A 65,352-nucleotide genomic window follows, 5' to 3' on the forward strand; every position below is an offset into this window, starting at 1 on the left:
GTTCAGCTGAGAAATCTGCATGTATAATGTATACACCATCAGAGACGCAGTGAGCTGGTCTAAGTGAGTATGAGATTACACACCATAAAACTGTTAGTTCAATGTTAACTAGTGTCTTACAAATTTGTATAGATCATAATTAGATCAAGAAGTTCTCTGACAGGATGCAAGAGCCACAGTCCCCTGAATTCCTTAGAACTGTTGAGGATGGGAGGGGAAGAAATCCCAAGTTGTGAACAACATTGTTGGAAACTAGAATTGATCTTTTTAAAAAGTTTTAAAGGACATGTGGCTTAACTAAGCCACAGAGCGTGCAAATCACAAGAAAAACAAATACAGAAAGTCAGTACATTAAAACTAATCACAAAAACACCACAGAGAAAATGGAAACAAAAATATTAGCTGAGCATATTAGCAAGCATGACCAAGAAAAAGTTACTACCCAGAACATACAATGGTTTCCTCAATAAATGGTCTTGGGATAACTGGACCACTACCTTCTATCACACACAAAAATTAACTCAAAATGGATTCAACACGTGAATGTAAGACCTGAAACCACAACACTCCTAGAAACAAAAAGGTCACAGTTTGATTCCCGGTCAGGGTACATGCCGGGTTGCAGATTCAGTCCTCAGGGCATTTACAACAGGCAACCAATCAATGTTTCTCTCCCTATTTCTCCCTCCCTTCCCTTTTCTAAAATAAATAAATAAATAAATGAAATCTTTAAAAAATTACTTTAAGAATATTTTTTAAAAATCTGACAACAAGCGAAAATACACAAAAGGGACTGCATAAAACGAAAATGATTCCATCAACAAAATGAAAAGGCAACCTACTGAATGGGAAAATATCTGATCAAAGGGCTAATACCCAAAGCACAAAGAATTCATACAACTAAATAGCAAAACAATCTGATGAAGAAATGGGCAACAGGTTGCCCTGACTGATGTAGCTCAGTGGGTCGGGCATCATCCTGTAAACCAAAAGAAATGGGCAACTGGTGCATGAAAAGATTATCTGTTTCATTAATAATCAGAGAAATGAAAACAATGTATTTCATACCTGTTAGAATGGCTATCACCCAAAACACAAACAATAACAAGTGTTGGTGAGAATGTGGAGAAAAGTGCAAAGTTGCGGGAAATGTAATCTGGCGCGGCCACTATATGGAAAACAGAATGGAGGTGACTCAAAAAATTGAAAACAGACCTACCATATAATCCAGCAATCCCACTTCTGGGTGTTTATCAGAAAAACCAACCAACCAAACAAACAAAAAAACCAGTAATTCTAAGAGGTATCTGCACTCCCAAGTTCACTGCAGCATTGTTTACAATAGCCAAGACATGGAAACAACCTAAGTTCATCAATGGATGAACAGATAGAGAAACTGAGGTATACTCTACACAATGGAATATGCTTCAGCCATTAAAAAAAAAAGTAGTCATTTTGCCATTTCCAACAACATGGATGGACCTCGAGGATGTTATACCAAATGAAGTAAGTCAGAGATACCGCATGATCTCTCTTACATGTGGAATCTAAAAAAATCAGTTAGAAAAAGAAAAAACAAGCTCACAGATACAGATTGGTGGTTCCAAGAGGAGGGAAGGGAGTAACAGGTGAACTGTTTCTGGTTTCTTTTTCATTTAAATAAACTGATTTTTAAAAACTTGATATAGATAGGTGCTTCAGGGTATAAAAGTATTAACTCCTCTTCCCTTGCTTTAATGATGAGCATTACTATAGAATGTTTCACCACACCCAGCTCTTACATGTGTCAGAATGGACAGTCCTTGAAGGTGATCCCAGAATTGTGACATCAGATCTATACCAATTGGAAGATAAATTTCATCTACTTTACTGAGTATTTCTCTACTAATGGGGACAACTGGAACTAGCAAGTAAACGAGGTGGTAAAGAGCCACACTATTAAAATAGAAGAAAATATCCATAAACTTGCCCATGTAGACTTTCCATATATAATATGTAAGAACTTTTCTGTAGAAACTAAACTCTAACTTTGCCATCACCACCTGAAATCACTGAATAGTCCAATGACTTCACTTTATAGATTTCCACTTATTCTGGATTCTTTTTAAAACTGAAATCTTTGACAACCTGTTCAAATAGTTCCTAACATCCAAAAACTTTTTTTGTTTTAAATGTAGCATTAAAACTTCCTTAAGAAAAGAAATGCCATTCGTCTGAAACTTCTGCAACTTTAGCTAAAGATAAAGAACTAAAATTAGGAGTCAGGCTGGCCAGAGCCAGGTGAGCACGTGGGTGAGGTCGCAGGCAAGCGGGAGCGGGCCACGAACCACTCTGCAGGTGCGCAGCCGCTCCCGGCCCGGGAACTGAAAGGCAGGTGAGCGACTGGCCGCTCCTTTGGGTCTTGGCCACATAGGAAACAAAAGCGATGAAAGATCTGTTCCTGCCTTCTCCTTGAGCTGCTCCAAACTTCTACTGTGAAGGTATAGTGACATCTTGAACCAAGAAGGTGGACCTGCTCATTGTCAATCATCCAGATACGTTTTAAGACATGGGCTCTGGAGACACAGCATCTGCCATGTTAAATGGTATGAACTTGAACAAGGAACAAATTTTCAAGAAAGAAGATGAGGTGCAGAGTAACCCCATGCAGAAAGGTATCGGTAGATAATTTACTGCAGATGTTTCAGATGAAGAAACTTAAATAAAAGGAGTACTTTAGAGCTGTAAACCCTGGCTAGTCTAGTATGATCACCAGCCCAGCAGTATCAGTATCACCTGGGAGTTGGATGGAACCAGTAAGAAGAGCATATGAGATGGCCAGGTACCCAAAGACTAGTAACATTAAGAAATCACTGGACTTCCAGCCAAGATGGAGGCCTAGACAGACCTGCTGCGTCTCCCACCACAACTAAGGAATACAACTACCTCAAAACTAGTGACAAACAGAAGTTCCAGAAAATTGAGCTGCATGGAAGTCCAACAAACAAAGAAATAAAGAACTACTCACCCAGACAGGTAGGAGGGCCGGAGCCAGGAGGAGAGGATGCGGTGTGGTGGTGGCGGCAGCGGCAGCAGTTGCAGACCAGCAGAAAGCATGGTCACACATTTTAAAAACTAAGGAGGGACATATGGGGAACACTCCCAGCACCAGAGCAGACCGCACAGCTCACAGTCCCAGTGCTAGAGAAAATAAAGCCTCATTGCTTCTGACTGTGCAGACCAGTGGGGGTTGAGGCACAGGAAGAAACTGCCGGCCTCTCAGTGGAGTCTACTTGTTTAAAGGGCCCCCATGGTCCTAGAACATCTGTAGACCCTGGGAACAACGGCCAGGAAAATAGCTAGAGGGGCGCCAGTCCCATACGGAAGTGGGAAAAGTGCCTGGAAAGGGGGCAAGTGCTGAGCAAGCGGCATTGTTCCCTTTCAGACCTCTCACTCACACACAGCGCCACAACGTGGTGAAATGGGTCGCCCTGTACTGACAAATACATAAGGCTCCGCCCCTTACAACATAACAGGTGCTACAGCTCTGCCTAAGAGAAGCAAGTAAACAGGAGCCTGTCAAGATGAGGAGACAGAGAAATATGTCCCAAAAGAGGGAACAGATCAAGGTTCCAGTGGCAGAACTAAGCAATGAGGAGATAGCCAACCTAACAGGTGTAGAGTTCAAAACACTGGTGATAAAGATGCTCACAGGCTTGACAGATATGCTTAAGTATGGCAAATGCATAAGGGAAGAAGTGAAAGCTATGATAAATGAAAAGAAGGAAAATCCACACAAAACCAATGGTGAAGGGAAGGAAACTGGGATTCAAATCAATGATTTGGAACACAAGGAAGAAAAAAACAGTCAACCAGTACAGAATCAGGAAACAAGAACTGAAGAAAATGAGGAGAGGCATAGGAACCTCTGGGACAACTTTAAACATACCAACATCTGAATCATAGGTGTGTCAGAAGGAGAAGAGGAAGAGCAAGAAATTGAAAGCTTATGTGAAAAAATAATGAAAGAAAACTTCCCAAGTTTGATGAAGGAAACAGACATACAAGTCCAGGAAGTACAGAGGGTCTCAAACAAGCTAGACCCAAAAAGGACCATACCAAGACACATCATCATTAAAATACCAAAAGTTAAAGAGAGAATCTTAAAAGCAACAAGAGAAAAGCAGAGAGTTGCCTACAAAGGGGTGCCTATAAGACTATCAGCTGATTTCTCAAAAGAAACTTGGCAGACAAGAAGGGACTGGCAAGTAGTCAATGTGATGAAAAGCAAGAACCCACAACCAAGATTACTCTTTCCAGCGAAGCTATCATTTAGAATGGAAGGGCAGATGAAGTGCCTCCCAGACAAGGTGAAGCTAAAGGAGTTCGCCATCACCAAGCCATTATTATATGAAATGTCAAAGGGACTTAAGAAAAAGAAGATCAAAACTATGAACACTAAAATGACAACAAACAACTATCAACAACTGAATCTAAAAAATAAAAACAAAATCCAACTAAGGAAACCAGAATAGGAACAGAATCATAGGTATGGGGATCATTTGGAGGGTTATCAGCTGGGAGTGGGGAGGAGGAGAAATGAGGAAATGGTGCAGGGATTAAGAAGCATAAATGGTTGGTACAAAATAGACAGGGGGAAGTTAAGAATCATACAGGAAAGGGTGAAGCCAAAGAACTTATATGCATGACCCATATACATGAACTAAGGGGGATGGGACTGCTGGAGGAAAGGGGAGTACTGGGTGGAGGGGAGCAAAGGGAAAAAAATGGGACAGCTGTAACAACATAATCAATAAAATATACTTTAAAAAAAAAAACCAAATTAATAAAACTGGTTAAAGTCTACCTTTTAATACTTAGCCAACCCAGCATAAAAAAGAAGCATGATGATGTATGAGATATTATCTCATCTTTCCCACAATCTTAAAAATGTACTACCTCAAAAAAGGAGCATCAGACTTCATGAAGAACAACTTCTGTTATTTAAAAGGTTCATGTGTCTTGTCTCCAGCATAATATTTGAAAGGTGCTCATTTACTATTGTTTCAGTTCAACTCATTTACAAATGGCACCATAGTTATTTCTAACGTTGAACACAGCCAACTAATGATCCCAGGATTAAGATTTTAAATTAGTCATGTAGGTAGGTTTTTTTTAATATGAAAATAGCAAGCAATAGAAAGATCAAGAAGATAAAAAGGAGAGGAAACAAAGGTTCTTCATTTGGGATGCATGGGGAGGAGCCAATGCCCATCTTCTACGTGAAATTCCTTGCTATGTGCAAGATTAAAGGGGACGCCAAAAGGTTCATGTTAAATGCTGTTTCAAGATATTTAATTTTGAACAGAAACATGCAGGGGAAGTAAATTTTGGAAATTATATTTATTAATGTTTCATAATACATATGGTATTCTATTAGAATTGAGGAAGGGCAGGCCCCACTCAAGTAACAAACTTGCCATCTTTTACAAAATCTCATTAGGACTGACAATGTTATGGTTAAGACTTAATTCCTGAGAATTTGAACATTATTTAGTTTTCTGTGAATTTACAACAAATGCTCACACTAATTTTAAATTACAGTATGTCTGAAAAAATGAAAATATTAACATTAATATGTTAGCAAGGAAAATCATCATCCACATGTGTATATTAACTTAGGTGTGAAATACTCAAGCCCTGTTTCTCGGCACTTTTAATAACACTTAAATATGCTTAATCTTTTCAGAGGTTTCAAATATCTGAACTTACAATAATTTATCCAGACTGCAGTGACATTATTTTGAATGAAAGGCAAAATAATACCTATTTTCTTCCCAATTGTAGGTATCTATATAGTCAGCACATGAACTCTAGTGCTGATAAATGATGTGTGGGGATAATGAACAAAGACATCTGATTCTCTTTTAATTACATTTTCTATCCCTTTTAAAGGAAATGATTTTAGGGAAGTTAAGAGAAGAAAAATAGAAAAGCAAAATTTTGCTATGAATGGTGACAAATTTGATGTAATCCAATGTAAGATGATTAATACAAACATTTACAATAATGAAAATATAAATTATTAATTATGCAGCATGCTTTAGGGCCATTTCTACAGTTAGAATGAATTACAAATATTAAATGCCTTTAATTCATCATCATCCATAATTTGGTCAGTCATGATTACATAATTAAAAAAAAAAATGTTTCCTACCTATTGTGTTTCTTCTGACTTTTAACAATGAAAGTGTTTATCTTGGGCTGGGAAAATGACCCTGACTGTAACCAACAGACACAGAGCACTGTGCATCTGTTCCAAAAGCTGGAAATCAAACATTGTTAGAATTACTCACAGGATTTACCCAAAGAAATGCTGAATAGGCAAGTGCAATGGGTAAGCAAAGATTTCCCAAAATGCTGATAGTATTACATGTAAAGTTTTAAACTTTCTTGTTTTCATTGTAAAGGTATCATTGTGTTATATTAAAAGATTATAGGCCACAGTGAACCATTTTAACTATTAAGTAACATAAACCTTTACAAAAATAAATCTAGTAGCTTGCTGGGAGTTAAATTTACTCAAAATCTTTCTATACCTTTTAAAGCAGTAAATGATTTATTAGAACTTAATTGTCACGTAATTTTTTAAAAACCCACACAGTGATTAATCTCATGTCTTAGATTATACTTGGTTTAAAGAAAAAGTTTGCCCAAGCCATCACCAAGATTTCAATTCAACTTAATGAAGAAGAAACCTGAGTTTGGATGTAAAAATAAGAATTCATTTAATTTTCTCTGATATACATAGTGCCCTCAACCAAAAGTGGAGCTTCAAGCAGGACTCTATGGCTTATTTGAATTTTCTTCCATTTTGTGTATTAAGTAAATCTTAAATTTAAAGCAGTTGTGGAGGTTAAATGTTCTCAAAGCAATGTAAACTAGTTATAAAATGTCTCACCAAAGACATCAGCCGCTCTGTGAGTCACATGAAATTAACAATGAATCAGCTTATACTGGACATAAAGAGTACGCAGCACACTGTGCCTCATCTCTAGTATCAAAACCATCTCCATATATTCCTTTTATAAGAATATTAATAGGTATGCTTCATGAATTTCAGGCTAAATTCCTTTTGTATTTACTGGCTATACACAGGATATGCACTGAATGTCCAATCACTGGACAGATATGGATCAAAGACCCATGCAAATAAAATTCTAAACATTCATGTAGATAACAAGAGATCAGAGGCGGCAGTTGAGGAATTTGGATCGGCCCTTTTAGAACTTCACTCCTAGGCACATCTTCTAAACTCCAGGCAAAAATCCAACTTTAAAATCTCATTCTCAACCTTTGAAAAGCAGAGCCTTTGGAAAAAGAATGGACTTATCTTTAGAGCACTGTCTTAGAGTTCCAACAGCTAAATATTCCCCAGAGATGTGGCTGAGGAAACACTTCATTAGCTCACTAACGTCCGTTTCACCGGCAATGGTCATGACACGTTCTGATGATCTCACGGGGGCACCGCACACTGTCAGGATCATTTGACAACACGGTCTGCAGACACGGTGCCGTTGGACAGCTCTGACAGCTCTCCATTACTTGTTTTAGTCAATTCTGGAAGTACAAGTGAAAAGAACAATGGACATATTTATGCTCCCTTTTTAAACATGATGAAGTAAATAAACATGGAGGAGTTGCATTGCTAATTTCAAATTAAGAAAATGTTGCATCAAAATTGAACCAGAGGCATGTAAACAAGGAGCAGATTAACAGGGACCAGAGGGTAGGAGACAGGAGGGGTTAAGAAGGGGAAGGGTCTGGTCAAGGAACTAGTATAAATGACCCATGAACATGGACAACGGGGTAACAGGATGGGGATGGACTCAGGGAGAAGGGGTGGGCAGGGTGGGGAAGAGCAATGGGGGAAAAAACAGGACAACTGTAATAGAAAAACAATAAATCAAAATTTTAAAAAAAGGAACTAAAAAAATGTTGCATCAACTACATATTTCTTTAACATCACAAATTATAGCTAGATTAGTTTAATTTTTTTAAAAATTGAAGCTAACCATTGCAAATGTAATGTTCTGACTGATTCTTAAAGGGAGTGGAGATTTGTGAGAGACCAGAACAGTACCGGGGGGCGGGGGGGGCTCACAATGCATATTTGAAGGCTCCCCACAGCCAAAGAAAGACTCACTATTATAGTGGGGCATTACTGAGAGAAACGGTTGCAAATTTACAGGATGAATAACTTCTCATTTGTATTTATAATATATTTTTAAAAGCAATTTATTATGATTGTGATAAAATGAATTCCTGGCTTTTTGTGCAAAATGTCACAGGCACATATTTAACAGAGAAAAACTATTTGACTAACATAGTATTCAGCAGCTTTGACTTTATCCTGAGCGACCTTTAACTAAAATAAGAGTCCTAAAACAGAAGAACAATCCAGGCATATGAGCAATGTACATCAACCAGAAAGAACCCTAGAGTTCCTTAAGAACAAGTCCAGCCCTGGCTCGTGTGGCTCAGTGGATCGAGCGCCAGCCTGCGAACTGAAAGGTCGCCAATTCGATTCCCAATCAGGGCACATGCCTGGGTTGTGGGCCAGGACCCCAGTTAGGGTCGTGCAAAAGGCAACTGATCAATGTATCTCTCTCACATAGATGTTTCTCTTTCTTTCTCCCTTCCTTCCCCTCCCTCTAAAAATAAAAATAAATAAAATCAGTTCAAAGCAAGGTGCTCCACTAAGACTGAAAGGTTTGTTTTGTGTTTAATGCTTTAGGCCTTAAAATAAATTAAGGACTGGAGACAAGGTCCTGGGCATCATAAAAAGCCTGAACAGAACCTATACAATAACTGAGTTACTTCATAACTTAGATTATCCCAACTAAATTGTTCCAAATGGCTTTGCCAAATGTTATCTTAGCTTTGACATGAACCAAAACATAGTAGCAACATATTTTTTAAAATAAATATTATCTTCCAGATAACAGCCTGAAATGAATTTTCAAACCCACAATTATTATTTACTCAGCCTAGATTCCAAAAATGTCTGCATATGCTCTTTACCAATAAGTAATATTTAATTTATGGGAATAAGATTGTTGATATAAGTGGTCTATCCAATTAAATCACCTCTATTCAATGTAAAAATAAGATTAATAAAAGCATTTATGAAATGTAAACTTCATGTTTATTTCATAAATACAAGAAAAAAGGAAAAAGAGCAAACATGAAAAGTTTCAACTCAGTGGCTATACCTAGTTTTGTGCTTCCAAGCAAAGAGGAAAACCCAAGTTACATAATTTCCACAACAGAAAAAAGGAAATATCTATTTCTCAGGGAAGAAATCTCAAGAGAAATATATCACAGCAGGGTCCTTAAGCAGGACACACTGAACAATGTTCTTAAACGTTAAAATACAAAAAAACTTTCCCTCCGCCCTACATGGTAATACGATGGACAGAATCCCTTCCTAAATGGCTCAAGTCCACTGACAGGACTATCGGTTATTTGGGCTGCATTACACACTAACTCTCCAAGGCCTGGCTGTGGAGGAGAGCAGGAGTCTGGTCCTGTGTGGCTCACTGGCCCCTACTATTTTATACCTTCTTAATCGATCAACCTGTCCCATCTCATTCGGTCAATGTCTAGTCATCAGCAGCTCTGACTTCAGCAACATTTAGTGTTCCTCCTCTAAATTGTTCCTTCTCATCTGACAGAGGGTGAGAGGTGAAAGAGAAAACACTAAGCTTGTTATTTTATTTAAATTTAAGAGAAGATGAATGGAACTCGATAATGAGTTAACCCAGAATGAAATATATATACTATATGTCACTTTCTTTTCAGTTTCACAGATGACCCGTGCAGGCTTTATTTTTTTTAAAGACATTTCCAGTCTATAATTTTTCAAAAGGAAAAGGAGGCTGGAAGTCCGTCCAGATAAAATGGGGAATTAGTGTCTACTATTAAGGAAAGATTTATTGGTCTTTCTAAATTGAAACCACTCACTGACCTTCCTTCTCTTTCTTTTCTTGGTTTTCTTCAGCTGCAGTCTTGTCAGCTCTGAAGAAAATTCTTGCACTGCTCAGTGAGAAATACAGCAGTTCAAATTCCTAAGGGAATTTAAAAAAATTGAAAAGCCAAAAATACTTATTATAGAAAAATATCAAAATTATATTTAATGTCTCTTATTATTTCTAAAAAGTTCCAGTGGAAATCATAAATACAGAAACTGAACTAAGTAATCCATCCATTTTTAAGATCAAATGGCTTCTGAATAGCATTCATTTAAAAATATATTCTAATCACCTCTATTTGTCTCACTTGTTAAAATGGTGGTTTTCATATGATTTACGTTTTTTTCAGGTATCAAAAAGTAATAGATATCAAAAAGTCAAAGCAGATTTAAACATTCTCTCCTCTAACCTGTAGATAGACGTCCAGTCGCTTCTGGGTAATAAGATTCATGGTTTGTAGTAGTTTTTCATCTTGATTAGCTGACTGCACATTCTGTTGCTTAGCAACTGCTCTTATCTCTTTCAGGTACTTCTCTCTAACAGACTGGAACCAGTGGAGGGAGTCAAATTCCTGGTACTGATCCAAAAGCTTTAGAATGTAAGCCACACCTGCAGGCATTAGCAAAACCAAAGCAAAGTAAGTGAGTATAGGAGGCATGTTCTACTCCACCAACACAGTGTTCCCTCACTTATTGTGGGTGTTACGTTCTAGACCACCCCCCCCCCCCACCGCGATAGGTGAAAATCCGCGAAGTAGGAACCTTACATTTATTTTAGCATTTATATATATTTTAAGGCTTTATAAACCCTTCCCACACGCTTATAAACCATTCCCAGTCCCTTATTAACCTTTCCCACTCCCTTATTAACCTTTTCCACACTTTTATAAACACTACTTATGTTCTTAAACATATTCTACACTCTTAAACCTATGTAACTTTAACAACATACATATACAGTACCGCAAAATCCCACGATATAGCGAAAAATCCACGATAAGTAATTAATACAATATTTTTAAAATCCCGCGATACAGTGAGGCCGCGATAAGTGAACCGCGATATAGAGAGGGACGACTGCAACTCCTAACGTTAAGCTAATCATTTTGAATTAATTCTCATAAATAACTAGGTGTAGCAATGTGCTTAATTTTACCTTAAAAAAAAAGTGAAAGTATAAAAAATGAAAAGTAAGTCAAGAAAAAAGGAAAAAAGAAATGACAAGGCTGTGAAGATCACCTGGAGCTAACTGGGCCGTAAGGCAGGAGACAGTGCCACAGCTAACCGGCAACGTGAAGGAAGCGACAGGGGAGCCGGGACAACTAAATACGAGATGCTAACCCTGTAAAAGCCTAACTGTCCAGGCCAACTATACTAAGTGATTAGCAATACCAAGGGGGCATGAATGATGGTTACAAATTATGAAAACAAGTATCAATCATATGACCCAGCTTTAAAAAAAACAACAGTAAACACTGCTCATGAAAAACAAATCAACAAAGGGAACACAGACCTGTTCTCAAGCAAATCTTTCTAAACATCCATTATAACGTGAACATAAAACTAATGGGAAAACAATTCCATTAAGCTTACCCATGGCAAAGCCATCATCAGTAAAAGCAGCTCCAATTTTATTTTTTTTATTCAATTTCTCCTTGCAACTAATGGAATGCTCTACAAAGTTGAGGGTCTAAAAAGATATAACAATGTGTTAGAGAAACTGTGCTAAAAATCTTCAGAACTTAGTTCCTAAAACAGAGATTTCAACTTATAAATAGGATCTCTTCTAGGTTCTTTCCTTTTGATTGGAAACATTTGCTTCACATAAAGAGCCTCTTACAGAGGTCACAATCTGTCCAAGTATTTCTTAGTGACTCTTCTCCCCAAGTTCTCTAAATAGGAGCCCTCCCACCTCAAGCACTACCCACCCCACAGCCAGTGCCTTTAGAGAGTCATCATAAATATCATGCCCATTTTACACATGAGGACTAGGAGGCTTAAGAGGTTGGGTAACTTGCCCAAAGTCGTACTCTAAGTGAGAGCTGGATTAGGAAAAGTAGGACTGCCTACTTCAAAGCCTGAGCGCCATTAAGCATGGTTATCCTCACTTCTGCTACCCAATTCATTCTCAAATACCATTACAAATTCTTGGTGAAAAGGAATTGGTCATCTGCATATATGAATGTCCCCCCAAACCTTTCCCCTAAAATTCAGCTCCTCTAATACGTCCTCTAATCATGTCATTTATTCAACAAAGAGTTGCTGATGCTTACTATTAGGTAATTACAATGAAATAAATAAGTACCATCCGGGAGTTCACATCTCCAGTAGCACCCTCAGCAGTGCCAGACAAGCCGTACACCTGCACTGCCCAACGCAGCAAGCACTGGCCACACAGGACCAATGAGTACTTGACGTGTGGCTAGCAAAACTAAGGAACTGAATTTTTTATTTTAATTAATTTAAATTTAAGTAGCCATCTGTAGCTATATATGGTAGCACAGCTCTAAAGGGGTAAAGAGAGATTCGTTTAAAACTTACAAGCCCTGACTGGTGTAGCTCAGTCGGCTGGCTGTTGTCCCACAAAACACAATGTCCCTGGTTCAATTCCCGGTCAGGGCACATGCCTAGGTTGTGGGTTCAGTCCCTGGTCAGGACGCCTACAAAAGGCCACCTATCTATGTCTCTCTCTCACATGGATGTTTCTCTCCCTCTCTTTCTCCCTCCCTTCCCCTCTCTTTAAAAATAAATATGTTTAAAAAAAATAAAAAGCAGTTTTACGTAGAAACCTTTAGGGAAAAATTACTCTTATTGCTATATATACTTTTCTAATCTCAACTCCATTTTCTCCACTGTAAATTGTTTTTATAATGCAATTTTGGGAGGCTTGAGTTATTCTGGATGGAAACTACAGAATTAAGAGAACACATGATAAAGAGGAAGCACTGGAAATTTAGTCTAATTGTAGTATTTACTACTGAACAGAGAAGTCATCCTCTGACACAATGCTTTTAAGAGATGTGTTAGAAATAACTTCATGCTGTAACATATGATTAAAGTTAGTCTACATTAATCACTTAAAATGATTATATGGTATAATTCAGCCAATTTTAATTTATTTATACACACACACACACACACACACATATATATATGTTTGAATATATATATACATATGGTGTCCACTCAAGTAGTTTAAATCATACTTGGCTTCTCTGGCAGTTACTAAGGCGTAAGAACTATGTTAACTGTAAGTCTCATTCTGCATAGCTAATAAGTGAAAACTTCTAGGCCACATTCACTGAGATCACATTTAGTTTTATCTCCAGCTGGAAAGACAGTAATACAGTCTGTATGCATTCCCTGCTGCAGAGAAACTGGGTCTATTTATTAATCCTTTTAGAAATTCATTTTGGATACTAAAAATACTCACCAGAGGGGGAACAATGATATAAAAATTTCGGAGATGTATATTCTTTGGCCTTCGAAATTCTGGCGCAAAAACATCTACAAGCATCTTGAAATACTCTGTGCCTTCAGCAGAGTTTCGTGTATGATCACTGAGGACTGAATCCAAATGCCTAAAATGCAAACAATTATTTACCTGGCATGCAAAAGTACGAAATATTGTAAGACATCTGTGAGTAAATTTTCTTGGAGTTCAGAATGAATTAATCTGACAGAAGCTGATCAGTATTGTTTAATTAAACTTAATCCCTAAATATAATATGTGAGTCATCTTGGCACTTAATATTTTGAGTTTTATACTTCTTCCCACAGGGAGCCCTGTAGAACTCCATTTCATGTACATAAATTCCTCTTCATCTTAAATCTTTTCACTAATGCTTCTTCTCTACACCTCCTTACCTCAACTGAAAGCTTGTTCTTTTTCAGGAACTCAGAATCCCGTTCAACCTTCAGAAACATCAGCTGCTTTTTCTCCTGCATCCCTCACGTATAGCTACTGCCACTTTCAAATTATTAGTCCCCCACCACTAGATGGCAGAAATCTCTTCTTTGAGACTCATAACCCAACTATATCCAACTACTTAACCACTTCTTCCTGCAAGCAGGTATCTACTAACCTTTTAACCACTGCCCTACATCAATATATCTCGAACTCTGAAACCTGCTCCAGTTCTCCTCGTCATTCTGGAAGAGCTCCCTCTCCATTCAGATCATCAATTCATTATTAAAACTCCACCAGTCCTTAACTTCACCTGCCATGAACTTTCCTTCATTTGATGTTAGTCATCCATTCCTTTGTACAACTCTGGAGATCTTAAAAGACAATATCCTATGCTCTGTTAAACTGCTTCAGAATATTTTTAAAAGGTCATCAATTTTGAAATGATGGTATCATTTAATAAGAGGTAAAATGGTCTGATTTTCTTCTTTGATATACAAGCCACAAAGTCGTTCAATCATTTTAGGGCATGTGATTTCATATAGCTTATTAACTGTTCATGACTTCGTTAATCTGGCAAAGAAGTAAACTTCTAACAGGGTATTTCAGAGCACGTCTTCTGTGTTGGGACCTCAGGCTCATAAAAATGTACATATGCATTCTCTAGTACATTTTCTTTTTTCATTTACAAAAATGTTGAGCCTGTCAAAAACTTAAAATACAGTATATTGAACACCTGTATACCTTCCAACTGGTTCACCATTTAACATTACAGTGGTAACTGCAAAACAGCGATCCCCTCCCCCACGTCCGAAATTTTCTCATCTCTTCCTTATTTATTAGCTGGTGTTCTTCTATAAAAAGGAACTTGCCCTCTGCTCCTCCAACCTTTCTTATTATCACTATGACTCATGGTTTCTTTTTTTATTTTACTCAATGTATTAATATGTTGTATTCAATGTATTATAATTGATTTCTATCATTATTCTTTCTGAAATTCAAATAGTCTCCACTTTGTCCAGGAGTGCCCTTTCATGCCTGACTCAATAAACTGTTATATCACTTATAAAACTTAGTTTCCTAAAGTACTTCTCAATTCAGCAAGCCTCTTTCAAGTTTTAAATTGTGTTCCTAAGTCACTACTGACGCAAGTCTGTAGATCTGCAAACTCCGTAAGACGGCCAGTAGCTATGCAAATTTAAGTGCAGCACAATTTAGAATTCAGTCCCCTGGTTCCATGAGCCCGCATCCCAGTGTCCAACGGCCACGCGCGGCAGTCCTGGGCAGTGCTGCTCCAGGTTCCCCGGAAGGAAGCACTGGTCTTCCAGAACAGCGTTAGCAAAGAGAATTATTTAAAAAGTAACAAGAAACAGGTGAAACGAATTTTAATAATGAGATATTTGGTATTTACTTCACACTAAATCCCCATAATTCGTTATGTACTTCACATTTTAGCACATCTCACCTTGGACTAGCTACATTTCAGGTGCTCAACAGCCCCGTGTTGCTATTGGCTATTATTCTAAACAGCTTGTTCTAGATCTGTTTTTAGTAAAGTTGGAAAGATCTCAGAATACTGCAGTCTTAAAAAAAATACTTCATAAACTGAGACTAACTTGTATAATAAAAAGTGATATAAGTGTAATATTACCCTCTAATCTCCTTTTATGCTTTAAATAAATATACTTTATAGATCTCGAAATTCAGACTATTCTAAAATTAAATTACCTTGCTGCTTTTAATGTTTCTTCTGTAAGACCTTCTTCTTTTACTAGTTCTTCAAAATTTATAATATCTTCAAGATCAGGCACAAACCTACACAAGAATTCCAGAAGGAATTTATTAAGGCAAAATAAATATGTACAATTGAAACATAAAAGTGGTACTGTGGAACTCCAAATTTTTCAACTATGTATTTGAAAAGGACATCACACTTCAGTTTTATTACTAATATCACCACTTTAGACCCAAAACTGAATTTTATATATCAAATTTTAATCCTTAAAATCATATCATCTTTAGAACCATTTACAACTGTACTGATAAAGTAAATTAACTATAACTTTAAAAGAAATAAAGATTTTTAAAAGTCTGCTGTATTTTAGGAAAAAAACTTTAACTAGTAGAATTAATGGTTTTCTTCCATAGTTTTTCACAAAATAAAGTACATCAACAAAGAATATAACCTTCTCTATAATCTTACAATAGATTTAAGTGACATAAAAATAATGTTTGCATCCATACCTGATGGCATTGCTGCTACAATGAAGGCCACCAGATCTTATCATTCGTACATAGCCCATAGCATTACCTTAAAAACCACACAAAAAAAAAATCAGATATTTATACAAATAACTGAACTCTAATAATCAAGAATAGTTATATGTAATAATTACAAGGTGTCCACTCCTTAGAACCAAAAGATTCTGCTGTATTTTATTTCAATTCTTGCTCTATAAAAATAAACTTACATATTTCTGCCCTTAAAATATAAATTTATATATTTATATACAGCCATATTAAATCCTTTAAAAATAAATGTAACTCATTTGATAAACTAAATACTGGCATTAAAATTTTTTTTTATTATATCAATAATTTCTTCACTCCCACACTGTGTCTGTCTCCTGTGTCTTTCACACACACACACACACACACACACACACACAACTCTGAAAGTGTTACCAGAAAACTTTCTTTGATGCCTCCCAAATTTCTATCTCCAGCATCAGCTACTCCTGTAGGCTTTTTAATCCAATGCCTACAACTTCATGGCTAAGAATTTTTAATTTAATATGTTCAAGTCAAACTCAGATCTTCACCCCCTGATTATATTTTGTGTTACAGAAACTGACGATTCTGTCCTTCCAGTTTCTCACACCAAATGCCTTGAAGTCATCCCTGATGCCTTTCTTTCCCCTACACTTTTTGTCTAATCAATGGGCAAATCATTTGGCTCTGCCTCCAAAATGTATCTAGTATGCAACCACCTTTCACCACCCTCGCAGCTGCCACCCTATTCCAAAACCACCACCTCGCCTGCCTAGACCACCACGGCGTGCAACGGCCTCCTGATTTCCCTACTTCCTCTGTTAGCAGTCTCGCCCTCCAACCCCTGCAATCTTTTATCTACGTATCAGTCAGTGGTTCTTTTAAAACTCAGCTGGAGCGTACTGCTTCTTTTCTGAAAATTCTGTAATGGCTTTCCATCTCACAATAAAATCCAAACTGACATCCAAACAGCCTGTATGACTGTGCCCCTTGATGCTCTTCTGGTATCATGCTCCGCCATGCACATCTTCACTAACTTCATGCCGGCTCATGACTATTTTCCCAAAAGTACTAAGCAGACTCAGGGCTTTTGCACTTCCTGTCATCTCTGTCTGGTACTCTTTCCCTCAATATGCACATAGCTTATTCCCTTGAGTTATTTAAGTCCTTATTCAAATGTCGTCTCCTTCGAGCTTGCCCTGAACCTCAGTGAACTGCACTGCCCAGGCCCCACTACATCCCGTGACCCAGCACTTAATCACTGACATCCATCCTTTTGTGTCTCCCCCAACTAGAATGCAAACTCATGACACTGTTTTTGCTTTCATTGCTCCATCCCTAAAGCCAACATGTCCTAGCACACAGTAGGAATTCAATATGTATTGTACAACTGAATTTAAATTACTTGGCAGAAAGAACAAAAAAGTAAGTAGTAGTTAAAATTTCACAATCACTACAGTGATATGTGCTTTACACACATTAACTCATTGATATTTTTAACAACCCTCAAAATATGTATCACTGAATCTACTTTAAGGCCAATTCCAATATAACAGATGTTGTTAAAATGTTTCAATATGCATCTTAGAAAAGTCAAGTATCTAGTTTCCTTGTTTTCCTCCAACTGTCAGACCAGTATCTGGCTGATCAAATGTGTTAATGAGAGGCAAGTATGGAGCAGCAGTGAAGAGCAAATCTCAGAAGCCATACTACTTGGGTTCAAATCTGGGTTCGGCCACTTTTTAGATGTAAGACCTTGGTTAAGTGATACTTTGTATGTCAGGCTCCTCATCTGTTAAATTAAGCTCTAAGGGTACAGAGACTGTTTATTGTCATATATATCACCAACACTTAGTAACATTTCTTGTCCTCAATATGTACAAAATGAATTAATGGAAATAATACTTCATAGCACTGAGTTTTACAACACATAAGCAGCCAGAACAAACTTGGCACAAAAGAAATACTCAAAAAATGTTAAGGATGGTTGTCATTTCAGCAGTCAGGTTATTAGATAAAAGAACTTTCCATTTTGCTCCCAGCTTTGAGATTCCTTACTCCTTTTCTCAAGATACTAAACAGAATCAAAAACACATTACAATGTTTTAAGCAGAGATGAAGAATTTATATATTTTTAAGATAATAAAAAATAAAATGCTGGAGCAAAATGAAAAGTATAATTAATATTCCCCAACCATGGAATGCATGCTGGTGGCAACTGAGGTGACATTGACATTACTATTTTTTGTGCATTGGGGGAAAATGACTATCATAATAAGCTCATGACTTAACAATTATTTCATAGGAGAAAATTTATATTTTTAAAAAAATATTAAATCATAAAATAGCTTTGGCTGGTAGGGCTCAGTGGATTGAGTGCAGGCCTGCGAACCAAAAGGTCACAGGTTCAATTCCCAGTCAGGGCACATGCCTGGGTTGTGGGCCAGGTCCCCAGTTAGAGGCGCGCGAGAGCAACCACGCATTGATGTTTCCCTCCCTTTCTCTCTCCCTCCCTCTCTCTAAAAATAAATTTAAAAAATATTTTTAAATTTTTAAATAAATAAGAATATAAGCAATAATCACATGGGGGAAAAACTGGTATTGGTATATAAATAAATGAAGTTTTCAGCAATACGTAGTGCTCTAGAAAAACAACTCTGAACCTGAGGCCTGCGGACTAAGCACCCGAACTACGGTGTAGCACATACAAAACTGTGCATATATGGCGTTGTTCTGGCGGAGTCCATCCAAAATTTTCATCACTCTCAAAAAGGGTTAAGAACTATTGCTCCAGAAGTTTACATAATATATGTGAAAAACTCAAATAAGTATAAAATTTTGTTAATCTATGATTACTTTTAAATGAAGTTCTTATTTCCAAATATAATGTATACATTTTAGAAGACAAGTCCTACATGTAAGGCAGAAAGACAACTCAAGAAATTGTAAATGTGAAATGGTGTAGCATAGAAGAATGAAATTTAACATGTCATCTTTTAACTAAATTTATATGTAACTTACTTATATTGTTAGTTAACTTTTCACATATTTTATACCTTTGTATTTAGGCTGTAACCTCGTCGAAAAGCCCAGAGACTGCCTTAAACAGAGTAGGTATCTGATAAAGTTATCAGTTGACTATTATTATGAGTATGGTCTTTGAGATGAATTAAATTATATATACATATAATCCTCACCTGAGGACACTGATTTTAGAGACAGGAAGGGAGAGAGAGAGAGCAGGAAAGGAACATCAATGTGAGAAACATGCATCTATCAGCTGCCTCTCACATGCACCCCACCGGGGACCAAAGCTGCAACCTGTGCGTGTACCCTGACTGGAGATGGAAGTCGCAGCCTTTTGGTCTATGGGATGACACCCCAACCAAGTGAGCCACACCAGCCAAGGCTAAATATATTTCTAACTGAAAGATTTTTATTTGACATATCAGCCCACAGTCTATCAATTATTTCGGCACCAATAGTCTAATGATACTTGAAAAGCTTTTGGTAAGAAAAGAAAGCTCTCTAATAGAATAAAGCTGAACTCAGACACTCACACATTTAAGTTATTTGTATGAGATTTTTAATATATGAGATAGATTCTTGAGATCTGTACTTTACTTCCCAATACTTCAATAATAACTTACCAATTTGGCTGATGAGTTGCCTAAACTGATCAAGGTAACTTTGTCCTTCTGGGGTTATTCCAAGTTTTCTGATGCCTCGATTGAATTTCTCTGCTCTTTCAAAAGGATACTAGAGAGATAATTTAAAAGACTACCTTTATTAACAAAGACTCCTAAAGTATAAAATGCCTACCAAATCAACCATGCTAGTACCACTTTCCTTTCTAATTTTGTATGTCCATTGTGCTTAAGAAAAAAAAATCACTCAAGTCTAATAATAAAAAATGTATAGCACAAAAACTACCAATATTCAAGGTCAGTATAAAACGAAATTTTTTGAAATTTGCTAAGGGGAATAATCATTAATGCCACCAAACTTAAGTTTCCCACCACCATTATTAGTCTCTCAACACCCATCTACTCTACCGGATAGATAAGAAACCAATTCCTCCTGGAAACATTTGTTCAGAAATGTGTGACCGCAATTCTGTGGCCTGAATGGGTATTAGGAGCTTATATAAACACACTTCTTCCCAAGTAACACACACTGGCTAAGCTAAAATGTCTAGTAACCATCACCAATAAAATTTTTCAAGTCTTAGGTCATTAAAAAGTTTAGGAAATGATTCATTTCTACAAGTAACAAATGGAAAAATTATTACACAATAGCATGGTTATTTCTCTGAATACTAGTAATTTCTGTTCCAATAAAAAGATAGTCAATACAATTCTCTACTGATAACTGTAACTGTAATTCTATTATTTTACTAAAAAGCAGTATTTTTCTGCTCTGACATTGAAGAGAACTACCAACTAGTATATAAGAGAGTTGGAACTAAGTAATGCTTAAGAAGAGTAATTAAATTAGTTCTGGATGTGGCCCTGACTGGTGTGGCTCTGTGGATTGTGTGCAGGCCTGCGAACCAAAAGGTCACAGGTTCAATTCCCAGTCAGGGCACATGCCTGGGTTGTGGACCACGTCCCCGGTTGGGAGCGTGTGAGAGGCAGCCACACATTGAAGTTTCTCTCCTTCTCTTCCCTCTCCAAATAAATAAGTAAATAAATAAAATCTTTTTAAAAAGTTCTGGATGTGGCAAATCAAATATATGACCCATCTAAGGCTGCTGGTTCTCTATCCAACTAGCTATATATGCCTCTATGCTGTTACCACTTACAATTCTTGATCTCACTATGAGAAAACTCAGCCTGGAGGGTGAAAACAGTATTTTTATAAATTATAGGTAGAAATGTTAATTGGTACAGTATTTTAAAGTGTCTGGAAATATGTATCAGAATTTTAAATACTTATATTCTTTGCCCAGAAATTTTTCTTCAAGAAATCTGTTTTTCAGAAATAAGTCTTTGAATACAGAGAGATAAATGTGTAAAAATGTTACTGTAGCACTGTAACACTGAAAAAATCAGGAAAAGAACTAAATATTCACCAGGAGGAGAAAGTTACATAAGTTTCAGTATACATATTTATATCAACTCTTAAAAAAAAGAGGTGTATTTATGTGTACTGACATGTAATAAACACATAGCAAAACAGTGTGTATAGTATTACACATTTTTGTTAATTATTTGCTATACACTCAACAGCTGAACTGAACTACCTTAAAAACATTATGTAAAATACCTTGTGATCATTTTGGTCCTTGATTTCCCTGAAAAACCGAATATCTTTAATCAATCTGGATTTGATATGCTCATCATACATAAACTGGCTAAATATGTAGAACTTCTTTTTCAAAAACTGGTAGGTGAAATTAACCTATAAAATTGGAAAAATAACACAAAAATTAATTGTAAATCAATATTACTGAATAATTTATATGAGACTTTATAAAGTCTAATATTTATAAAGTCTAATTGACACTGGGCCTGAAATATTTAAATAAATGAAATTTATTATTGCCCAACTTTACAGAACTTTCTATAAACTCCCCTTAAAGATTTTTACCATAAAAGGGAAAAAAGAAAGCAGCAGAAAATACTTTCATAGTAGGACTAAGAACTGTAGTGAGAATCACAAAACCAGATTCAACACTCTAGTTTTGAAGTCATAAACCACAGTGAGAAGTTTCTGTATTTCTCATCTATACAATTACGTATTATTAGCATTCAGGTCTAGAATGATACTACAGGAAGAAATGTGGTGCTCTTTGAACTTTCCTGAAGGAAGATAGTACATATTCAATTAATGATCAATAAATATTCTGAGTACCTCTTACATGCAAGGCAAAGTGCCTGTTCTCATGCTGGACATGGTCCCTGTCATCATGAAGTTTAGAGTCTAACAGGAGTGACAGATATTTTAAACAAGTATACGTTAAAGAAGTTATTAAATCTCAACTGCAATAACTTCTAAACTGAGATGTGTGTGCACTTTGAGGATGAATAACAAAAGGCCCTGACCTTGAGTAAAAAAACTCTGAAAAAGTAGGATTTGAGCTGAGATTAAAGTCAAAATAACATATGATTTAATTCTGACCTACAGATGGAAGCGCTGTACTAGATTCCATTCCCACCACTACTAATTGTTTCAGCAAATGTATGCCACTTTTAACAGTTTTCATTTACCCAACTATAGAAATGGGTGCTTTCTCAGGACTTCTCTTGTGGCTAAAACACTGCCTTTTTCTTGACCACATCAGTAGTAGCAGTCTTAATAGAAGTAGCCTCTTCTTTATCCTTCACACTCTTAACAGTGGGGAACTGTGCCAGGCTCTGATCTTATTCTTCTACGCTAACTTTATCATCATCAGACATCACAAGTTTGCTTTCATTAATGTGATCAACTGACTGACGACTATATCCCTTGCCAGACTGTAATTACTATGAGAGTAGGAAATGTCTGTTTTTCTCACCCTAAAGCCCAGCAAAGAGCCTTACATATAAAATATGCATATAATTATATGTTACATAAATATTTGCTAGATACGGTAGAGTTTATCCTTAAACTTTAAGACATGACCTTTACATGAATGACTCATTTTAAATTTGAAACTCTGACTTTTATGTCTCATTTCCATATTGGTAACCACTAATATAGAACTCTAATTGCATCTCTTATTAACTCAAATACTTCAGTGGCTGCCCTACTATATACTACAAAGGTCCCTATGTAACTTTCCAGTTACATAGCTTCTCCTTACTCACTTACCCCCAAATATGCTTAACATTTTACCATTTAATTATTCACATTCTTTTTTCCCTCAAGGAGAAATTAAGTATGCTCTGAAAATCAGGTAAATTCAAAGAGTTCTCTTCTTCTACAGAAGGGAAAATAGCATAAAAGTTCAAGTGATTGACGCCAATTTCTAAGAGTCAAAATACTTTTAGTAAACTCCTTTTTTTATGGCTATCAAAAAATGAGTAAGCCCCCCCGCCAAAAAAAAGAGCATGAGTGATGCTAAATAAACTGTTACCAATGATTCACTTTCAAAAGCAGTTTTCAGAGAATATATATTTATGCTGATGCTCTCAAATCTCTAGTGCTTTTTTATAATGATGACCCTGAAACGGTACGATATTCTAAAGTGCCTTTTGTATCAGAGCTTCCATCACATCCAACACAATTTTAGTGCCAGACATTTTAATTATACCAACCAGGTAAATGGAAATTCCAATATAATATAAACAGGTAATAGCATATACTGACCAGAATATTCTATGAGAAAACTGTTTTCCAAAATACCAAATTAACAGGGGTCCATTACCCACTCAACCCCCTAAAAAAGATTCTTACTGTTGTATTCATGATTCCCGTGCCGTGTGTTCGAATTGAATTAGCAATATGCCGAATATTAATAGTATTCAAATGTTTGTTATTGCTGGTTCGTTCGATAAAAATCTGCAATAAAGCAAATTCATGCTAAATAACAACACAATCCAACACAATCACTGGTTGGTTATCCAAAAGAACTTTAGACTATTTCATAAATAGTATTTAGAAAGTCATTCAAGAAGCTAATACAATTAAAGGAATAAATAAGATAATCTCTAAACAATTATTTTTTCTTTATTTTCCCAATATTAACTATTGAGAATCAATTCTTTACCCCTCAGCCTTCCTACTATACAGACACACACATTAAAAAACAAGATTTCTAAAACCCACTCACCTGATTGTTCAGATTATAGAGGTATCGAGACACAAATATATGAATGTTTCTCATAATTTCCAAGACATCAAGACCCTGCAAAACAATCCACACAGCTCTATTATTATTCATTTAAGATAACCAGACTTATGTCAATATAGTGACTTACTGTTTACATAACATTTCCCAATATTTTTTAATTGTTTTAAAAAACATCTATAAAAAAGTATGATCAAAGGTTAAAAAAGCCTTCTAACATGTACAATCACTGACTTCTTGTTATCTTATCCATTTTGTATACACAGGAACAGGTAAGTTTAAATATTCAAAGATCCGTGACTCACAATCAGTTCCCCACCAATCTTGAGAATAGTTCTGTCTTCCCAGGGATATTTTTTTACAAAGTAAAGTAAAGGCCAGATTCTGAAAGATAGGATATGTGGTAATATTTATAAAATACATACTATTTTTCAGGCACTGTGCAAGGTTCTTTTTAAGTAATTCTCAAAAAATAAGGTATTATTCTAAATTCCACACCTGAAGAAAATGAAGCTAAGGGAGTTCTCCAAGGTCAAATAGCTAGAAGAGACAAAAGCTAGGGATTTTTGAAAGTCTAATTCCAAATCCTTGTGCTTCTTTTAATTACACCAGATCACGTTTAATGAATCCTTAAATAAGAATAATGAAGATTCCGTCAGTCTTCAGTTATTACTCTAATACCTAATGGTATCATATAAACCATTCTATAGCCTTTCTAATTAGGGCTCAAAATACCCATTTGATAAAATTTTAATTATAGCTTTTCTCATGTTTCAAGTTAAAACTGTTTGCTCATTCTTTCTCCCACTAGTTTGTAAATACATGAGCTGAGACTGTTTTTATTTATTTTGGTAACCCGAAATATAATTCCGTGCTTAGCATGTTTTCAGTAAATATTAAACATATAAATAAATGAATGAGAGGATATATATACTGATCCCAGAAATGGTTTCTGTATGTAGTAGATGAAAGGAAAATTATGATCCTTAAATTCTAGAACTGAAAAATGTTTGTTATTTGGGGGGTAAATATTATTTGGATTATCTTAGGAAGAATTACATGCAAATTAACTGAAAATAAAACTTTTGCACTCTAGAGATAATGCCATACTGTCAAATAGCTCACTGAATTAGCAAAGTTAAATGCTTCTTTGCACTTCTCATTTTAAGAACAAATACATTTAGAAATAAATTTAAGCATTTTCCTTAAGACATTAAAGTTTATATATTATATCTAAGTAAAATCCTTAACTGTGTGACCTTTATGAAACATTCTACAATCCTGCAGACATCACCTATCCCAATGTTTCTGAAAAGCTGTATCAAAACCTATGCGCACAGGCATACCTTCTTTTACTGCACTTGGTACATACTACGTATTTTACAAACTCAAGTTAGTGGCAACCCTACATCAAGCAAGTCTACCAGCGCCATTTCTCCAACAAGCTCAGATAAGAGTTAGCATATTTTAGCAGTATTTTTAAATTAAGGTATGTACATTGCTTCTTTAGACATATGTTACTGCACACATTAGTAATTATAGTATGGTGTACACATAACTTTTTTTTTAATATATTGATTTTAGAGAGGTGGTGGAGGGGGGAGACATCGATTTGCTCCTCCATTTATTGATGCATTCATTGGTTGATTCTTGTATGTGTCCTGACTGGGGATCAAACTTATCGTCGTCGGCAGCTGTCCGTCTCGAGAGACGATGGCGTAGCTTCTTGAGAGTCTATCTGCACCGCCGAGAATGGCTGTGCAGTCCGACTCGGGAGTGACAATCCCTGCCGCACTTGTTACAGGTGAAGGCAGATGGCTGTTGTTGCTGCTGTTGACGCTGCCCTTGACATATCAGGAGGATGTTCTAACCAACTGAGCTACCTGGACAGGGCACACATAACTTTTGTATGCCCTGAGGAAACCAAAAAATTTGTGTCCGTTGCTTTATTGCAATATTCACTTTTATTGCAATGGTATGGAATCGAACCTGCATCTCCGAGATTTGCCTAAAATTCAAATGTCCAACAAAAGGTAAAGTATGAACAGGAAGCCTGTGACGATTCCTTTCATATAGCAAATTCAGGCTTTAGCCAGGTAGCTTAGTTGCTTAGAGGATCATCCCAAAATGCCAAGGTTGAGGGTTCAATCCCCAGTCAGGGCACATACAAGAATGAACCAATGAATGCATGAATAAGTAGAACAACAAATTGGTTTCTCTTTCTCCCCCTCTCACTTTCTCTAAAATCAATACATTAAAAAAATTTAAAAAGTAAGTCATCCCCATATAATTTTTAATTTTTGTCAAGTACGAGATTTTATATAGCTAATATTTTCTTTAAAAATAAACATGTAATGATAAAATTTTAAAAAAGATCCCTTAAAGAAATATTACACTATAATCATGTTACAATCAGATTAAGCTAGAAATATTTATATCATACCTGTTCCAAAGTCTGACTAGGAAGATGTGCCTCTGTCATAACCAATCCATAGCGCTGAGTAGCTAAATTTCTCATTTCACTATAAGTGGCCCAGTCATGAAGAGCTACTGTTGTAAGATTGTAGAAAGTCTTGTCAAGGTAGTGAGTTACATAAGCTAAAATAGAAAAGTAAAAAATAAATCAAAAACTTTCTGATTCAAGAAACAGTAGAAAAGGAAGAGAAATGAAACTAGAAAGACAACAACTTTGAACATTAAATTTTTTTTCTAAATAAGGTGCTAGAAAAATAAAAATAAATAAAAAAGAATTAAAGAATAAATGGACAGAAAAGGGACTGTGGGAGAAAGGCTCTTCCTTTCCATCTGGCCACAGCCATCCAATAAGCCAAGACATGTGCTTACAAGTACACCCAGGAGCTACGGAGGAAGAGGCAGTTGGATGCAATGCGCTTCCTCCTCAGTGTGCGCTGCCGGCAGTAGCACCAGCTCTCTCCGCCCCACAGGGCACCCGCCCCACCCGGCCCAATCAAGCGCGCAGGCTGGAGTACAAGGCCGAGCAAGGTCATGTCATAGATCGGATTTGTGTGTGCTGTGGTGGCCTCGAACACCCAGTTCCTAAGGGTGCAACCTATGGGGAACCTGTCCATCCTGGTGTTAACCAGCAGAGGTTTGCCCGAAGCCTTCAGCCTGTTGCTGAGGAAAGAGCTGGATGCCACTGTGGGGCCACTGTCGTGAAGGTTCCACGTACAAATTCCTTGAGGTTATCCTCATGGATCCATTCCACAGGCCATCAGAAGGAATCCTGACACTCAGTGGATCACCAAACCAGTCCACTGGTACAGGGAGACCCGAGGGCTGACATCCTCGAGCAGCAGAGCCTTGGCCTTGGAAAGGGCCACCGACCCACCACACTACTGGTGGTTCTCACCAGGCGGCTTGGAGAAGGTGCAATACTCTCCAGCTCTACCGTTACCACTAATACACGTAATGCTTGTACAATTCTTACCTAATAAACAATTTAGGACAGTAAAAAAAAAAAAGAAAAGAATAAAAGGACTAATACTAAAAAAGATAAGCTCCAAGTTTCATTTTTGTTATTTGTTCTTTTATAGTTAGGGCAAAAAGATATATAATATGACTTTAAGGAGAAAAGCAGAACACTCACCTCGAATGTCAATGAAACGATCGAAAAACCGAATTGGATTCAGTGAGAAAAAAAGGGCCAAGTCTTTCATGCCAACTTTGAAAGGGTTTCGGTCGTCCAGCTTTAAATGGGTGTGCACGGAAAGCCGCAGATCCTTCTCTATTTCTTTGCACAACTTGTCCAGCAAATGCTATTCACAAAAGAATTAATACCATAATTTGTCAAAATGATTTCAATTGTACTGCTCCGCTAGGTGTCTATGCTTTAACCATTAAGAGTTTTATAATCCATGCAATGATGAAAAATTTGCCAGGCTGGTTTCAGGCTCTAAATACTCTGTGGCAAAAATATTATTTTAATTGGGAAAGTGAAAACTACTTTGCTCTCCACTTTAAACCAACGATTTTTCTGACCAGGAAGCAGTTAGATAAACGCTAAGCTTTTTCTGATTAATACTTAACACTTTTGAAAGAAAACTAAAAGCTAATGCCTGATGGCTTCAATATAAGGAATGTGAGTATATAACATAAAGCACAAAATTTATGGGAACAAGCAACAAAAGAAAAATTCTGGGAACATGCAAGAGAGGATATTTTTTAAAAGCTGTCTTGTAATAATCACTAAAAAGTCACAAAATCGATTGAGCTAAAAGTAATGAAGTTCATCATCTTTTCTGGTCTACCATGGAGTTCTAAACAATGGTAAGACATGTATTTTATTTTCTAAATAAGACTATTTAATTAAAAAGTTATGTAAAATTGTCCATAACTTTATCAAACCCAAATAAGGTTTATATTGTGAAGTTTACTCACTTTTAATTTCTCCCTCTAAATATATTGTTAGACAGAAATTTAATTTTAAAGAGATCAGTTTATAATACTTTAGTCAAACAGAGGGAATGTACTATATTGAATCTGAATTATGTGTTACAACACAATAATTTCCTCCTCTTAAGTCAGTAGCTCTCCAAATGAATTCAATAAAAGTAAAAAAATAAAAAAATACCAAATTCCTAGTCTGGATTTTTATATAAAAAATTAAAAATTAAAGACCAATTTAGCACAATAGTGATACTATAACTAAAAACTATTTCTTTCTTCCAGACATATTTTAAATATGTAAAACCTGCTTCAATCAAAAGTTTTTCCAGCCCTGGCCGGGTGGATTAATTAGTTAGAGCATAGTCCTGTGCACCAAAAGGGTAGCAGGTTCAATCCCGGTCAGGGCACATACCTAGGTTTCGAGAAAGATCCCTGATCAGGAGGCAACCAATCAATGTTTCCCTCTCACAATGATGTTTCTTTCTCGCTTAAAAATAATCAATAAATATATCCTTGTGTGAGGATTAAAAAGTAAATATAGTTTTTCCAAACACTGCATTCCAAATACATGTTTTAAGTTTTTCAATCTCGAATATGATATTACCTCATTTAAAATTTCCATGATTTCCTTGTCATAGCAATCCAGAAGTATTTCATAGGACTCTAAATGTCTTGCATGCATCATAGCGGGGACACAGTCGCGTAAAGCACTAAACATGTACTAAGAAGAAAATTAGAATATACATGAATTTATTAAAAAACAGATCTTTAAACTAAATACTATCAGAGGTTAATTATCTATCTTAAAAAACCACAATCTGAAAGCTACTTTTCTTTTTTTTTTTTTACATAACTGTCTTCCTTTCCTAAATAAGAGTAGTCAGATTTTATTTTCTAATGTATCTGTTTTAAAGATACAAAAAACTCAAATTTACTTCTTTACTATCTTGGGTATTCAATTACACATATTCCATACAGAAATAGAAAGATCTGAATACCTTGCTGACAAATTAATGTCAGACAATTGTGACATAAACTAAAATCAAGGAAATGAGAATAAGGAATAAGAGGGAAAGAGTTAAATATATTAAAATTTATCAATATAAAATTTAACTACAGACTGTAATAGAACTGTATAAACCAGCATTAGCAGTCAATCTTAAAACAATTTTTTCAATCAAATAATCTATTTTAAAACTAGTTTGTATAGCAATTAAGAAAGTGACAGGTTTATCCTTTATGTTATTCTTTACTTACATGTAACCTGGCTGCATCAACGGCATTTTCATACACATCATCTAAGTAAATTGGGAAGATAGCTCGATGCCAGTATAAAAAACAGCAGTCACATTGTGCGTGAATTCTACAATGTAAAGGGGTACTTAGCGGTACCAAAATTGAAGTATTCCCTCCCCCTAAATAATGTCTTGCTCATTTTGCATTCCCTCCATCACTTAACCCAAAATTAGTATGAAAAAGCGACAAAATAAATGTTTCAAATTGAACAAAGGTGACAAAATATTCTAATACTTGACATTTTCAGAATTCTGCACACATGCTTTAATTCATGAAAAACAATTTAACTTTTAAATAGAGGAATTTAAAAAATTTTATTTCAATATCATCTGATATGCCTACATTTACAATACTTGCATCACATGCACATTTTTACCTGTCTCAAAATTGAAAAGCAAAGCCTTTTAAAAAATTGTGACAAAAACAAAAAACAAAAAACAACACACAGTTACACTTATTTGTCTACAATTTTTGCCAAGTGACTATTTAATACCTTATGAGACAACAAAATGATCATTAAATATCTCATAAAGAAAACAATTCAGTATTTCTTCCAAGGATGGAATGTTAAGTGTGCTGTAACATTAATTTGGCTAGGAATCAAAATTCAGGAGACTCATTTTCCCTTCAAGAAAATTGCTGCTTTGATTAAAAAATAAATAGCCACAAGGAGTTACACAATATACCTTCCAAAAACTCTTCCACCTTTGTGACTGGCTACCAACAATGGATCTCTTAAGTCTCTCACAAACAGATGAAGCCTCATGAGAAAGCAACAACTTTAAACACCCACTGGAGAAACCCATCACAACAATCACAGTGCACATCAGGGTCTGCCAGATGCTCTCAGGGCTACATCATACTGGTTCATGTGAATACTCCCAGAAGCTATATCCTTACTGAAGAAGCAAAGTTAAAGACATTTGATCCCTAGTCACAGTCCCATTCCAGTCATGCTAAAGGAGTTACAGAGAGGAACTAATGGTCTTACGTTTCTTCTTTGCTATGCTAAAAAGAAAATCTATGCTTCCATTAGACCTACCTTTCGAGTATCATTACATATTCCTCCTTACCTCTCTCTAAGCTCACTGATAAGATCCAGCTTCTTCATGACTACTTGAAGTGGAAAGAGTTCTTCATCTTTAAATGTTTTCTATTATGGAAGGAAGAGAAGGGCAGAGAACTTGCAGTCAAAGTAATAACAGGTTTCTTGGGTGAATAAGAAGGGAACTATGAAATCTCAGAGCTCATTTTTATTACATAACTAACGGCAATACACTTACCAACTGTGTGCCAACACTGAGTGCCAAAGAAACAATAAGGCGTCTTTGTTTTGTGCTTGGTCCATTTAGAGTGTTTTCAGCCAAAACTAGAGCAGAGAGGACATCAAGACGCTGTTCGCTATATTTTTTGTCAGAAATTACTCTTTTCTTAAAGATAAAAGAAAACAGGTCACATTAGTTTTACTTCTGAGGCAGTAACGAAAGATTCAGAAGACTTCTCAATAATCTTCTGCATGATTCACTTTGAGAGAACGTCAACAATACCTTCCCTGTTGAGCTTCTTCTGATACTGTTATATTATTTACTACTTCTGTAACGTTATCATTTAGCACTGTCGGGGCAGCAAAATTATATCAGGCATACTTTAAAATTTCCATTATTAATTAAATAAGGAAATCATTACTTTTAAAAAGATACATGTTTTTAAGATGCACATCATGTCATTTTTTAATGTGTTAATGTATTACATGTTTTAAGTTCAGAGAAAGAGCACTCTAAGTAAAAATCATAAAATATCATGGAGATAAATGACCAAGAATATTATGTTTGAACGAATGGAGTAAACAGGCTTAGCCAAAAAACATATATGAAGCAGAAAAACAAACTGAAAAGATATATTTATGCTGAATATATGAGAATTTTCATACCTTGGCCACAGAAATAGAATTCAGAGCCTGATGTTGAAGGTACTGTGTTATATGTGAAACTGAATCAGCCACAACCATGCTTCTCCTGTAGAACATATGCTCTATTGCCTAAAAAGGGTCAGAAGTAATTTTGTAAAAATTAATGTAAGATTTTTAGGCAGAATTACAGAATATTTTCATCACCTTAGGCTAGGTAAAGAATTTGTAAATGAGAAGCAGAAAGTAGTGCCATAAAGGATAAGAATAATAAATTCAAATGAAATACAATTAAGAATTTCTTTTCATCTTTTTTATTAAAAAAAAAAAAAAAAAAAAAAGGGCAAGCCAATGTATGAGAAAATATCTGCCACACACAAGGGATTAATGCTTAGAATACAAAAGACCCCAAATGAAAGAAAGATTTTTTTAAAAGGCAAATAATCCAATAGAAAATCAAACAAAAGAGATGAAGATGAACACATTTTTCACAAACAGTTAAATTTTGAAAAGATACTACCATTCTACCATTAACCATCAGGAAAATGAATATTAAAAATCACAATCAAAACCATTTATACCCACTAATTTACCTAATAATACCAACACTGGCCAGTTGGGGAACAATGGAGAGTGAGTTACACTGTAGGAAGTATGTAAACTGATATAACTACTTTGGAAAACAATTTGGCACCGTCTTGGAAAGTTGAACATGTACATAACAGCAACCCACCGTATACAATACCTCAGAAAAACTCTGGCACATGTACAGCAAGAAACATATACAAGAAAGGCAACATTGTTTATAATAGCAAAACCTGGAAACAACCCAAAAATTCATCCCCAGGAAAGCTGCACAACTATGAAAAGGAAGGAATTACAGCCATTCATCCCCAGAGATAAATTCAAACACAAAATTGTGAATAAAAAGGTTAAGTCAAAGAACACATGAAGTATTACTTCATTAGTATAAACTTCAAAAACATATAAACAAAGAATAGTTTATGGACTCAAACTTATGTGATAAACTAAAAAGAAAAACAAGGGAATGATAAGCATAAAATTCAGGGCAGCAGTTTCCTGAGGGGCAGAAAAAGATGTAATCAAGGGGGAAAAGACAAGGGACTTTGAAAATATAGGTAACATTTCTTCTGTTTCTTAATTAGGATGGTGGGTTTTTGAGTGTTTATTATCTTTTTAAATTATGTTGATATATTTGATATGTATACATGCATATACACACATATATATGCACTTTTGTATTTATATCTCTTAAAAATTAAATACAACTGATAACACATGTTAAAGAAAAAAGGATAAAAATCTAAAGGCACAATTTCAAAAAAACTCTGTAACCTAAGCAAATCTAAAAGCTGTTATTAGCAGCAATTTGCTAACAAATCTTAATTTTAATTTTTACTTACTTTTACTTAGAAGAGAAAGAGAGAGAGGGACAGAAACACTGATCAGTTGTCACCCACAGGCCCCCAACGGGGAACTGGCCTGTAACCCAGGCACGGGCCCCGACCAGGAATCGAACCAATGACCTTTTGGTTCACTGGGTGGTGCTCAACCAACTGAGCCACACCAGCCAGGGCCTGAATTTCAATGTTTCAAAAAGGTTAAGTAGGCTCTCCTGCTTAGAGGGGCTTTTATTTTTTTATTTATATAGAATATGCTAAGAAATATTTTACCATATATCCAGAAGTACACTCTGGTTCTTAATTTATTTGACCACTCCTACAAGTACCTACCTATTCATATCACAAGATTATAGCACTTTGTTACAGCACTTTCTCTAAATCATACACACACACACAAAAGCCTCATGTTGACTAGCTTCATAGGTATTTGAAAACCACAAAATAACAGCCAATGCTACAAGGATATAATCTTTTTACCTCATACAATGTACTTAAAACTTCCATGAGTAAATTTTCACTAATACTTAGGCTAAACTTTTCGTTTTCTTTCTTTTCTGTCTCACTACATGTTAACCTTTAATATAGTTTAAATATATTAGCCATGCATAGAATGTTAGTTCCTTTATCCAGCTGAGAGAAGTACGCTTTCCCCAAATTTTTTATTCTCATATAATCAGAAAGCCAAACCTTAAAAGAGCATCTTAATTTAAGCCCGGTCATTTCTAAATTATAATGGCAAAGTAAAACAATCTAAAACCTACCTTGAGAAGTTCAACAAGCCTGCATAATGCCTTAACAGAGGTTTTGGTCATTGGCTTTTGCATGGACATGTAAAGATTCATTGTGGTTTTAATAATGGTACTAATACTATATGCATATAAGAAGCCCTATAAAAATAAAATAAAACAATGATTATAATCACAAGAAAATATTTCATTTCTTCACAATTTCAATCTCTATGTAATAATTATTTCCCAACTTACCAATAACTAGTGTTTCTAAAGTTCATTTTAAAGTCATCTCTTAGAATTTTGAAATACTCTTCCTCACACACTGTTACACATTGTGGTTAAGTTTCAAAGCAGCCCTTAAAAGTTTTTTTCATCTATCACATACCAGAAGTTGAGTGCTGCTGAAATTATAGTGTATAATCACGGTTAAAGAATCCTTACATTAAAAAAAAAAACTTCGGAAAAATTATTTGGATGTCAGGAAGATATCTATTCATTCGTATCTGTCAAGCAAGAAGATAAAGACTCCTATCTGTGTACAGCTTGAGACAAGAAATTGAGGACTGTAAGTAACTAGGAATTTTAAAAAGAGAGTGCTCTCCGGCCAATACATAAACATAAATGCATTTCTCCATTCCAGGTCAATTCCCTCTTTACTTTCACCTAGGCCAATACCCAATCCACCTGCTACCATGTTCCCTGCCTATGCTGGAGCTAATCAGACTTTCTCTCCTTCCAGTCCAGTAAGAACAGATTCTCTCCTACCCTTCTGTTCATGAAGGAAGCACACAGGTCTTGTGAGGTTTAAAAAAAAAAAAAAAAAATTAAGTGCTAATAAACCCAGGGAAACAGTAGAGAATAAGAAAATAGTACAAATAATATTACCTCTAAAATATTTTTTTAATTTAGATCCAAAGAGGACATAGGAACACAAAGATAATGGTGGAGACTCACTGAGTTGATAAAGGACCAAGAAAGACACACTTACAGGTTACAAATGAACCTGAACTATACCACTGTGGACATTTCCAAGGAGCAGGGGCTGAAGCTCTATGTGAGTTATTCTCAGCCTCTGCCTCCTGCCCTTCCACATGTGCGAGATCAAGTACTCTCCCATCAGTACCAGTGGCTGACTCAGTGTGGGGTGGGAATTTCTCTGAACCAGTAATAGCTCTGTGGTAAAGACATGTGCTAAGTTAAGAGAATTCAGAAACGAAAGGGTAGCATCCTAAGAAAGTTGGCCATCAGACCAAAGCTTGGGGTATTCATGCAGGAAAGAGCCACAGCCTTACCTCGTCAGCTACAGGACTGTAACACCAGACTCTGCCCTAGCGCGCACTGGGGAAGGTTACGAAGCAGAAACAAGGAATAGGGAAAGTGTAACTCTAAGGCAGGCAGAAAAACGGGGGGAGTCTCTTTTGGGGGGAAAGAAGATACTGATATCACACCATTCCCAGATAGACGGTCAATAATTTGTGAAGGATATACACGAAGAATGTACAGTACTTTAAAAATCTATATTTGGGGTGTGTGTGTCTGGGGTCCGTTTCTGTTAACAACAGAATAAGTAATTTGGACTAACCATCCCGCTGACAACTAGAAAATCTGGGCAAAATGTTTTTTTTTTAAACCTCTTGGAAGGCATTAAAGCTATCAAGAAAATAAGGAAATATAAGGCCAAGCTCTGGGAGAAGACAGAACCCAAGAGAAGTAAGCTTGACAGTTGAGGCTGCTTTCCCTTCCACAGGAAAATAAAGGCAGAGGCCAAGCGTTATCTTTCAATAGCTCATGGGAAGGGAGAGGGAATAAAAATAAGAGTTCATAGCCCATAAGGAGAAAATGGGGGGTCCCAGTAAACCATTAGGCTCTGGGTTGGTATCCTAAAAAAGTACTCCCTAAAAAGTAGGGGTGAACTAGAAAAAAACAGCCATCAGAGGATTAGGTTCCACTTCAATCACCTCCATGTATGATTGGGTTGAGATGGCCTGTATTACTAGCTGTCCTAGCCTAGATGTGTACCAGAAGATAAAACCTCTCTGGAGGAATAAAAACAGTATCCAGACCCTCAAATTATATCTATAATTTTTCATATATAATGTGTAACACCACAGAAAATAACCAGGCATACAAAAAGATGGCATATCCAAAAACAAGATAACAATAGCTAATAGAAATATCCAGATAATGAAATTATTAGATAAGAGCTACAAATAATTATGCCAAATAATGTTGAAGGAAATAAAATTATTCCAGAAGAGAACTGGAAACTATTAAAAACAACTGATAAGTAAAATAATTTAAATTAAGAACTCAGCAACATAGATGGAAAAAATCAGACCAAGAGACAGAACAGAATAGTACTTGAAGAATTAATGGCTGAGAATTCTCCACAAATTCCAGGAGCTGTACAAATCCTAAGCAGAACAAACACAAAGAAAATCACACCTGGGTGCATCAAAGTAATATTGCTAAAAACCAAAAAGTAAATCTTATAAACAATTAAAAAAAAACACACGTGAAAAAGCAACAAAACTGACAGCTGACTTCTCAACAAAAACAAAGGAAGCCAGAAGGCAATAAAATGGCACTTTCAAAAGCTGGGGGGGGGGGGGGGGGGGGTGTTAGGAATTCTACCAAGCTAGAATTCTGTACATAGCAAAACTACCTTCAGAAACGAAGTTAACATTGTGCTAAGTGAAATAAGCCAGTCAGAGGAAGACAAATACCATATGATTCCACTCATATGTGGAATCAAGTGTACAAACTGAACTAATAAGGAGAATGGGGACAGACTCATAGATGCAGAACGGGATGACAGCTAGTGGAGTGGGGGTGGGGGTGAGGAGCAGACTGCGCAAAAAGGAAAAAGGACTCACAGACATGGACAACAGTCTGGAGATTGCTGGGGGGAGGGGGGTGTAAGGGGACTAAATGGTAATGGAAAAAAATACAATAAATATTAAAGCAAAAGAAAGTTAAAATGAAGACATATTAAGAAAAAAACTGTGATAACTCATCAACAGAAAGTCATTTTAAATGAAACTCTAACAGGTATTCCATAAATAGAAGAATGAAGAGATGTAGGAAGGAAAAAAAGCAACAGAATGAATAAAAATGTGGGTCAATCTACATAAACACTGACTATAAAAACAGAAGCAACAATAATACCCTGAGGTTTAAAATACAGAGAAACTACACAGCAGCAGCACAGTGAGGGGATATAAAGAGAATTAAAGTGATTTAAGGTCCTTACGCTGTCTGGAAAATGGTAAAAATAACGTATGTTGCAGTTGAATAAATAGATCATGGATCTTAAAATCTCTACAGTAACCACTAAAAAAAATATATTCCAATTCTGAAGAGAAAAAAAGAAAAGGGACCTAGAACAAGTGAGGTAACTAGTCAGATGGTAGTTTTAGATCCAAATACATCAGTAGTAACATACATAGAAAACAGTTTAATGAAAAAATTAAGATTATCAGGTTGGGGAGAAAGGTATGCTGCTTATAACATTAAATTTCAGGAGCCAAATTGGTTGCAAGGAAAAGGATCAAAAAAGACATACCATGTAAACCTTAACTGAAAGAAAACCGGGATAACTATGTTATAATCACACAAAACAGATCTACAACTGGAGAAAAAAGGGATACTTCATAATTCAATTCACCAGGAAGATAAAACAATTCTCAATGTTATGCACTTAGTATCAAAATACATAAAGCCAAAACTGGCAGAGCTACAGGAGAAATGGGCAAATCCACAGTAACAGTGGGGGAACATAACCAAATTCGCTCAGTAACTGTAGGCTATGCAGACAAAATCATTTAGAAACATGGCCTACTTAACATATACAGAACACTACAATCTACAAATACAAATTACACATTCTTTTCAAGCGTCCATGAAATGTTTACCAAAGCTATCATAGACTGGGCCATAATGCAAATCTCAACAAATTTCAAACATTATTTCAGTATAGCCAAAATCAATAATAAAAAGATAACTAGGAAATCCTGATATATTTAGAAAATAAATCTTTCCAAATAAGCCACAGATCAAAGAAATCACAATAAAATTTTTAAAATATTTGGAACTATATAAGGGATAATGGAAATACAACATATCAAAGCTTATGGTATACAGCAAAAAGGCATACCTTGAAGAGAAGATAGGATTTATATGCATATTTTAGAAAATCTTAATTAATAAAGTATAATGTTACACAGATCCAAATGTACCCTAATCAATTTCAATTTTAAAAACAAAAACATATCTTCTATCCTTTCCAGTTTTTTTGAAGTGTAACTTCTATACATTAGATTAACAAAAAAATGATACCCAAAATATTCTAAGAGGATGCAACTACCTGTATAAAAACATTGCATCTATTGGTGAGATCTTCAGCAAATTTATCCATTCTCTGCTCTTTAGATAGAATAGATTCCATTTTCATCATCCATGAGCTCACAAAGACGTAGTAAGACTGTACATCTCTAACAAAAGAAAACACTGGGGTTACTAAACACAGTAAAGAAAATTTACTTCCATTTCTTTGTATTGGTTGGGATGAAGAATTTCCTTGCAGCAGCCATTTCGTCTTTCTGGTATTCAAAATACAGGTATCGTATATACATATATAGTTCATTCATTCAACAAATATTTACTGAATGCCTATATAAGGCAGGCACTGTTTCTCAGTACTGAAAACAAAAATGTGCATTAAAGAAAAGACAAAACCCCCACCCCCATGAAGCTTACATTCTGGAAAAGTGAGTTGTATAAGAAATCAATAATTACATTTTCTAAGATGTCAAATTTTATGTACTATGAAAAAAATACAGCAGGGAAAGGGATAAGGACTGGGATGGCTGGTACAATTTTAAATACAGTGATCAAAGTGGGCTCACTTAAAAAGGTGATTTTTGAGAAAGATTTAAGGATGAATGAGTTATCCATACAAATATATAAGAAGAGAAAATCCCAGTGAAGCAGCAAATGTAAAACATGTTAAAACAACGTATGTCTGGCACAACGTATGTCAGTGGAGCAGAGAGCAGGGATAAAAACAGAAAAAGGAGCTCGGGGAGGTATAGGAGTTGGGGGTTGGGAGAGTAGGGTCACTACATTGGCTGATACACGGAAAGTCAACTATAAAGGGAATCGTGCTGAAAGGAAAGCACTCAGGATGCTACTGTGATAGTGCAGAAGGCGAGGGCAGCTTGACCCAGAACGGGAGAGTGGAAGTGGCGAGAGTCTGAATATAAAAGCCAGTATTTATTGAAAGCTTCCCAAGCGCCCATCACTGTTCTAAGCACTTCACACAAATTAACTAGTTCAATCCTCACATTAACCACATGAGGTTGGCGTTTTTAAGCAACTGCATCACACTGTTACAGAATATAAAGCCTCAAATAATGAAAATATCCACATCTTTTTTAAATTACTGCTACTAAACCTGATCCCAGTCTCCCCATCTTATTGAATTCATCTCTTTAATCTAAATCCAAAGTTATGTCTTTATCCCGTCTCAGCTCTGCTTCAGCATGTATTAGGGAGCTCTGAAATCCCTGCCACGCGCAGTCAGTCCTGCCTGACTTGAGTTGTCGTTTTTCACTGACTTAAATCACAGATTACGGGAGAACTAAGAAATGCTCTAAGGGATCTCCTATATTTGTCATACTTCTTCCCCACTGTGTAGCAGTGGCCCCATTTTCCCACAGTAGTCAAGATCAACAGAAAGTATCCCTATTATATCTTAAATATGTCACAGAGAGAAACTGTGTCCAGCATAGGCCAGTGGGAGAGTCCTGTGTCACTTCACTTAAAATCTTCACCCAGGTCAATATATGATTTTAGCACTGCATTCAAGTAAAAATGTGCAGTAAATTTAATTGTTGACGCTAGGTGATGAGAACACTGGAGCTCTTTATAATATTTTCTCTATTTTGTGTACATTTGAAAATTACAAAATAAGAGTTGAAAACTAAGAGGTAAATATCAGGAGAAACTAAAAGCATTCTTTCAGGGAGGACTAAGGTACAGGGTGTAATTATTTTTCTCTTTAAACCTTTGGTTTTTAACTTTTTAAATGTATACATATATTACTTTCATAAAAATAAAGGACTGCATAAAATTAAAGTCAATTCCTCCAAAAATCAACATTAAATCACAGACACAAAATGTTTTAATGACATCTACTGTAGACTTCACTTTAACCAAAAACTATTTAATGCACCTGATAAAAATTATATGTACACGTGTACATATATATGTACACGTGTATATATGTATATAAATACATACACACACACAAATACATCTCCAAAAAGTATAATTTGCCTAAATCTTTAATTGAGTTTAAGCCTAAAAACAAAACAAATAAAACTCCTAGAAAATAAATCTCCTAGAGAATGCCCAATCTTTTCTCTGGTAATAAATAAGTATGCTAGATTTTATAATTCAAATGCTTTACATATATTAAGAATCAGTATAAGATTTGAAAATTTAAAATATCTAAATATTTTCATCATGGGTAATTCTTAAACCTACTTGGTAAGTGACTGAGCTTTCTGCTGTAGGAAAGTATCTCTGTGTATTTTAATGGCTTGAAGACTTTTTCTGTCTAGAAGTTTGGCAGCCGCTGGTATTTTCTGGATCAAAAAATTATCAGGAAACCAAATAATATTAGCAGTTAGCGTGATGGCTGGTACCTGAAACAGTAACGGTAAGAAGAAACAAATCATTAAATGCAATAAGTTGTTTAATAGTTCTACAATACATAATGGAAGACAATTTATTTCAAGAAAAAGTAACCATGAAAAAATACTTTATAGAATACGACACAAATTATCTTACTGTGGGAGTTAAGGCATTCCTATATCTGGTATAGAGCATGCCAATAATTTTATTCTGCCTAAATGTTAAACAACACATGTGCACACATACACACACGCTCATGGATCTTAAGATGAATAAATTATGCAAAAAAATCAAATGGAAATCCTCATGACCTTCACTTTTGCTCTATTATTAGTGAAAAAATAAAGATAAATACCCAAGACGGCTGGGATCTCATGGTGACATATCACTTGATTCTTCACACAAACTAAAATTTTGAATTTCTTATTTTGTCCTCACCCAAGGGCATTTTTTTTTTAAAGATTTTTTATTTAGTTAGTTTTAGAGAGAGGGGAAGGGAAGGAGAAAGAGAGGGAGAGAAACATCAATGTGTGGTTGCCTCTCACACGCCCCCAACCAGGACCTGGCCCACCACCCAGGCATGTGCCCTGACTGGGAATTTACCCAGCGACCCTCTGGTCTGCAGGGCAGCACTCAATCCACTGAGCCACATCAGCCAGGGCCAGACATTTTCTTTTTTAATTGCTTTTAAGAAGAAAGAAAGGGAGAACAAGGGAAACATCAATGTGTGAGAGAAACATTGATTGGTTGCCTTCTGTACGTGCCTGGACTTGCAATTGCACACACTTGGACCAGGAATCAGACCCACAACCTAGGTATGTGCCTGACCAGGAATCAAACCCCACAACTTTTCAATTATGGGATGATGCTCTTACCAACTGAGCCACACTGGCCAGGGCTAAATTTACAATTTTTAAATCAGGTACCACATCATGAAAACAGCAAGGATGTAAAAAAATTTTAGTTTTAATTTCTACTTTGATAATGAGAATAAGAGGCAACAGAAGGGAGAGAAAGAGAATAAAGTAGTAATAGAGAGTTATTGTATAGGAAAAATTCTGGAAAAACCACAACTAATATGTATGTATATTATGTAGAATTATAAGGCATTTTCATTTACTATATTACTTATTTCTAGAATGCTGGGTTTTTTTTTAATCACTGAATTTTTGTAATTATTACAAAAATTATTTAATTTTTAGAATACATTTAAAAATATTTACTTTTATTCAAAATCTCTCATCTACTTGAACTAAAAAAAAATAAAGTTACAAGTTCTTACCTTCTTACAAATGTCCAATAAAGACTTATAAAATTTTTTATCAATAGTTCGAAAAATTTGGAAGTGTAGTACAAAGAGTCCACAAATTCCAACATACTTGTCTCTCTGGTCAATTTCAGAAGGTTCTCCTTATAAAATGATGAGAGAAAAGCAGAACAGATATGTTTAAAATTCTACTTTCAAGGAAATGCAAACTTTATAAACAAAAAACAAAGAATGCACTTTACATTACCAAGTCTGGCTTCTACATTTGCAAAAATTGAGCGAATACTATGTGCAAATTCTTCTGCAAAAGTGCTATTTTTTGACACAGATACACCCCCATTAAGGGAATCAAACTGCTGCTCTATACAGGCCTAGAAAGGAAACAAAGAGAAATTTAGACTCTCAATAATAATCTATTAAATTTAAGTAGTGTGTGATGAACAGCTACATTCATCATTTTAATTTTTTAAAATTCTATTGTTGTTCAATTACAGTTGTCCCAGTTTTCCCCCCATTGTTCTCCCCATGGTGAGGATGCAGAGAAAAGGAAACCCTAGTGCACTGCTGGTGGGAATGCAGACTGGTACAGCCACTATGGAAAACAGTATGGAATTTCCTCAAAAAACTAAAAATGGAACACCCATTCAAAAGAACCTATGCACCCCAATGTTCGTAGCAGCGTTATTTACAATAGCCAAGTGCCCATCAGTAAATGAGTGGATCAAAAAAACTGGTACATTTATATCATGGGATACTACGCAGCAGAAAGAAAGAAGGAACTCCTACCCTTTGTGACAGCATGGATGGAACTGGAGAATATTATGCTAAGTGAAATAAGCCAGGCAGTGAAAGACAAATACCACATTATCTCACCTATAAGTGGAACGTAATGAACAAAATCATCATTTAAATTTTACTAGCACTGTAGTTCAGGTTTTTACCTTAATCTACTATCTAAATCCTTTTGAATGGAAAATGCTCATATATATTTGAGTACCAGTTATGCAAAATAAAACTAAACCAAAAATTTATAATTCAATATGAAGAGATATACTCAGTGATGTATAAGACTTATCTGACGAAGCACTGGAAAACATGTTTTATTATTTACTTTGCACTTTTAAAAATAGGGTTTACTTTTTCTGTTTATAATTACTTTCCTAGCTCTTTATTAGAGCATGTGTAGAAATGTCTTCTGAAAAAAGAATCACTGACAAAAAAAAAAACTGCCTTCTAAATCTAAGGGATTAAAAGTTACACTGATATAAACAAGAGTTGGGATGAATCTGTTAAAATTGCAATTGTGTAAAATATAAATCAAAGGTAACCTTGAAGCAGATGTTACATGGAATATAATGCAATTTCTGGCAGATACGACCCAAAGCATTCCTGTTCAATAGGACTTCCTGTGAGGATGGCACTGTTCACAACTGCGTCATCTGATGCCAACAGCTGACCACAAACTATACCTGGCTATTTTTCCTCCCAGCCTTACTGAGATATTATCAACATAAAATATATGTAAGTTTAAGGTGTACAGTGTGATGACTAAATTACATGTGGCTATTAAGCATTTGAATGTTGTCAGTGTGGCAGAGGAAATGAACTTTTTATTTTAATTAATTTAAATTTAAATAGCCACATGTTGTCAGAAGCTCCCTGGACTGTGCATATCAAAATCATACTCTCTGAGCCTCAGAAGAATTAGAGACTTATAAGAAGTAGCCTCACAAACTTAACTCTAGAGGTTAACAATGAAAACAATACTTAACTGCTTAATCTTACTCCTTGCATAGCTTTATCTTTTTACATACTAAAACCAAAAACCCTCATCCCAAATATAACTAGTACATTAATTTTGTTTGCTATTAGATACTGAAATAATTATGTTAGCAGACCAACAATGTTTTAAGACAGAGCACTTTTAAAGAAAAATATATACAACAGTATGCTATAGAAATATCCTACCATAATTCTGAACTACGTCAACTAATAGAAGCCCACTTAGTAAACCCTGATACAGCTCTCGTACCTGAAATATCATTCCATCAAGTAACTGCCCTTCTAGCTTCAGCAAGAACTTTTCAAATGGCTTTAGTTTTTCTTCCTGAATTCCAAATTTTGAAGGATTGTGATGGACAGATTTCAGTAACCTTGTAGAAGAGTATAAGAAAGACCATAAGTCTGCCTAATGAATTTTTAAATTAAAATTTTCCCCAGAAATCAAAATTTTGTATTTGTATTTTTTGTTTGGTTCTATATATTGAAAATCTGAATTAAAAAAACCCCGAATACATTAAATTTTCTAATCATGCCTTTTTATATCATCTTAAATTCAGACACCTGGTGCTCTTTAGAATCCAGGCATTCAGTAACCTTATAGATTTGATTAAAATAAAATGCCTCGGCTCAAAAAAGAAAGGCTTGGAATATACAACAAAATAAAACCAAACTCAGGGAAAAACAACTGTCCTTTGAATAGAACCAAAGGAAAAAAAAAATCTGACTCCTAAGGCAGTCAAGAATTAGGATGCTTTATACAAGTATATTATACTCTCAAACAAACCAACCTGAAATTAAAGAATGATTAGAATCTTCACAAAAACATTTGACATAAGATTCTTTCCACATCTTTTAAAAGGCTCTGCACTGTTTTGTTTATTTTTTACTAAAGAGAATATTTTAATTGGCTCACCTTTTATACATAGTCCAGTGGTCTTTTAATGTGATGTGATTATCAATAATTTCATCCAGGGTAAGCAAAATTGTAAGCAGCTCTCCCAAGTGCTCATACATAGTCTGTCAAAAAACCTTTAATGATTACCATTTAATCACTAGTTAGAAGTTAAGCTTCATGTGGATCTTTAAAGTTAAACATATTTAAGCTAATTACTGAATTAGTTAAAGCAATGAGTAAATCAGTTTATTAAACTACAGATGAAACTACTAATCCTCAGGTGGAAATAACTAACTTTAAATAGAGAAACTCTTTGCCCAATATCTCATCCTCAATTGTGATACTGCAGATTCGTTTCATTCTCCAAACACACCACATGGAGAATCTGCATTGGGCCGCTACCGGGAAAAACTAAGAGTTCCTGGTGGGTCAGTAACGCCTCATCAGCTTCACAGATGAAAGAGAACAAATTCAAAAAATGATCCTTTAAGACTCTTACTATAATTGTTGTACTCCCCAATCATACAAACTCCAAAAGTAAAATACAGGTAGCCGCACCCCCACCCCCCGCATATAACACAGTTGTCAGGTTCCTAACAAATGCCGTCTTATGTGAATCCATATTATACGAAACAAAGAACTAGTACAAAAGGAGGTTAGATTCCAAAAATTAAAAAAACATTATTATATTTTATAATTAAGAAAAATATCTTTATTAAAGCAATTTTCATCAAAAGTATTAAATATTAATATGAATTAAGTAATGTTTCTTCGTCATCACTACTAAGCTCCGTTAACTGAATGTGTTTTCTTTTTGACAAGATATCCTCATCCTCTGAAATTTCTTCAGCATTATCTTGATTTCTATGCTCTACTTTTTGCAAAAAATCTGTTATTTTAGATGGCTGGCTTTTAGCTGAGAGAGCTTTATAAATTTCGTTATACGGTGCTAAGCACTTCTGAAGTTCTCTCTTAAACTTCGTGCTCCTTTCAGTGCAAGGATATGCATTTAAGAAATACGACTACTCCAAGTGTCGCTGGTTCAATTCCCAGTCAGGGCACATTACTAGGTTGCTTGTCAGGTCCCCAGTTGGGGGCGCAAGTGAGAGGCAACCACACAGTGATGTTTCTCTCCCTCTCCTTCTCCTTTCCCCTCTCTCTAAAGAATAAAAATAAAAATAAAAGAAATACGACTGCTACATCGCTGGTTCCTGAGACTCAACGGTTTGGCTGAACTAAGTGGCTGGAATACAACAAGGATGCCAGCCTGTTAAACCAAGCATGCCGTTGTCCGGGGACAGCCCACTGACCTAGAGTCTGCACGATCCTTCCCCATGTGGGAAGGCCACCCTCCCGTCCACACCCCCACTCTTATTAGGGATTTCTGGACCCAAGGGTAGGTAGGACGATGACCATGTCCAGCTTGAAGCAACTAGAGGAGCATGAGACCTTCACCCATTGTCCTTGATAAGATTATAAAGGGTCTTAAGTCTGAGAGGGGGGAATTGTTATTTTTTATTGTTATAAAAATTAATTAATTAAAAAAAAAAGAACATAGAAAGGGTGAAGCCAAAGAACTTATATGCACGACTCATGGACATGAACTAAGGGGGGTGGGATTGCTGGGGGAAGTGGGGTACTGGGCAGAGGGGAGCAAAGGGGGAAAATATTGGAACTATTTTAACAACAAAATCAATAAAATATACTTTAAAAAAAAAGAAAAGAAATAAGACTAACTGCTGGGCTAAGTCTAGGCCTTTATGCTTTTTAGAGTAAACTGTTTAACTTCTTCGTTCTCATTAGTGCTATTGTTCCCTTAGTTTTCTTGGCACATCCCAGATGTCATTTCCACTAAAACTGCTTCATCAGTTTCCTCTCCTACCAGCAATTCTTAGATATCTTCTACAGTCATATTGTCAAAACCTTCCCCTCCTAAAGACTTAGCAAGTTGTACTATTGCATCCATCCTGTTTTCTGCTGGCTCGATTAGATTTTCACTTTGAATCAACACCAGCCATATATTTTTCCAAAAAGCATTTAATGTTGTCGGTTTTATTTCTTTGATGGATGAGTTTATTAGATTAATACAGCCCAAAATGTTCTCACATTCAGTATTGTACAGGGATTTCCCTAATTTCACATAATACAGGAATTTTACCCAATTCTCTAACCGTGTTAGAGCAAAACCGTGGTATAGAAGTATTGTGCTATACTGTGGGGGGGAGGGGTGAGGGGGGGTGTTCCCCAATTCTCTGTGTTAGAGCGAAACCATGTTCTAGAAGTGGAGTACACCTATACAGTAAAAATTAGTTTTACAGATCAAGTTAAATTACTTTTACCTGAAAATGAACTCCAGTTGTCTCTATAATTTTGGGTGCAACCCTATAACAAAATAATACCCAAGTTAAAAAAATATATCTTTTTTTTGTCATAGTTCATTTTTATTTTAAGGAGAATACATAGCAGCAAGAGCTCTGATGATTTTAATATGAATTTATCTTTATTTTGGCTTACTGTCCATAAAATTTAAGAGATCCAAGGAATTACTACCATATTCCACTTTCCCAAGAAGGGAACTAACTTGCACATAACAGAATCTGGGCTATCCTTGCCTATACCTGACTCAGGGGACAGAGATATGACAATATGTGGTCCATGTATATCCTCAGCCACTTAATACTAAAGGATCTAGCTTGGGGGGGAGGAAGGAAGGGAAAGAAAAACAGAACTGACATTCGTTTCTTTCTAAACTAGCAGAATTTCCCAATTCCCAACTAGAATCTTTGTTATCCTACCCTGGGTGGCACTTGGGAACTAGTGTTCTCCTCAGTCAGATTTATTTGAGTTGTCATCCTGACTGAAAAACAGTGCATACAACTAGGATAATACCAAAACCAAAAAGCCCCCAAATAATTCAATTTTACTTCCTAGAGATTCAATTTATTCAACAGTAAGTAATTTGAAACAGTACTTACATATCAAAGCACATATAGTCCACAAGACAGGATATTTTAAAATTAAATACACCATCAAATAAATTTCATCTTTCTTGGGCAGGGGTGGGGGGGGGGATTTACACACCAGGTACTGAATTACACACCAGGCACTGCCTGGGTTGGGGGAGCTATGCTCTTTTCCCTTGTGCCATGAGAGTTTCAGTGAAAGGACAGAACATAATACCTGAGTGAGGGGTAAACAGGAGAATGAGAAACAGTCAACACTGCCTTCCAGTTGTAAGAGAATCAGGATGTAGCACGGTATGTAAGAACAAAAATGAATGGACTGGTGAACAAAAACAGTACCTATATAGCTATGGAATCCTGGCAAAGTAATTCCTCTGCGCCTCAGTCATCGCTTCTCATAATTGAGAATCCCTAGTCATAAACCTAAACAAAGCTATTGTAAAGTTTCATTAAATATATGTACGGCTTAACCACAGGGATACGGTCTGAGAAACGCACCGTTAGGGGACTTCATCATCATGCAAACATCACAGAGTGCACTTACGCAAACCTAGATGCTATACACCTAGGCTGTATGTTATAGCCTATTTCTCTGTAAAGGAGGAAAAATAATTTTCCCTCTACCCTCGGGCTCATGACTGACACATCCCTATAAGATTTTATTTTAATACAGGGAGACACTTTTAGAAATAAAGATTTCCCTTACAAATGTAAATGTCTTTTTATAAAGACATTTACTTGACTTCAACTTGGTTTTCAGAGCTTCTCCCTTGTCTCTTTTCTAAAATAATCCTTATGCCTAACAGACATATCTTGGAGTGACAAATTCTGTTCCCCTACAGCTCCTAAGCTACAAACCTAGGATGTTACTATATTGAATACTGTAGGCAACTGCAACACAATGGTAAATATTGGTGTAATGCATTGTGCTACGATGTTACTATGGTCACATCACTAGGTGATAGGACTTTTTCAGCTCCATTATAATCTTATGGGACCACCATCATCCATGCGATCCACAGGTAACTGAAATGTCATTATGCATCGCATGACTATAGGAAGAGGGGAAAATTTTTAGTATAAACTATTAATCATGCAAGATAATTACTTTGTAATAATAATAGTAAGAACTCTCATGAAAATGTGATCATTTCTTGAATTCAGGGCAGTAGTCCCCAAACTTGAAAGATCCCTAGAATTATACACAAAATTTTAAAAATATAGATTCCCTAACCCCACTCCCAAAGATTCTGCAGTTTAAGAAAAGTCTCATGTGATTCTAATGAGCCAGGGAACCTTCAATGTAGAGGAGGAAAGGAATAATAAGAGAGAAATGGTATGTAAGGCTTTTTCTACATAATCAAATTTCTTTATGATTATTCTGTCCACATTCTCATTCAGGCAGATAATGGGTTCATTTACCATGGTAGAAACTGTGACTCATTAACCTATCTCTTTTTATTAAACACATCAAGTAGAATTTGAAATAGCATGAGTGTTTAAAGAATGCTGAATAAGTGAATGAAGGAATGAATCAGTGAACAAACAAAAAACTACTGCAGGTAATTAGCTAGTTTTAGAAAAACATTTCCTGTATTTCTATTGTAAATGCAAAAATATTTCTAAAATCCATTACTTGTTACTGATATAGAGGGCAGCCAACTGATGGACTACATTCATCACCACTTCATAGCACCTCGTAACAAAACAAGACAGTTCCTGAAATGACAAGTTGGGTATATGTTACAAAGTTGTTTTCTAAATGTCACCATTTCTGAATTTTAGGGTAACAATGTTAAACAAAAATAAAATAGTTTTCCAATAAGAACTCTAGTTAACCTACAGCCAACTTCAAGCATCCCTCAAGCAATCAATTCTTAACTCACCCTGCATCCCAAGGTCATTTCTACCTCTCTGCCCCCACATTTCATTCATACTTCTATTTTAAGTCTTATGTTTCACTCGTGTAATTCCGAAATGACAAAGACCATCTCATTCCTTCTTTGAATATCCAATGCCTTGCGCAGTGGCTAACCCTCAACTGCTTCTCAATAAATTTATCCTATCAGATGAATAAATGAATGAACATCTGAATGAAGAAAAGCACAAAAGCTGCCAGCTTTACAAAGTATGACAATGAGGGGCAAGGGGTCTCCAGAAATCACTGACATAACTTCAAATGTTTACCTTTATTTATAAACAGACTTGGCACACAGCAAGTGAATTATTAGTTACCCCAGGAATATGTTTGTGGGTAAATAACTAAATTGCATATACTATGTCCCATACCTCCTAAAATTTTTTCGGAAGCTCTCAACTTTTAAACCTGTAGAAACAGTTTATATCCTAACATACTTAAAACCTAATTAAATCTATGCTGTTCTAAATTTTACATTCTACGAGGGCAGGGATTTCTGCTGGTTTTGTGCACTGCTGTATCCCCAGCACCAAAAACGGTTTGTAATATATGCTACGCTTATAAAACATTCATTGAATGTTTAAAAATGAAATTTTATATGGCCGTCAGTGAGATCTAAAAACAACTTAACATTTTTTAAAATGAAAATAATGCTTTTCAATTTTACTTAACAGCTCTAGTTTTACATTTCTTATTAAATTTCTAAAGGTTTGATAAGAGCAGAGAAAATAACAGAAAAATGCAAGATTATCAGCACAAAATAAAAAGGCAGAAACAAATCCAGATATATAATAGACTATATGACAGAACTAGAATAAATTAGCCAATTAAAAAACAAAGATTTTCAGATCGCATAAAAAAATCAAAATCCAGATATATGCAGTTTTAAAGAAACAAAACATAATGACACTGAATGATTGAAAGAATGAAGAGAAATAAATCAAGAAAAGGTTAACTCGAACAGAGCTGGGGTACAGCAATATTAATATCAGACAAAACAGACTGTTAATAAAACTATAATTACTATATAAACACAAAATATATTTTGTAATTATATATTAATATACATAATGATAAAAGGTTCAATTATTAACAGTTCTAAACTTTTATGCACCAAATAAAGTACCTTCAAAATAAAAACTGTAAAATTTGATAAAACCAGGGGGAGAAACTGACACAATGCTGGGACTGTACAAATTACATTTTTTTAAGACGCCTGCCCACAGGCTTAGGTTCTGCCAACAGATGGCACTAAAAGGAGACTAGAGGGCAGGAAAACACATCCTATTTCTTCCTGTTTTTTATCAACGTAAGCCAGGCAGGAGTAGCTCACCCCACACTGCAGACTGCTCCAGCCTCCAGCTTCTCGCCCCACTACAGAGCCAGCCTGGTACTGCCCCCTCAGAGGCACCAGCAGCAGCCAGGCAGCCCTACCCCTCAGAGGCGTAAGTGTTAATTCCAGGGGCCTCCTCTTCCAAGCTCCCAGGTTCTGGCAACCCCAACCTCTTCCCTTTTTCCCCCTAGATGTAGAGGTGATACCTGCTTCTCTGGATCACCTCACTGTTCTCTTTTGTTTCAGCCCTCCAACTCTTATGTAACCAGCTTTTTATACTAAACCTCCTCTTTGAAGTATCTTGTGTGAATCATTTTCTAGGCTGGACCCTGACTGACCCATGCCATAACAGAGGATACCTTAAACAAAATGCTCTCGAATTAGGTCAAGTAGACCAATAAAAAGAACTAAAGGTATAAAAGATCTGAACAATACATTAGCATGCTTAATTCAATGAAATAATCATGTTATACCCAACAATCAGAAGGTAGGTAGAATTATGGGTATTTTTACCTCATCTCCAATTTTTGCTTTTGTCATTTTGTACAAGCATTGCTTTTACAATGAATAGGTGAGAAAGAGAAGTTATTTCACTCTTTTGAAAAAAATTAAACCAAAAGTCCTAGAATAATTAAAACTTTGCAGTGAGCCCTGACTGGTGTGGCTCAGTTGGTTGGGCATCATCCCGCAAACCAAAAGGTCACCGGTTCGATTCCCGGTCAGAGTACATGCCTGGGTTGCGGGCCTGGTCCCTGGTCAGTGTGTGTGCTAGAGGCAACCAATCGATGTTTCTCTCCCTCTTTCTTCCTCCCTTCCTCTCTCTCTAAGAATAAATAAATAAAATCTTTTAAAAATAAAATAAAATAGAATTTTGCAGTGATGAAAAGTTTATCTAAATTGAAACATCTAGTTAGAAGCATCAAGAGCATATACTTTAAACAACTCATCATTGCTCATGTAACAGCTTAATCATCTTCATTAACAACTTTTTCCTGACATAAATTATCTTTTCCTACCTCGTACGAAGTTTAAATTGTTTTAAAGACATAGTGACAAGTTGCCCATAAGTGAAATTATACAAAGAAACTCATTTTGATCTTTATTTTCCTAAAAATGCTATGAAAATCTTTTAGGAATTATGATCCAATTATAATCCAATGCCAACTAAATGTCTTACCCTAATAGCACAAGTTCTTAGCATTTGATGGTTTCAGAAATCTTTTTTAATTATGTGTAATTCACCAAAACTTTTCAAAGAAAAACTTCCATAAGAAGTAAAAGTCAATTACCTGTAAGAATGAAATAAATCTCCCCATTTGAATTTGGCAATCACCTTCCACCATGCTGGAATCTGTGGCTTTAAAAGGCAAAATGAAGAATTATATTTCAACTCTTTTTATATAAACTAAATCAATATCAAAAAATAAAAGTTTTATTTATCAGTACATTTTCTAATCTACATAGTATTAACAGAATTTTTACACTGAAGAAAATAACAGAAAATCATTAATTACCCAATTGAAAGTAACCATCTGGTTTTACTATTTAATAAATTAAAGGAAAATTTTCATCTAGCTACAATGCTTTGTAATTTATAAAAATATCACAAATAGACAGTAGAGATTTTGCTGCTGCTTCATCACTCAGGTTTATTTTTTCACTTATTTACCAAACAAACAAACAATTTGAATGCTTATTTTCTCGCACTAATACATTATGGTAGTCCTAAAATTGTTAACTTTTTGTTCATTTAAATCTCAAAAAAGGCATCACAACTTTACACTGTGAAATTTTAAAACTTACCTCCTTCTCCATAAAACAAGAGACCGTTATAAAATTTAGTTTCAGCCTGTTTAAAAAAAAAAAATTAAAATAATTTTACAAGGTGTTTTTTGGTTTTTAAATTCCTAGGCTCTCTTAGTTATCCATATTAAATAAGAAGCAGAAGACATCACTTATACAGAAATTCACTTAAATTCAAAAACTGCTTATAATTCAGATAAGTTTATCTTTAGAGTACCAAAAATATTACTGATAGTCAATGTTATTTCTTGATTTCTTTAGCCTTTACTTATCTGACCACTCTAATTGCACATCCTCTCGTTAGTTCATGGAAGATATAAAGCAAACACAGAATACAGAAACATAGCGGAAAAAAAAGATGGAAGTTACCAACTTCTTTCAGCGTTTTGATTGCTCATGGGCAAGGAAACACAAAATGTTTTAAGAAGTCAAAGCTTTTTAAAAAAATCAGTTATGGCTAGAAAGGAAGGATATAGAGCCGTACAACAGACTTTGAACATACAGAGACCCCACTCACACTGTTACTCCCAGTAAAATGTTAGGCAAGTGACATCCTCTTTAAACCTCACTTTCCTCATCTATTCCCTCCATAACTCCCTGAGTAGTTGTAAGTATTAACAGTGTTAGCACGGTGTCTGGTACATAGTAAGTAACCTGTCGTTATTATTACTATTTAAATAAATAATTCATTCAACATTCAATAAATATTCATGTACAATGTTCACATATGAGCACATATTTGCTTTTTAAGATCTTCAGAATACAAATAATTACCTCATATTTTAATTTCTTGATTTCACAACAAAGTGCAGCATAAACTGTGATGACTTTGTTTAAGACCTAGTTTCATGAATAAAAATATAGAAGAAAAAAGTGAATTATAGTAGATAATTAAAGCATTGTCAAAACAGATTTTTAGGTTTAGGAATCTGTACCTTGTTTTCAGTCTTTATAAGTTCCAAAAGGGAAGACTGCTCATAAGGCAAAAGCTATAGAAAAAAGAAAAAGAACATTTCTTTTTAATTTGAAAAGAATCACTGAAACCTTAAACACACAAATGGAGACTAGCTCTGTTCTACTGAGACTTGTGTTACACCCTATACTCAGCACTAGCACTATTATCAGATAGGGAGTGACCACTAATGGGTACGGGATTTCTTTCTGGGGTGGTGAAAATGTTCTAAAATTGGCTCTGGTGCTGGTTGCACAATTCTGTGAATACACTACAAACCAAAGAATTGAATGATATGTAAACTGTATCTCAAGAAAGCTATTATTTTAAAAGTCAGTATGTGATTTAAAACAGAGTCTAATATATAATAAATGCTTGATAAATGTTAGTTATTAAGTGGTAACAGGGTATAGTTTCAAAGATAAAACAGGATAGAACTACCTCAAGATGGAAAAAGAGCAGGAGTGACCTATTTTATACATTACAAAATTACTCCCACCCTGCCTGGTGTGGCTCAGTTGGGGACTGTCCCACAAACCAAAAGGTTGCAGGTTTGATTCCCAGTCAGGGCACATGCCTGGGTTGCGGGTCAGTCCCTTGTCAGGGCACATGTGGGAGGCAACAGAGATTCAGGTTTCTCTCTCACATCAATGATTCTCCCTCCCTTTCTTCCTCCCTCCCCTCCCCTCTCTCTAGAATTAATAAAATAAAATCTTTTTAATTACTCCCACATTAAGATTCCCTAAATAACATAATGGAATTTTTAAAAAATGATAAAAAGTATTCTGTATCTTGATTGGAATATGAATTACATGGGTATATGTGTTTTGCAAAATTCATTGGAAAGTACATTTTAAATCTATGTATTTTACTGTATGTAAAATAACCTCACCTGAATATTTGATTCCAACCCTCTTCATTTTCTTTGGGCGGGGGGTGGGGGGGTGGAGGGGGGAAGCTAGCTCAGAGTAGGAATCTGTCATTCTTGACACTTAAAAGCTTTGAGTTTGTGTCATTCTTTAAAAACACAAAAACATACAAAAATACATGTATGGCTTAGAGAAAAGGACACTGATATTTCTCTACATTTCTTTTAGTTCTCTAGATATGAAATGATATATGTTTAATATTCAATAATTATGTTTTCAAGATACAGTATGTCCTTAAAATGTATGCATAAATTTAAAAAAAATCAAACCTTTAATGCTATAGGATCAAGATTGAAATCCCAAACATCTCCAATTGAATTATCCAGTGCATCCTCGATTCTTCTCAATTGAGACGTATACTCCTCAAGAAATTTCCCGTAATTCTTAAGCTGAACTTCGGCATGAATTTCTAAATTTAAATTTTAAAATAGTATGTGAGAAGTACAAAAATTATAGGACATTTACTTCAAATAATCTCAAAAGTCACAGCAAAGTAGATACTAGCACTGTTAAATGTATTATTCTGGAATACCTTAATTTCTTGGAAATAAAGTTTCAAAGTTTAACAATAACTCAGCTTTCAAAATTTTCCAGATAAAATAACTTTAAAAACAGATATTGCCATATAGACATATGTATCATTTTAAAACTAACTTTAAAGTATTATGAAAAAGTCACTATCCTATTTACTCTATAATCTAGGGCTTTTAAACATAAAATAATTCCTTAGACAACTCAATGTTCTGATTCTACGTTTCAGTCAGAACTTTTGCAAAAAAAAAAGAAAAACACCTGAATCAAGTGCAAAAATCTGTGTTGTCATACAAGCAAAATTTAAAAGCATAATTCTTCTTTCTAAGCACAGGAAACTTTAAAAATACACCAATATATTGTTTTGAAATGCATTTAGACCTCTTTCATCATATTATTATTCATGTAAATGCCCCCAATTTACAAAGATATTGTGTTTTATTCTACTAGCATAATTAAGTTGGAAAAGCCAGTAAAGAACATTAAGTACATAATGCTGGGTTTATATTTACAGAATTTACATACTAATAGATTCTAAAGAGTCGCTGGAGTAAACTGAACAATAAAGGTATACATCAATACTAAGGAAAGTAAATATTCTACCCTCTACATAAGAACTCATTTCTTATTACAAAGGCAGCAAACTTGCCCTCGCCGGGTAGCTCACTCAGTTGGTTCCAGCATCATCTCAGTACACTAAGGTTGCAGGTTCAACACCGGTCAGGACACATACAAGAATCAACCAGTGAATGTGTAACTAAATGAAACAACAATCTGCCCCACCCCCACCCCCGCAAAATACAAATAAAAATGTTTTTTAAAAAGCATCAAATTCAACTCCAACTCAAGTTTTTATTAATGTGAATAACCTCATTCAATCTCTGTATTCGTATTAATAAAGGTAAAATTTTTCTCTCCTCAAATTAGCAATGCAAACTCTAAGATAAAGTATCTTCAGATTCATAAAGGATAAAGACCTAGCTCCACATTCTCCCTTATTTTGCAACTAATGCACTGAAGAAATAGGTGGATCAATTTAGTTCACTAAGTAAGGTTCCTATCTCATTAGAGCATTAACCTAGGCAATTTTGAAAAATAATTAGTCTAGATATGATTCACAGTCCAAAAATTAATGAAAATCTGACACAGAAATGAGAAGTCTTTTTCCCCACAGCCTGAATTAAAAACTGCGTTAAGATTCTCAAAATCCCAAGCACACATCTAATTCTCAGTTCCATGGAAAAGTACCATCGCTGCATTTAACCAGCAGATGAGTTCTTAATGACAAAACTACAAAAACATGCCAATAAATTATTCACTTAGTCTGCCTGGGAATCCACAAAGCAGCAGGCAAAAGAAAACCTATAGCATCATTCAAGTCCCTTGTTGGTAGGATGAGGAATAGCTGCAATATTAGTAAAAGTTAAAAAGACCTGAAATGAGAAGAACTACATGGTAATTCTTCAAGAGTGAAATTCCAAAAACCTACTTACATGGTTCCTCTTCCAACAGACTGCCTTCTTTGTTTCATCTTTGGATCCCTGATACCTAGCGTACCGCCTCCGACATGGAAAACGTCCGCTGAGCGAATCTGATCATTCTACTCTAACGTGAACTATTTTCAAACCCAGTAACACATTTTTACTTCCATTTTTTGAAGATGAACGTAAAGATCTCACCTTACAAATAACAGTTCACTACTTAAGGGAAGTGGGGGGAGGCAGAAGAGGGTACAGGGGAGACACAGGGATGGAAGGAGACTGGACCTGGGGTGCTGAACGCAATACAACATATATACAAATGACGTGTTACGGAAGTGTACACCTGAAACCTGCATAATTTTAGTAACCAATGTCACCCCAATAAATTCAACAAAAAAGAAAAAAGGAAGAAAAAAAACATTTTTAATTCATTATTTATTCCAAAGGTGAAGTAGGGAAACTTTATAACAATAAATACAGAATCCTCTCCCCCCAACATTAAAAGGTTTTGTTATTATCACCAAGACTGTTTTTCTTTTCTTTTTTTTTTAAGGCTGCATGAAAGCTAATATCTTGTGGAACGTTTTGTGAAAAACTGCAAATCATCCTCAGTTAAACTCAAGCTTGAGACCCTAATAAAATTTAAATTTAGGTACACATGAATCTTTCATTAAAATTAAACAAAATTTAAAAGTAACTTTTTAAAATTACACTCACCTTTTGGAAAAATTGCATTAAGAAACAAATTCACAAGCAGTGAATACCTCGTATCATTTATGCAGATTAATATCACCAAAGATAAGAAGAAACAGGTTGGCGACTTGTATTAATCTCAAGTAGAGTTTCACTAAAATAAGTAATTTGGCTTCTACGTTTTGCTGCATGGAATTTAATTTGTTACTTTGGGGGGGGGGGTTGGACTTCTAAGTTAAATCAGACAATTCGATTTTCTGAAGCAAAATCTGAAGCCGATTTGCTGTAATTTGCGAAACCGTTCTCGCTGCGATGGAAACGCAGGACATCACCTTTATCTAACGTAAATAAAAGGCACGGAAGGCGATAAAATAGCATTCACGTGTTTATTTTTACCACGGGAAGAACTGTTCTTCGCTAGAGTCTATGGTTATAAGCGTGGAGAGGAAAAAACACTCCATGTTCCAAAAGTTGGTTTGGGCAGAAAAAAAAAAGAAAAACAGGAAACCGAAACAGGAACCCGGACCTCAGCCTCTGCAAAAGGGAACGCTCCGAGGAGCCGGAGAAAGCCCGGGAGAGCCCGGCCAGCCCCCGCGCCCGGGGCTGCGGGGCCTCCCCGGACCCGCCCCGCCCGTGTCCCCGGGCTGCCGAGAGTGGACGCCGCTCCCCGGGGGCACCGCGGACTCCCAGGCACAGCCACCGCCCCCAGAGCCAAGCCCCGACCCACCGCTGCTGGGAACCCCAACCCCGACAGTGAGGCTCAAGCGCGCTTCCCTCTCACACCCCAAGGGGCAGAAAATGCCCCCTAATCAGAGGGCTGCTCAGCAACCGCGACGCGAAGCCCTCCCGCAGGAGCGCCGCCAGGACTGAGGCCCGAGCGGGACCGTCCCTTCGCAGCCCTCGTCCTGCAGCTCTTACTCTGCGAGCCGTCGTCAACGCGGTCGAATTCCCAGTCCGGGGACAGCGTCTCCACCGCCATCGCCTCGGTGCCTCCCACAGTCACAGCACCAGCCAACCTGGGTGACTGACTACGGCCGCCTCACCCCAGCGGCTGTCACAGCACGTGACTTCCGGCCCTGGCCCCGCCCCCGATGGCGAGGGTCCACTCCGCTCAGAGCCCCTGCGATTCCTGGGGGCCGCTGGGAAAGCGAGTCCTCCGCGGAGGCAAGGGGCGGGTTCGGTGGCGGCGGCGGTCCCCCGGATGCCCTGCTGGGCACTTCTCGTCTCATGGCACACCTAAACCCTCAGTTTCGCCCTGCTGCCTCCAGGCCATTTATAATCTCCTTCTACCCTAGAAAGGCAAAATTGCTGGGGGTGGGGCTTCACAGGACGGCGTGGTCCTGGAGGAAGTCGCTCTTTTGGGGCTCCTTCCAAGAGGCTGGTAGTTCCCACCCCCGCCGTGTCGCCACCATCAGGGAGCTGGCTGCTGCTTCCCTCCTGCGTGTCCTGTGCTATTGCTCTTGAGAAGAAACTGCTGGGCGAGAGGAAGAGTTGCAGAATTGTACCACCCTGCCTACATTGCATTCACCCGCTCTCCACTCCCTCCCTCATAAAGGTTTCGGGGTGGGGGGGTAGAGAGGGAAGAAGCGCTGTTTAAATGTGTTTTAAAATGCTTGTACCTGCTACCTGGCTTTTCCGTGAATTAGAATCTGTGTTACCCAGTAACTCTACCAGCTATATAGCAATGTCCATTACTGCCTGGTTTTTAATAGATAGTAATGGGAAAAGATCTAAATGTCCATCAACAGGGAATAATTACATGAAGTTTAATGATCCGTGCTATGAAATACTAGATTGCTGTTAAAAGAAATAAAAGATTGATAGAGGCATGAGAGAATTGTTAACTTCTTCAGTATTTATTCAGGACCGCCTCTGGTTGATACATCAGTGACTAAAACCCCTTCAAAGACTTAAGTTGTGTGGTAAGGGAAATTATAATATTAAGATGCAGTCATACCTCGGTTCTCGTCGTTTTCAGAACTCGTCAAACCCTGTTCCTCTCGCATTTTGAGGAGAAAAAAATGTTTCGGCACTCTGGGCTTGCTTGGTACTCCGGGTTTTGGTACTCATCGTGAGTTTGGAAGGAATTGACCACGGGTACCCAGGTACCACTGTATTTTAACTTGGGAATCGGAATCAGTAACATTCAGTTGGCAGATCTACAACTGGCTTTTGTAAATAAAGGTTTATTGGAATACAGTCATGCCCATTTATTTGCATCTTGTCTATGGCTGCTTCACAATACAAGGGCAAAGTGGAGTAGTTGCAGCACTGACCATATGGCCCACAAGCCTAAAATATTTACTGTCAGTTACTCTAAGAAAAAGTTTGCCAACACTTCTTTCAAATTCAGAAGAGCAAAATGAGCCAAAAGAAAAGAAAAGGTCTTTCTATATAAATTTTGGTCTACAAAGTGGGTTGAAATAATCTATTTTAAAAAGTGTAACTACCTTAGAAAAATCTTATAATTAATATATAAAAGTAATTGACAAAGATACCTCTGTCCTTTTAAGGAAGCAATGGAGATGGCCTAAGTAGTCACGTGGACCCACTTGCAGTTAATAACTAAGAAAAGTAGACAAAATACAATGAAAATAACTTTTTAAAGATTTTCCTGTGGCAGAAACCATAGGAAAATTTACTCGGCGACTGGTAATAATTATGAGTTTGGAGCTTTGTGCCTGTCAGTGGCCCTCACTCCTTCAAATCCAGGAGTAAAACACTGTAGTCTTATTGGCTTGAGGTCGTAGCAAACTATGTTCAGGGTTTTTGGAAGAGAAGCTGGAAATTTGGGGAGGAGAACCCTGAAATAAGGGACCCATCCAAGAGAAGGTATCTAAAATCTGAGTATAAACTCTGCCGAAATCCCTGGCCGACCACTAAACTACATGCAGAAGACCAAATGAAAAACAGCTGCACTAGCTGAGAGGTGAGTTTGCTGCTCTTTGATGCACATATTCCCCTACAATTGTGCACCTCGGGTAGCAAAAGCTGAAGCCCCGTGGGTTTAAACTGGCAGAGAGCAGAGGCTGAGCTGGCAGGGAAGCTTGACATTTAGAAGGAAAAACTGATAATCAAGGAAACTACTGCAAAGGGGCTGAACTCCAAAATCTGAGTGAAAACACTGGCCAAATCTTTGTCTAAATGAAGAACTAAGCAAAAATATAAGCTGCTTCACTCTACAAGATTTATGTCCAAACAAATTTACTTCTTTCTAAATCAAAACGCGAATAATTTTCTTAAGAACATAGAATTCAAAGTATCACTGAATTGGGATATTCTTGACAATGGGCAATGAAGTTTAATTGACCCATATCTGACAGAATAAAAGAAGAAATAAATAAAAATTATAGTTATAGTTAGAAATTTTAACACTTCTCTCTCAGTATTTGATATAAATAGAATATAGAATTGAATGATACTCTCAACCAAGTTGTCTTAATTGATGTTTATAAGCCATTTTACTCCAAAACAGTAAAATCGACATTTTTCTCGAGCATACAAAAAAATACTAAGCAAGACAGACCATATGCTAGGCCATAAAACAAGTTTCAATGAATTGAAATGTATAGTTATATCCTCTGACCACAATGGAATTATATTAGAAATCAGTAACAGAAAAATCTCAAAATCCCTGGAAATCCCTAAAAATTAACACGAATTTCAAGGGCATTATGCTGAATGAAGAAAATTAGTCTAAAAAGTTACATACCATATGATTTCATTTATTTAAAATTCTTGAAGAGATAAAACTGCAGTGATAGAGGACATTTCAGTGGTTATCAGGGTTCAGGGGTGATTGGTAGACATGACTACAAAGAAACAGGGTGATAAATTTGGGAGGGGGGAATGGGGAGTGGAACTGTTCTGTATCCTGACTGTGGTGTTCCTTACATGAATCTATACATTTGTTAAAACTCAGAACTATATACCAAAAATAGTCAATTTTACTGTATGTACTTTATTCTGGTATTTTTTAAGTATATTTTATTGATTATATTGTTACATTAGTTCCAGTTTTTTCACCTTTGCTCCCCTCTGTCCAGTACCCCCTTCCCTCCAGCAATCCCACAACCCTTAGTTCACGTCCATGGGTCATGCATATAAGTTCTTTGGCGTCATCCTTTCCTATATTATTCTTAACATCCCCTATCTATTTTGTACCAACCAATTATGCTTCTTAGTCCCTGCACCATTTCCCCATTTCTCCCCTTCCCTCCTCCCAGCTAATAACCCTCCAAATGATCCCCATACCTATGATCTGTTCCTATTCTGGTTTCCTTAGTTGGATTTTGTTTTTATTTTTTAGATTCCGTTGTTGATGGTTGTGAGTTTGTTGTCATTTTAGTGTTCACAGTTTTGATCTTCTTTTTCTTAAGTAAGTCCCTTTGACATTTCATATAACAATGGCTTGGTGATGATGAACTCCTTTAGTGTCACCTTGTCTGGGAAGCACTTCACCTACCCTTTCATTCCAAATGATAGCTTTGCTGGATAGAGTAATCTTGGTTGTAGGTTGCTTTTTATCACATTGAATACTGCCTGCCAGTCCCTTCCTGCCTGCAAAGTGTCCTCTGAGAAATCAGCTGACAGTCCTATAGGCATCCCCCTGTAGGCAACTCTCCGCCTCTTTCTTGCTGCCCCCAGGACACTCTCTTTATCTTTCACCTTTGGCATCTCAGTCATGATGCGTCCTGGTGTGGTCCCCTCTGGGCCCAGCACGCCGGGGACCCTCTGTGCTTCCCGGACCTGTATGTCAGTCTCCTTCACAAAATTTGGGAAGTTTTCCTCATTTTTTTCAATTATTGCTTCCTCATTCTGCACTGGCTGATTGTGTTTTTCTTCCTTATGTTCCAAATCATTGATTTGAACCCCAGTTTCCTTCCCTTCACCATTGGTTTTGTGTGGATTTTCCTTCGTTTCACTTAGCATAGCCTTCACTTCTCTTATGCATTTGCCATACTCAAGCATATCTATCAAGCCTGTGAGCATCTTTGTCACCAGTGTTTGGAATTCTGCATCTGTTAGGTTGTCTATCTCCTCATTTGTTAGGTTGGCTATCTCCTCGTCACTTAGTTCTCCCACTGGAACCTTGATCTGTCCCCACTTTGGGGCCATACTTCTCTGTCTCCTCATTCTGACAGAATCCTGTGTGTGTTTGCCTCCACGTCCCAGGTAGAGCTGTCGCTCCTGTTATGTTGTAAGGGGCAGAGCCTTAGGGATTTGTCAGTACAGGGCAACCTTTTTCACCACATTGTGGCGCTGTACGTGGGGGTGGGGTCCAAGAGGGAACAATGCCGCCTGCCCAGCACTCGCCCCTTTTCCAGGCACCTCTCCCACTTCCGCACTGGACAGGCATCCCTCTGGCTGCTGCCCTGGCCGTCATTCCCAGAGTGGGTGGGTCTGCGGACATTCTAGAACCATGGGGGCCCTTTAAATAAGCAGACTGCTGAGAGACTGGCAGTTTCTGCCTCCTCTCCAACCCCCACTGGTCTGCATGGTCAGAAGCAAAGAGGCTTGATTTTCCCCAGTGCTGGGACCATGAGCTGCACGGTCCAGTGAGGAGCTGAGAATGCTCTTCAGGTGTCCCTCCTCACTTTTTAAAATGTGTGACTGCACTTTCTGCCGGGCTGCTGCTGCTGCCACTGCTGCTGCCACCACACCACGTCCTCTCTGCCCCGGATCCACCCCTCCTACCTGTCTGGATAAGTATTTCTTCTTTATATCTTTGTTGGACTTCCATGCAGTTTGATTTTCTGAACTTCTGGTTGTTTCTAGTTTTGAGGTAGTTGTATTCCTTCTTAGTTGTGGAGGGAGACACAGCATGTCCGTGTCTGTCTATGCCTCCACCTTGGCCGGAAGTCCTGTATGTGCTTTTTAATACAAGTGGTAGAATTGGCCTTCACATGCATCCAGTTTCAGGATTCAAATGATTTCAGATCTTGGATTTTCACTGTTCCTTTTCTGTCTCTTCACAGTTTTTGCTACATTCTTTGGGAGCCTTATGGTAGCCCTTAGCAGCTTCAGGCTTGTCACCATACCAAATCTAGCATGAGAGAAAAAGAGAACACTTAACTGATATAGCTCAAACAGAAGTCCCAGAATTAGGTCTTGCTGGCCTTGATTAGCCTTACTAGGACATTGCTAACACTACTGAACCAATTATTGTAATTGAGGGAATGGGAGAAATGCACCAGTTGGCTTATTCTAGGTCATGTGTTCCATCCCTGGATCTCCCAGGGTTGGGGGTTGGAGGAGAGGTAACTTCACAGGAACCACAGTATCTACGCAGAGGAGGGACGAGGTTGGAGGGAGCAGATCCTTGGATCAAAATCAGGGTGTTTATTGGCCTCTTTCCTTCTTGGCGGGTGTTGAACTCTGATTTCTTAATACTAACATGTGTAAATTATTTGTTTTAGTTTTAATAAATTAAATAAAAGTGAAAATATATATTATGGGAGTATAAAGACTGATGATAATTCCCAGAGTTGCTGAGAAAAACAAGCCCCCCCCCTTTCTTTTTTGTATCCCACCTTCTGGGTGCAATCTGGCAGTGTGTATCAGTGTTTAAACTGCTACCTTTGGGTCAAAACCATACCTCTAGGTACTCATTTTAAAGACCTGACTGACTGAATCCTTTGGAGAGGATGAAGATGGGAGTCATTTACTGAAGGTTGCTCAGGATGAGGCAGGATAGGTAGAAGGTAGGAAAATTCCTGGGCAAGTAAAATGGGGAAACTGAGACAAGAAAATTAAACAAACCCAAACAGTTTGAGCAACTTACAGCCAGCTGGTGAATTACATAAACTCACTTCCCCTAACCAAGGACACTTGAAAGTGAATCGTTTATACCTCTCCTCCCTAACCAGAGAACACATAGCTTAAATCTCCCTCGTGTGGGAGATAGAGAACAGAGAACCAATTAATGTCATTTGTGCCACCTAAACCCAAGGATAGATGAAGTCAGAAACAAATAACAAAAACTACATTAAAAGCCAGGCAGACTCAAGATAAAAAGTAAAACAGTATGGTGGACCAAAGAATATTCCCAAACCTTAGTATGTGCTCATTTTGATGCATTAGCATATTAAAAATCCACCTGGAAAACTGATGAATATTCTACTGAAAGCCTCCCCTAACATTCTCACCCACAGGGGGAAAAAAAAGCTCACAGAACAAAGCTCAATGAGGGCTTGCTCTAGACTACGCCCATGCCCCTTCTGGGGCATGAACTTTTTATTTCCTCCTAAAATCTAAGGGTCACAAGGAGACTTGCAGCCAGGAGAGCAGTGGGAAGCAGCAGCTCAACCCAGTCTTACCCCCTAATCTTATCTCCAGGGCCCCCTTTTTCTCTGACTTCCCAGTGAACTAACAGCAGTTCTGCCTTGGCTCATTCCTTCCCTATAATTTTTCTAGCTTTCTCCAGTTACTTCTTCTAGCCTAAGTCTTTCCTTTGTTTCACTGGCCCCAGCCTTAGTAAATGTACTGTCAAAACCACCTGGACTCGTGTTGTGAAATCTTTCCTGCACAAAGTCAAGAACCCACACACTACAGGACAGCCTGAGGCAGACCTGCTTCAGTAACAAGGAGCGAGACTAGAAACGACCTTAGGATGGGTTAAGTAAATGACGTGTATGACTCTCCATGGAGTGTGGAGCAGGTGTTAAAAGTGAAGATACAGAATTTCATATGCAAATTTTAAAAACAAAGCATTTATCTTTTTTTTATTTACTGCAATTTCTGGTATATTTAAGGTTAAATCTAACATCTTACTAATTTCCTTTTTTCTTCCCCTGTGCAATCCATGTTTCTTTTTCTTTCCTTTCTTACATTCTCTTGAATTTATTTTTTAAAGTCACTCTATTAAATTGATCGTTTTACATTCTATTAACTTGTTAGTTATACAAGGTATTACTATTCTTTTTTTTTAACTTCAATTCCTTTTTTTAAAATAATTTATTTATTTATTTGTTTATTTATTTTGTTTTTAGAGAGAGGGGAAATGAGAAGGAGAGGGAGAGAAACATGACTGTGTGGTTGCCTCTCACTCACGCCCCCAACTGCGAACCTGACATGCAACCTAGTCATGTGCCCTGACTGGGAATCGAACCAGCGACACTTGGCTTGCAGGTCGACGCTCAATCCACTGAGCCACAGCAACCAGGGCTTCTGTGGTTATATTAGAGATAATAACATGCATCCTTAATTTATTAAAGTATAACATAAATTAGGAACTTTATTATTTCTAAGACAATGCTATAGCCTTAGAACACTTTAAGTCCACCTTCTCTCCCTAAAACTCAGAACCATTGTTGTCATGTATTTTAATTATATTATATTTGAATTCTATAAACATTATTAGAATTGTTTTAGATAAT

The 65,352-nt window shown here is 36.5% G+C and overlaps 1 protein-coding gene and 1 pseudogene across 1 annotated transcript; one reads left to right on the top strand and one right to left on the bottom strand.

Annotated features, from left to right (window-relative positions):
• Positions 1-5,363: 5,363 nt before the first annotated feature.
• Positions 5,364-58,022, bottom strand: WASHC4 (WASH complex subunit 4). Its single transcript, XM_090272577.1, has 33 exons — positions 57,893-58,022; positions 54,539-54,678; positions 53,324-53,377; positions 53,163-53,228; positions 52,389-52,434; positions 51,875-51,942; positions 48,971-49,053; positions 46,711-46,753; positions 44,390-44,493; positions 43,727-43,847; positions 41,942-42,065; positions 41,710-41,837; positions 40,278-40,438; positions 38,095-38,221; positions 33,759-33,884; positions 31,598-31,705; positions 30,951-31,097; positions 30,741-30,820; positions 29,629-29,734; positions 28,976-29,092; positions 27,572-27,740; positions 26,408-26,562; positions 23,947-24,021; positions 23,571-23,675; positions 21,459-21,593; positions 19,841-19,949; positions 16,164-16,230; positions 15,648-15,734; positions 13,446-13,593; positions 11,606-11,702; positions 10,423-10,622; positions 10,010-10,109; positions 5,364-7,599 (listed from the first exon to the last, which is right to left on the bottom strand). The coding sequence occupies exons 1-33, from the start codon at positions 57,951-57,953 to the stop codon at positions 7,523-7,525; spliced, it is 3,534 nt and encodes a 1,177-aa protein (XP_090128703.1). The 5' UTR covers positions 57,954-58,022; the 3' UTR covers positions 5,364-7,522.
• LOC150011138 (large ribosomal subunit protein eL15 pseudogene) lies at positions 26,809-27,385 on the top strand (annotated as a pseudogene).
• Positions 58,023-65,352: the final 7,330 nt, after the last annotated feature.

The sequence above is a fragment of the Furipterus horrens genome, unplaced genomic scaffold (assembly GCF_987537825.1).
Source record: "Furipterus horrens unplaced genomic scaffold, mFurHor1.1.pri manual_scaffold_4, whole genome shotgun sequence".
In the NCBI taxonomy this organism is placed as follows: domain Eukaryota; kingdom Metazoa; phylum Chordata; class Mammalia; order Chiroptera; family Furipteridae; genus Furipterus; species Furipterus horrens.

Bases quoted from the DNA above. Each gene is read 5' to 3' on its own strand.
- WASHC4 (XM_090272577.1), bottom strand. From the start codon at position 57,953: ATGGCGGTGGAGACGCTGTCCCCGGACTGGGAATTCGACCGCGTTGAC. The intron at 49,054-51,874 runs GTAATTGACTTT...TTGTCATTTCAG, and splicing joins GATTTATTTCATTCTTACAG to GAACTGTCTTGTTTTGTTAC. The intron at 29,093-29,628 runs GTAAGTAAAGAA...TTTTCTTCTTAG, and splicing joins TTGATGCAGCCAGGTTACAT to TACATGTTTAGTGCTTTACG.